Source organism: Tiliqua scincoides, chromosome 4 (assembly GCF_035046505.1).
Source record: "Tiliqua scincoides isolate rTilSci1 chromosome 4, rTilSci1.hap2, whole genome shotgun sequence".
Taxonomy (NCBI): domain Eukaryota; kingdom Metazoa; phylum Chordata; class Lepidosauria; order Squamata; family Scincidae; genus Tiliqua; species Tiliqua scincoides.
In genome coordinates this window covers 10082660-10143607 of record NC_089824.1, presented here as the reverse complement: position 1 = coordinate 10143607, position 60948 = coordinate 10082660, and the positions used below count along the sequence as shown (strand labels likewise).

The 60948-nt window shown below is 46.2% G+C and overlaps 1 protein-coding gene and 2 pseudogenes across 1 annotated transcript; 1 reads left to right on the top strand and 2 right to left on the bottom strand.

The window, feature by feature from the left end:
• Nucleotides 1–15721: 15721 nt before the first annotated feature.
• LOC136650689 (5S ribosomal RNA) lies at nt 15722–15842 on the bottom strand (annotated as a pseudogene).
• Nucleotides 15843–23253: 7411 nt separating this feature from the next.
• On the top strand, nt 23254–23376 carry LOC136650431 (5S ribosomal RNA; annotated as a pseudogene).
• A 17772-nt stretch (nt 23377–41148) lies between these two features.
• Nucleotides 41149–50071, bottom strand: ST3GAL1 (ST3 beta-galactoside alpha-2,3-sialyltransferase 1). The gene is made up of 6 exons (XM_066624988.1): nt 49757–50071; nt 47480–47673; nt 45309–45488; nt 43459–43504; nt 42656–42775; nt 41149–41322 (listed from the first exon to the last, which is right to left on the bottom strand). The coding sequence occupies exons 1-6, from the start codon at nt 50069–50071 to the stop codon at nt 41149–41151; spliced, it is 1029 nt and encodes a 342-aa protein (XP_066481085.1).
• Nucleotides 50072–60948: the final 10877 nt, after the last annotated feature.

The following is a 60948-nucleotide window of genomic DNA, read 5'->3' as shown; positions in this document are numbered from 1 at the left end:
CATACGCCTCCGTTTTGCTCCCCCGCCTGGAATGGCTCCAAAGGGGAGGGGCCACTTGCATGCCGCGGTGAGGCTCCCTGCAAAATTTAGTGCTTTGCACCCCCTCTAGCTACGCCACTGCAGTTGTGTTAATTGATATGCAAACATGTCACAACATTTGGAGGCTTTTTTTTTCTTAGAGAGAAAAAGCATTCCTCAGGAAACAAACTTGGACACAAGATAGCTTCCCTTCATTACTTCAGCCCTTGGATTGAAAAAGCTGCATTTATGGAACAACTGGCTGCCTCGAATTCAGAGCTCAGTTGCCATCTCCCTGGCAGGCGCCCATACCTTTAATAGCTGCTGTAACAGGCATGTACAATTAAGCAGGTAAATTAACTTAGAAGGCAAATTAATTTTCTATTGCTCTAGGCTAGGAAAAGTATCATGCACTGACTAATATCTGCTACTTGGCCACAATACCTGCTACAAGCACAGAATTGCTGATGGTGCATTTTTTTGCACTCAGGTGTAGTTCAGCTGTTATATGAAAGGAAGAAAAAGAGGCTGCACTGAAATAGAAACACACAATTGCCCAATCATATATAGAGGTGGGTGGATCTTCACATCTGCTCCTGACACGTGCTCCTTAAGTTCACCGGGTGCAAGCCAAACAACTCCAAATGTCTGAGTCCACATCACTCCTAAGTTCTATATAGTTGACACTGTGTAATATACTTAAATATATGTTACCTATTCAGACTCAGCAGTTTCATTGGGCCGAGCGTGTGCCATAACTTTAAAAACTGCACAACAGGCAGAAATTCAACAGGTGACACATTCCTCATCGCCACCTGGCTATTGTCATGCTACTAAGTACAAGTGGCTGTGAAGAAGGAGTGGAGGAGAGCTGTTGCCTACATGCCCAGCATCTGAGCTTCCCGGAAACATCTGGCTGATCTCTGGAAGCAGGATGCTAGATCAGTGATCTGGCTCCCTGTATGGTCTTAGGGCAGCACCTGTTGAATTCCTGCCTGTCAGATCTTTTAAAGTAGAGGAGCCCACACAGAGAAAAATTGACTACCATATGAATTCTGGTAGTGAAGAAAGCAAGAAGGAAGTCCCTTGCCCCTGGTATCCTGAAGTCCAAAACAGAGGGAAATTTAGCACAAGGACTTGCTATCAAGAAGAAGCCTGTATTTATTACCTGGTTGTTGATACCGCATGCATTGATCTGTAGCCTGGTCACTAAAATTGGCGACAAACCAGTGTCCTGGGCTTCCTTCCCTGGCTTGCAATACAAAATGACAGCAAGCCTCTGAAAGCAGCATCTAATAAAGCTGGCTTTTTGGGGAGGGCAAAAAAAAAAAGATCATACCAGGAGAGCCGTTTGTAGCGGCTCAACAGCTGATCTGGATTTTGCCAGGCTCCAAGGCCATTTCCCTACTCTTTTTCCCCAGCGGACAAGACTCCCTTTTTATAAACACTGTAATTATCTCCTGGACATAATTCCCGTCACAATTCTGATTGGAAAATGGAGCTGCTTAGAAAGGCTTACAAGACGACATCTGTTCACGAGCGAACATTTGGGTCAGGACGGGAGCTGCTGGAGGTGGGGGGGGGTGGAATTACAGTGCTGTGCAGATGTGAAGCTATGGACAGAAATCCAGGATGCATCCCTTCGAGACCACGGCTTCAGCTGCTAGTTTGGAGAAGAAGCACCACAATTTAGAGTCTGCATGGCATGCCAAAGCCCACCCAGCTTCTGCCTTTTTCCCTTGTCTCTCATTTTCATTGCTGGGACTATGTGCATCCTGTGACTCCATTGAAGTGCAGAAAAAACACAGGGCATGGCACAGAATTCAGCTGGCATCTTGACACAACCCATGTTGCTTGTGATCACAGCTGCAAAGCAAGTGTGGGGGCAGTGCTTTCCAACACCAGGAGAACTTCAGAAGAACACAAGTGGTGACTGAATAAGATTTCCATAGAACCCTTTTTTTTCTTCTTCCAATACTGGCTATTCTGCCTTAGCCATATATATTCCTGCCATACAACCAACACATTCCACAGAGGTAGCTGTGTACGTCTGTGGCAGCAACACTAGCCAAGATTCTCATGGCTCGCTCAGGCAAGGTTGGCTCCAAGGACTCCCTAACAAGCTGCTCTTTGCGGGTCTCTCCTAAACAGGTGGGCATGCCACAAGACAGTCGCTCCACCACCATCTCACAAAGGTTCTGGTCACAGAGATGGTATCAGGGATCAGCACTGGGCACTCTGGAGGGGGACAGGACTCTTGGCAGCTGCACAGGGAAGCTGGTTCCTAAATCTGGCCCTACCTTAAAAACAAAGGGATTTTTTTTGGCGTAAGTTTTTGTGGACTGGAGCCCATTTCATTATCAGTGATTTTCAACATTTGTTCTTCTAACAGCACATCAACCTCTATGCTCATCTCCTCTTGTGATGTTGCTTCCAGCAGACTGTTCTGGGTTCTGCGGCTCTGTCTCTAGGGCAATCACAAATCGTGACCACCAGCAGAGGAAGAGGGACAGATAATTCATTACTATAGAAATTGTCCTAGAAACAGAGCCACTGAACCCGGAAGAGAATTTTCAGTGATTTTCAGCGGTGCACACCTGTTGACATTTTGCGGCATGCCAATGTGCTGATGCGTACTGGTTAAAAATCACTGCATTAGATGTGTGAAGTGTTACCCCACCCACCCCGGAGTGGCATGTGTGTGTATGTGTCTATGACTCAAGCAAAAAAAAAATGCTAACAATGGGACACAGAGAATGTGTTTAAGTATTCAAGCTTTATAGTTCCACACATATTGGCCCCACTGTTTACAACTGTTTCCACTACATCCATGTATTTAGGTGCCAGCCTGGCAACTGAGGAGTACCATTAACTCACTGAGTCCACAGAAGCTTCTACCCCCATCAGTTTCTCTTCCAAGAGCCTTGCTGGTGTTCCTCTTCCTACCTGGGTAGTCAGCTACCACATAAGACAGAGGTTCCACACTTTTCATAGCAGTTCAGAAGGAGGGCTTGTAAGATGTGTGGCTTTTCACTGCCTGGAACGACAAGTGAAACTGCCCAGCTTTCCCTCTTCTTAAAAGGATGGGGATCCTGCCCTCTAGTTCTCCACTGCAGACGACAGCTGAAGGCATTCAATTGGTGATCAATGAAAAATTGAAACAAACTGTAGCTGTTTGCAGACCTCCCCAGGCTTTCTTGTACACTTAGCCCTGTCTCTTATGCCAGTCCTTCTTTAAGGGATGATTATGAAACCCCTCTGCCTCTCCATCAGTCACCCTGTCACTAAGCTCTCCTAGAGAAATCCCCCCCCCTTAAATGAAGAGCATTTTTATTCCACTTTGGGCCATACACAAAGACATCATCATCCAATTTTTTCCTCACAACAACCTTGCAAGGTAGATTAGGCTGGCCCATAGTGAGCTAAATGGCTGCTCAGGGACTTGATACCAGGATACTCCCAATTTTAAGTTCCACAGTACACCAAATGGCCTCTTATATACACATTTGGACATATAATCCATAGTTACCAGAAATCAAATTAGCCCCACAAAAAGTGGAGTGTGAATAATTTGTTGCTGTCAGCTTGATTCCCTAGGTAGTTGGAATGTTTGTAGCCAGTCCATTACATCATAATAGCCCTCCTGCAGTACAATATAATTTAGACCAGGGGTGCCAAACTCATAGAGAGGGCCAAAGTTAGCATTTGTGGTGCCTGCTGAGGGCTGGAAGTGACATCAATAAGCAGGAAGTGTTTTAAGCAGATGATGGCCAGAAATAAGCACTTTGTCATCATATAGAAAGTCATTAGCTGCACATGGCAGAAGAGTGTGTGCATATCTTGATCATATTTTCAAGTTATGAAAGAGCCCAATTATTATAATGGGGGAACCCAATTGTAACAGGGACCAGATAAATTGCTTCTGGGGGATGCATTTGGCCTGTGGGCTTTATGTTTGACACCCGTGTCAAACAAGAAAAACTGTCCATTGTTACCAATCATAATACAGCCATGGACTATAACAGTATTTCACACAATCATTTCTGAAGTGACCCAGATATAGACAACTCCAGACCAGGTGTAACTCAGGAGGTTTTCAGGCACTAAGTCTTGCCCTCTTTTTTTTCTGGCATTGCTTCCATGTTTTCAGTAGCAGTCTCCAACAGAAATCCAACAGATGAAGCTTTTCATATCCCTGCATCCCCATTGCAAAGAAAAGCTTCACTGGATGAATTTCTGCATGCAAGAGTGCTGGGACAAGGTATAGTACCTGGATCAGAAAAAGAGGGGAAAGATCTCTTTGCCCTAGATGACAGAGACGGGCAAGGGCCTGTACTTGAGTTTTTGCTTTGAAGAAAGCAGTCATTATTCAGGCCATGATGCAATTTCCCAAATTTGTCATGCAAGCAATTAGACATGTGAGCTTCATTCCTGGGAGAGCTTTCCCCTGTCTGCCAGGAGACGTGCAGAGGATCACACAATAAGGCATCTCTCTCTCTCTCTCTCTCTCTCTCTCTCACACACACACCCCAAAGAACCAATACACCCATCAACCGAAGGCAGTGACTCATGCTTGGATTTCTTTTTAAGGCAGGAGATAGAGAAAGCAAACAAACAGAACTGAATCTGTGTGGCAGTTGCAAAGAAGGAAGGAATGCAGTGAGAGGTGAAGAAGTGGGGCAGCCTCGTGTTTACTCAACATCCCTTAAAGCAATTCTACATAGAGTAGCTGAAGGAGAACTGCACAAAGCTCCCCAACGTCCATTGGATGGGTCTGTTACCACTCCATCTCAGCTGCGCTGTAGGCAGATGCAAACCTGCTCCCTGCAAAACTTAGGGCTTTGCACCCCCTCAAGCTACACCACTGGCTGAAAGTCATGTAATAGCATATGCTTGTAGCAGAGCTAAGGCCTCAGTTCTTTCTGAACTTGACATTTGACATTTAATAATTTAAAATTGGAAGCAGCAATTGGTTCATCTGCCGGGTCTTTAGGGTTCTTCTCCTCTTTGCCGCCAGACTTTGCTGTTTGCTTTGTAGACATTTATTAAACCTTCCAAGTTGATTGGGTAAGTTTTATCTTGAAAACCCACCTTGATTGCATATGACAAACAGTTGCTTGCATTCATGAAGGAAAATGAATGGGTTTTGCCTAGGTTTGCTTTTAACAGCAGTTTGATATGCAGATATCAGCAGATGAATCTTTTTATAGCAGGACATAAACTGATCACCTGATCTTTCCTGCAACTCAGACAACCACTAAAGGCAGAACTACAGAAGCTGATTCAAAAAATGACAACCTCATTTTTTTCCTGCATTAAAAACAACATCTTTCATTTCCTAGTGGTTAAGAATTTACAGGAGGAGAAGAGAGAGTTTGGTGAATATAAGAGAACTCTGGCAAACAAAAGCCCCAACAACAAAATATTGGGCAAAGGTAGGGTGCCAAGCATGGTAAGCACCTGGCAACCCAATCCTATGCATGTCTACTCAGAAGTAAGTCCCATTAGAGTCAATGGGGCTTACTTCCAGGAAAGTGTGGCTAGGATTGGGCTGTGAGTGAATTCAGCAGCAGGTACATAGAAGCCAGAGATGTGAAGTTCCTTTCTCAAACACATTAAGCTCAAAAGCAAACTGAATTTGCCCTCAAGTGATCATGGCACACATTGGCAGCAACAACACTGGTAAATATAGTTGTGAGGTCCTGGCAGCCCAATTTAGATTGCTAAATAGGATGATGACGTCCAGGACCTCCGTGGTTGCTTTGAAAGAAATTCCAATTTTTCCACATGCAGGGTCAGCTAGAGAGGGAGAGGTATGGATGGATGAGACAGTGGCATCAGGGCTACAAATTTAGATTTGTTAGGCACTGGGGAAAATTTTGGGATGAGACACATAGTTTGTATGAAAAGGACAGGCTTCACTTAAACTGCAGTGGATATCGGCTCTTGGCATCCAAAGATCACAGAGAAGCTTTTAAACTGATTTCTGGGGGAAAGCCAGAAGGAGGTGAGGAGCATTTAGTTTGGGGCAATCACCCCTAATGGATGGCGCTATAAATGTTTCAAGCCATCAAAGTGGGGAATGGGTAGAACCTGGCAGCAAACGAATAGAAACAAATGACAACCATTTAGCAATTCAGTCCAGTGGCAAATACATCATCTGTGACCTCTCTCTCATTCATGAGAATGTACTGCTTCCCGTTGGGTGTTCTCAGGATAAATAAACATGCCAGTTAAATATACTGTAAATGTATAGTGTATATATAGGCTGGGCTCCAAAGAGCTATTTTAGGCTTAGCCAAGGCTTTGGGTGTGCTCAGTGGAATTTTTCACTGTACGTTAGACCACCAAACTGCTTATGAAACTCTCTCCTCGCATTAAAAAGAGATGAACCATGTAGTATCAAGGAGCGGACAGGGCTCAGTTCTAGAAAGCAAGCCCAAATCTCCCTTGGGCATACAGAACTAGCCATTTTGGATCCAGGGCATAGATAAGTTCTGTTGATAAAGTACTGTCTACACATCATGGACAAAGTTCCCTCAACACAAACTGTTGGAGTTTGGCGCAACTCCGTCTGCTGTCCAGAGTGGCAGGATACTGTCCTGAAAGGGTTAAGCCATGGCCCAGTGACCCTATACTTTACCTGTCCCCTTTGGATGACTTATGTGGGGGTGTGGCCCAGACACTATATCCTTCCCTTCCCTCCGAGCACAGCTCTTCGCTTCCTCACTGAACACTGACCTGACAAGATGGGTCACAACAGGGCTCTACTGGCGACACCATCTTGACCATATGGCATGCAGGATGAGGCAGCTCCAGGGCCTTGTTATCTCAAGTTTAGTGTAACCTCTGATCATAATCAGATGCTGTAACATATGCTTCTATGGAACTGAGTAAATGACTTCTTTTGCAACTTCAACCAGCCATTGTCATTTGTCTTTTATTAATTAGCTGTCAGCCAGGTGTGGGAGCTTCCCTGGGGTTGATTCCCAGCAAAGGGGGGGTGGCTCTGCTGCTGAAGCTACTCTGCTTCCCCCCTAAAGAGGAAACCAATTTTTTAAGATTCCTCCAACACAAACAAGTCCATAAAAAGACAGCAGAAGCTTCTTTGTAGGGGTTTACATATTACACCTGCAAGGTTTCACTTAATATGTTCTGATTTTGGAAGGGATGTAGGTAGATTGGTTCATTTTTCTATCTTTGGTGGAGATGTCCCACAACACTGAAGTTCTAGCATTTAGTTGTTCAGAGTTTTTCATATTTCTGCATGTTAATAAACACTTTGCATTTGTTCTTGTGCTTTGCATTTGCATTTGAGAGCGCAAAGTGTGTTACCTTGATGTAATCCTTACAACAGCGCTGCAAGGTAAGTTTTATCATCCCTATATTGCAGTTGAGAGAGTTGAGGAAGTGCCTTGCCTGAGGCCACCTCATGAGCTAATGGGAAAGGCAAACTTTGGTTTGGGGAAGTCCTGAAATGACAGGTGGGGTGCTGTGCAATTCCTTAGTGTACATGCAGGCAGTGGCGTCACTAGGGTTTGCATCACCCGGTGCGGGATGCCAGCATGTCACCCCCCCGCACCCCAGGTGGTGGGCATGGTGATGTACTATCACTCCACCCCCACTGGTTTTTTGGCTGTACCTTTTAGTAGAACAAAGAAAGAACACATTCTACATAAAATCACACATTGATGGATATATAACATGCTGGTATTATTCCTCCAAACTGTGATTTTAGTCATTAGTGGTGTCACACACACCCCTTACTAACACCTTATTGCAGCAGTTCTCAAACTTTTAGCACTGGGACCCACTTTTTAGAATGACAATCTGTCCAAGACTCACCAGAAGTGATGTCTTGGTGGAAGTCAAATCATCAGGCAAATTAAAATAAATAAGTATAAATAATTAAAGTAAAACAAATAATTAAATAAGCCAGCCCTGGTCCACCAAGTGAATTTCCTCTGTAGCCTGCCTGCAGTAACACCCCCCACTCCAAAACCAGTAAGGTTTTCAGCCCCACCCAGTGCCCAGTTCAATTTAAGAACTTCTGTTTAAACCAGATCACTGTCAGGATCCACTTTGTTACCAAAAGGGCTGTTTTGTTTAGGGGGAATTATTACACTGCCCTTTTAGAACCTCAGGATCACAGGCTGGATAACAAGACAGCGTAATGCAGAGAAATTCCCTTTTAGCTTAAAGAGGAGACTGGGAGAAAGATAACTTTTAATAGAAGATTATAGTTTTATTACAGAAGCACAAAGGTAAACATAATGCACATGGAAATAGTGGTAAGTATATGTTTCTTGGTCCTAGTACTTGAATCCAGTGTACCTAGCTTTCATGGTGGTTGCGTGTGGAAAGTATTTGGTGCATCCGAGGAAATTAGAAAAAGGAAAGGTTGTAGGGAAGGATTTTAGGGGTCCCTGGTCTGCCAAAGCCAGTTGCTGACTAAAGATGGGGAGAGATGGGGAGAAAAAGGGGAGAAAGAAGGGAAAGAGTTCCAGATGCGAGATAGTTACCTGTCTTGTAGAGCAGTTGGATGGTGGGGGAGAGTCCTGGGAGGAGGACAACATCTGTGTTGTGTCCTTGGAGGGGGAGCCAGAGAGAGAGAGAGCGAGCATGTGAGGAAGCCCTCTCTTAAAAACGGTTTTTTCTACAGAGCTGAGCTGGATGGTATCACAGGCTTACTACAAGCAGCATGCTTGGGAATGTGTGAAGGGATTATCAGCAAAATTCAATGGGGTCTAATGGCTTCCTAGCTGGGGGACCTTACACAATACAATGAATACAGTAACCCAGGAAGGCAGTTCAAATTTGCACAGAGTACTTAAACAGTGTTTGAGTTAAAACAATACAGTGAATAGGAGACACTTAAACAATGATTTACAATGCCAGACTTCTTCCTATAATGTGTTTGCATAAACAGTGATTGGATTGGATGTTTGCATAAACATCACTGGATAAACAGTGATGTGGGGGGACATGATTGAGACATATAAAATTATGCAGGGGATGGACAGAGTGGATAGGGAGATGCTCTTTACACTCTCACATAATACCAGAACCAGGGGACATCCACTAAAATTGAGTGTTGGGCGGGTTAGGACAGACAAAAGAAAATATTTCTTTACTCAGCGCGTGGTCAGTCTGTGGAACTCCTTGCCACAGGATGTGGTGCTGGCATCTAGCCTAGACGCCTTTAAAAGGGGATTGGACGAGTTTCTGGAGGAAAAATCCATTATGGGGTACAAGCCATGATGTGTATGCGCAACCTCCTGATTTTAGGAATGGGTTAAGTCAGAATGCCAGATGTAGGGGAGAGCACCAGGACGAGGTCTCTTGTTATCTGGTGTGCTCCCTGGGGCATTTGGTGGGCCGCTGTGAGATACAGGAAGCTGGACTAGATGGGCCTATGGCCTGATCCAGTGGGGCTGTTCTTATGTTCTTATGTTCTTATGTTCTTATGATTAGGAGACACTTTTGCATAAACAGTGATTGGTTTCTTGTGGCTTGACCAGAGTTTTGGAAATTTGGCCTGTGTGAGAAGTTTAAGCCTGCATGATATTTTAGCCCATAGTAACATAACCAGCTATAAAATCACAACTAAGGCAAAAGGGGATTTTCACGTAACAACTTGGCTTTAAAAGTCTCAAAAAAGTTCACCTTATCAACTGAAGCCTCTGTTTTGATCCTTTTTAGTTCGGGGGGAGGCTGCCTTCTGTAGCACTTGTTTAGCTCCAGATGTATAGGATCAGGACCATTCTGGTAGCCTTGCACTCTCCTTCACCTGATCTTCTACACCAGCCAAGGCACGTTTACTTACTCACGAGTAAACGCAACCGTGAGGCTTAGTTTTGCTTTCCATAGGACTCAATACATTCATCTGCTTGGAGGAAGGGACTTCTTTCTCAGGTGTTTTTGAGGGCTGCATTCATTGGATCAGGACCATTCTGGTGTCGTTGGATTCCTCTCAGTTTGCCCTTTCCGACGGACTAAGGCACGTTCACTTACTCGCGAGTAAATGCACGATATGGCTCACTTTCCATAGGGCTCCATGCCTTTTTTGTTCTCTGTTTTTTTTGGCCATAACCTTTGATAGAAAGGAGATATTTCACTCAGGTTTTTTGCATTGCATTACGCTCGAAATTCCACATCCAACGGTATATAATATGATGGGGTTACTCCTAACCACCATGATTTTAGCATATCAGCCCCCCAGTGTGCATCACTCCCCCCTGCACCCCCCTAGCGATGCCACTGCATGCAGGTGCATTTATGTGCACGTGCATTACAGATGGGATGCATCCAGTGGCATAGGTTGAGGGGGTGAAGGACACTAAGTTTTGCAGGGAGCCTCACCACGGCATGCAAGCAGCACCTCCCCCTTGGAGCCATTCTGGGCTACAAGAGCAAAACAGAGTTGTACGCCTGGAATGGTTGCAAAGGGGAGGGGCTGCTTGCGTGCTGTGGTGAGGGTCCCTGTAAAACATAGTGTTCCGCACCCCCTCTACCTACGCCACTGGATGTATCCATTGCTCACTCAAAGGTTTCACTTTTGGAGACCCAAGGTTGGAAGCTCAGGCCTACAAACTGTCAACACCAGTAATTCACAGTACGAATTTTAGCAAGGCATCCCCAGAAGACAAAAACAGAAACAGGGGCAGTTATCAGAAAACATGGCCTGTCTCTTGCAAATAAGGGCAGTTGAAGAATAAGGATATCTCCCTTCTGTGATAGCTGAACTCTTGCATTGCATATAGCAATGTTTATAATTGCAACATTAAAGGAATGTCAAGGAAGAAACTACTATACTCTGCTATTGTGAAACCAGCTGCAGGATAATCTCCCTTTCCTGTCTGCACCACCCTAGTTGTTAAAAGTCACTCTGCAAAGTGGAACTTGGGCCTTGGTAAGTTTAATAAGTTACGAGATCTTGTGATGTAATGAGCAAAATCCCACTTTGGGTAGAATTCTGCTTTGGGTTTGATTCAGGGTCAGTGAGGATTTTGTCTTCATCAGCTTGGATTGATCTTTGGCCATAACTGAGCAGCTTGTTTTTGTTGTGGGGATAGATGGACTGAATGGATGCCAACTTTTTTTCTTTTACTGGCTCTGCTCCTGTGCCATTTTCAGCAGCCCCAAAAGCAAACATTAAGCAGGGGAAAGTTTATTGCATGGGCATAAGTAGTTAGAAAAGCCTTACCTGCAAAATTTCGGTATGTCTGGCTTTTATTGGAAGCGCAAGAGCCCAGTCAATAAAAAAGCTGACACCCCTGATGACTGGTATCATTTTGAGTACAGTATTTCAACAGTCATATTTCCACAACAGTCAGTGGATCCTGTTTTTCAATCGGTTTCCAAATGTAACAGGAGGATCCCTTTATCAACACAAAAACATGACAAATAACTGAATGAGTCAGTCTTTGACATTCCATTTAATTCATCATTTCTCCTTCCAAAAAGATAGGCCAAAAATGCCTGCCAAATGCCACAGGGAAGCTTGGAAGGAGATGAGCGCAACTGGCAACATCGATCAAGATTGTAGCATGTCCTGCCTCTTTGCTGGACAGTGTTGCAAATTTGGCTGCCTTGAAGGGAATGGATGGGCCTGTCGCTATGGTTTTGTCTGACAAACATGGGCAAGTAGGGGCTTAACAAAAGGACTGCATGTTCCTTAATGGTTTCAGCATTCAGAATGTAACACCCACCGGAACTGAGCAGTGGGACAGAGACAGCTAGTAGCAGTGGCGTTGCTAGGGGCTGTGGGGGTGCAGGGGACAGTAGACATGCAAAATGTGACATCCGGATCACCTGAGGGCAAACATTTCCACCTGAATTTTCAGCTCCTCCAACTCTCAAAGTTTAGGTAAGTGAAGACTAGGGAAAGAGCCTTTTCAGTGGTAGCACTCATCAGTGGAATGCTCTCTCTTGGTGCCAAATTTCATGTCACCTTGCATCAGTCTGACATCGTATCTGATGTAGCATGCACAGCCCTAATAGCAACTCCATGATATTAATCCTGAGCATCCAGTGGTCAGATACATCATCCTTTTCCTGCACTGATCGGGGAACGTAAGAGCATAAGAGCCCTGCTGGATTAGGCCAAGGGCCCAGCTTCCTGTATCTCATAGTGGTCCACTAAATGCTTCTGGGGGGTGGACTGGATGACCTCTAAGTTCCATCCAGCTCTAACATTCTATGATCTTGTTCCATACACACTCTGCTATAGCTCCTTCATGTACATGTGTGGTAGGACGTTGGCAACCATTAATCTAAGTGAAGGGATTCAACTTGCCGATTTAGACCAGATTCCTACACGGAAAAACCAGAGGGTGGAATCTGATGGCACAGGAATTTTGTGAGCAGCTACACTGGTCTTGCCCTTTTTTTAAAAAAAAACTGAGGCTGACTGACTCTGAGCTTCCTGTCTATGCCTGCTCCTTATAATGGTGGAAAAACAACCACAAACAGGAAAAAAGCTATTACTTCTGATGATATCCCTCATGTTCTATTATGTGCCTTTTTACATGTGACCCAGGGCCAAATGAGATGTCACAGACTGCATGATTGCAACCCACATGTTGGTATTTTAAGCAGAAAGTGCAGCCATGTGAGGCCCCAATTTAGATCTGGACCATGATGGGACAGGGGGACTTTAACTCTTTGCTCCCTCCCCCCACAGTCCCCACTCAGATCAGCCCCTCACCCAGGGCCTAGGAGAGGGGGATAAAGGGAGTAATTTGTATCCGGGCCCAGGGTCAAAAGGGGAGCCCAGGAGCCAAAGGAGGGGGCCCAGAAATTTCCTGGGATCTGACGTTTTCCTATCTGCTGGGGACACTGCCATGACTGGAGATGCTGGGGACACTACTGATGCCACATGGGTAGGTAGACCTGGGCTCCAAAGACTTTCCAGCTGTCTCTAGCCTCCCCTCACCCTGCTTTACCCCTCCTGCCCGTATTCTGCTTGCCCATCACCACCCTCCCCTGCTCTGTTTCACCCTCCCCCTTTGCAAAGGGGCCCAAAAGAAACTTTGTACCCCCTGATAAAATTTGTCTCAGAGACACTGCCCTCACCCCCCTGCTCCAAGAGTGCTATTTAAGAAGTGGGGGGAAAAAAAACTCCCATGCAACCTTAAGCAGAATTGTCTGGTTGTTGTGTCATCTTCTGTGGCCACCCTCAGCGAGCCCACCTCATTCTTTCAGTGCTGTTCGTGGAGAAAGAAGGAAGGAAGTCTTAACGGCAAGCAGAGCAACCAGCGTCTCAGGGTTTATTTTAAACTGGCTCTTGGACTTCTAGCGGGATGTTCTTTTTGATTTCTGGCCTGGAAATCTGAAATCTGGCTAGCAACTGAAGAAGACTATGTTTGTCTTCTGTCTTTTACAGGTACAAGGAAAGCAGATAATGTAACCTTGAAGGTATGACCATAAAATAAGCATTTTAAAAACAAAAATAAATTGCCCAGTCTCAAATCACATTGGAGAATAATTAAACAGTCACGGCTACCATATTTGTTTTAACTTCCACAAAGGACTACTTTGCTAGAATCAGGCACTCTTTCTGGGAGAAAGAGCTCCATAGGATGAGGGCCACTGCAGAGAAGGCCCTGTTAGATACCCAGATGAGGAAAGCCAGCAATCTGCACAGTGACCTCTTGGCTCTGCAATGCAGTCTTTCTGCAAAGGGGCTGTGTCGGGGCCCCTCCCAGATGACCTGACCCCCGACTTACCCTGGAGCAGGCACCCCATGCCCAGGGTGGGGAGGCTTCACTGCCCTTGAAGGGGGCAAAGCAGGTTGGCTCACCCCAACCAGCCAGAGGGAGCTGGCAGGGCAAACAAGGAACACTACAGGAAACAAGCCAGGAACAGGAAAGGCCTTTTCTGCCCCACCTGGAGGAAGGGGAGGGGCCAAAGGGGGCGGGCTTGCTCCATAAAACAGGGAGGCCAGGGATGAGAGGCAGTCAGTGTGAAGCAGGGAGCTGTGAAGTAAACAGCTCCTGCTTCTAGGTCAGGTCTGGCAGCTCTGCTGGGGAGGAGGACAAGGGTGCTGGAACCCCCTCCCCCTCTAGCCAATCTGAGGCCTCTGTGGGGGTGGAACAAGCTTGCTCCAGGTCCCTCCAGGGGTGGGCCCCTACAGGCTGCTTCCAAACATTCCCAGGACAGTGGCCCCTGCTCAGGTTGTCCAAACATCCACCCTAGGATTCTAGGGCAGGGGTGCCCAAACCCTGGCCCTGGGGCCACATGCGGCCCTCGAGGCCTCTCAATGAGGCCCTCAGGGAGCCCCCAGTCTCCAATGAGCCTCTGGCCATCCGGAGATTTGTTGGAGCCCGCACTGGCCTGACGCAACTGCTCTCAGCGTGAGGGTGACTGTTTGACCTCTCGCGTGAGCTGTGGGATGAGGGCTCCCTCCACTGCTTGCTGTTTCCTGTCTGTGATGCAGTAGCAGCAGCAAAGGAAAGGCTAGCCTTGCTTTGTGCAAGGCCTTTTATAGGCCTTGAGCTATTGCAAAACCTTCATTCATTCGTATAAGTTCATCTTTAATCTATTCATGCATGTAAACTTATGCAAATGTATTCAAATTTTTAATGTAAATTAATTCTTTTTTTCCCCTGGCCCCCAACACAGTGTCAGAGAGATGATGTGGCCCTCCAGCCAAAAACTTTGGACACCCCTGTTCTAGGGCATCACAGAAACCTCTGGGGGACTAGACGGGTCACATATAGAAAGAAAAATTGGGAAAACTGGGAATTTTCACAGCACACTCCAATCTGTTTTACCCCTGCAGGATGTTTCTCCAACCACAATCAAGCTTCTAGTCCAGTGCTTGCCAAACCATGACCCATGAGCCGGATCCAGCACAACGCTGAATCCCTCTGCCGTGTGAGCAGAGCTTACCATTCTGCCCTGCCGCTCACAAGAAGCCGCTCCAACATCATTGTGTGACCATCCAGACAATCGCATCTGCTGGGACAGTGGGCTACAGACACGACTGCTTGGAGCATCGCCCAGAGATGAAGATGGAGTGGCTTCTTCTGAGTCGCATGCCAGAATGATAAGCATGGTTTGAACAGAGACCAGCGTAGCGCAGCACAGTTGTTGAAAGTTTGGCAACCACTGTTCTAGTTATAATAAACATGACACAAGGAAAAGGGGATGGAGAGGGTGGATTAAACAAACAAAAAAATCTAAGTACCAGTTCGCAATGTATGTTATGAGAATATGGACAGGCCACATAAGAAAAATGCAAAGGAACCTAAGTTCCCATTTCCTGTATTTCTAGCTTGCCTTGCTTGTATTTATCTCCCAGACACATCAACCCCACCTTCATATTCATTGCTCTCCTCACAGGCTAAATAAGGAGCCTGCAGCATGGACCCCCCCACGTAGCGCATGGCCTGCTCTCTCAACCCAGCCATGGCATGCGGGAGTGGGTGAAGCGCATTCACTTTCGGCGGAGTCAGAAAGGCAAGCAAAGTGAGGCCCTTTGGAACGGCTGCACTGAGAGGGAGCCAGAAAAGGGGATCAAAGCACAATCCTGCGTGTGTCTACTCAGAAGCAAGCCGCACTGAGTTTAATGGGGCTTCCTCTCAAGTAAGTGCTATAGGATTCCAGCCCTCAAAAATGTTGGACTGGGCTCAAAGATGGAACCAGGTTTTGGGGGGGGACTGGTTGGCAAGCTTCAGTCTCGAAAGACTATGGTATAAGCCTACAGCACCCGGTATTCCCAGGCGGTCTCCCATCCAAGTACTAACCAGGCCTGACCCTGCTTAGCTTCCAAGATCAGACAAGATCGGGCATGTGCAGGGTAACAGGGCTTTGCAGAATGCCCTCCAGGGGATCTTTCACAAGGTGCTGCCACTGCTTCTGGGCTCCTTTTCCTCCCCACATCAGACAGAGAAGGCAGGCAGTGGCAGCTGTTGCTTGCCCCCACTGTGGCCATGTGGTTTAGATCAGTTGCTGCACTGAGGCAGAACAGAGGGAAGGTTGTGAGATCGGCTTCCTCTGGCTATCTTTGCTACTCAAGCAAGCAAGTGGGTGAACTAAACACGGCATCCACTGGTCTCTGTCTTCTGTGTAGAGGTAAGCCAGGGAAAGGAGGAGCCACTCCAAGGGAGGCATAATGGAGGTCCCACTGGAGAAAGGCCAGTCCACTTAGGGAGTCCCAGTCCTTCCTCTCTTGATATACTGGGGCCTCGCCCTTGTCTGAGGATGTCAACTTGGATGGGATTTTTGCTCTCTGGGCAATAGTCCTGCTTCAGTGATTCCCCCATGTAGTCGTGGCCACACTACCACATCCTGATGCAACCATGCCCAGTTCCTTAGGATGATGTCACTGCTGCCCAGATTGCATATTAGCAGGGAAGGAAGGTTCAGTGCTACACAAAGGTAGATGGGTGTGTCATCTCCAAACACAACTCAGAATATACGCTCTGCCAGTGGCGCAGTGGTGCAAAGCACTAAATTTTGCAGGGAGCTTCACCTCAGTGTGCAAGTGGCCCCTCCTCCTTCCCTTCAGAGCCTTCCATACGCTTTTGTTTTGCTCCCACTGCCTGGGATGGCTCTGAAAGGGAGGGAGAGAGGCTGCTTGCACACTACGAAGAGGCTCCCTGAAAAAACTTAGTGTTTTGCACCCCCTCTAGCTATGCCACTGTTCTTTGCAATGCACTGACAGGCATGCAGGTGCTCTTTAGTAGTCAAGTTGATGGGGCAGTTTCCTTCAGGTTGAAAGCAGAGAGAAGGTGTATCTTGCAAGTTCAAACAACATTTGGTATGAGCTCTTGAGAGAAGGACCAATGTGGGTCTGGGGTTGCCTTATCTCTGCAGGGTTAAGGTAGGGTACATTCATCAGTTCTTGGAAGTATGAAAGAGATGGTCACAAACCTAGATTTGTGAATCACTGGCTTACTCCCAAGCTTAAGTAGAGACAGAGGGAGGGACAGCAACTCCGGGGAAAGGCTTTGAAAGCAACCCTTGTCTGTGTTAAGTCGCTTTCCTCTTTAAAAAGACCTCCACCCTCCCCATCTAGTGCTGGTTAAAAACGGTTTATTTTGTTTGTTAAGCAGGGAGTGAGCAAAGCACTGTGAGGAAATGGAAGGGAAGGAAAAAAACAACCGTGCTCTCCTTAGAGAAGTGAAACAGTGCAGAATGCAAACATGTGAGAAGGTCTGTTATTTTGATGAGAGTGTGCCAGGCTGACAGCTGGTCAGGGATCAGCAGTTGCCCAGTGGCCTCTTCAGTGACTAGCAAAATGCCTGCTGTTGTAATGGGTAGGGGGTGCGAAGGAGGAGGAGCTGGCAGGGGCCGCTTCGCAATCTGGGTGCTGCCCCCATTCCTTCTCCTGTGGCGACTCTCCCTTGAAGGGCATCATCTGCTTAATGATGTCATTTCCGGCCCTCAGCAGGCATCATGAATGCTGTTTGGCCCACTATATGAAACACCCCTATCCTAGCAGGAGCTGATATATGTCTACCCCTACAGAGACAGCTAAAAGAGGCAATTACCGTGCATGCAAATGAGAGGCGTTCCGTTTCCATAACAAGGGCTTAACAATCTAATTAATGAACCCTGTGATGCTACATTAAAATATTAATTAATAAATGCTGCATAAACGTTTAGTCGGTCGAAGAACATTGTGGTTAGTGACAGTCGCTATGAAACCATTGAGGTGAGACCAACTTCCATTTTGAAGATACTGCTTCTGGTTCAGAGCTTTGCAAGATGCCTTCAGCCTTGTAGGGGACTTTTTTAAAAATGTGGAACGAAGATTCTCAAGATCTTTTTCTTGCCTAAGGCAGGGGGTTGGACTCGATGACATAAGAACAGCCCCACTGGATCAGTCCATAGGCCCATCCAATCCAGCCTCCTGTATCTCACAGTGGCCCACCAAATGCCCCAGGGAGCACACCAGACTAATACCTAATAGGTCCCTTCCAAGTCTATGATTCTATGAAGATACAGTTTATTGGAAATTAGTAAAGATCACAATGAGTAAAGATCCCATAGATCACATGCTCTTCATTAGGATACATTAAAAGATACATTTTTTATACTAAAAAAAATATTTAAAAAAAGATACTAAAAGATACATTAAAACAAAACAAAACCAAAGTCAATATCTATCATACACAAAGGCTGAAATACTATGTACACTTTCCTGAGAGCAAGCCCCATGGAAGAAAATGGGACTTACGTCTGAGTAGACAAGCATAGGATTGTGCTCAAAATGTAAGAGTATTATAAAATACAGTACTTATTGCAGTTTTGTGTCTATTTTCATTAGTTTCCAAAGCACCCCCTCCCCACAGCTGTCAGTAACTTTTGGCCCTCGTCAGAAACACATTCAGGCTGTTCCACTGGGGGTCTTCTTCTCTGCACCCTTCCCTTTGTTTGTTAGCAAATCAGACTTTGCTGTGGCTAGAGCAGCAGCTTACATAGGATTAAAAACAGAATACAAAGCTACAATATAATCAGGCAAAACAAACACAATGAGCCTCGGAGCAGATAAGATGCTGACATTAAAAAAATCCTTAAAAAATCTGGAAGAAGAGTTGGATACCCGATGCAAACGCAAATCAAACATGGCCTTAGGAGAGACTCCGGAGCTCAGGTGCCCCAACTGAGAAGGCCCTTGCTCTCTGGTTGCCAACTGCTAATCACAGAAGGACTGAAGGAGGTTGCAGAGAAAGATCTTAACATCCAGTCAGGTTTGTGCAGGAGGAAGGGATCCTTTGGGCATCCATTTCTATACAACCATTTATAGCTTCATGTACTACATGTGCTACTGTGGTTGAACGGAGTCATGACAGGATGATCTCATGGATGCTCGTAAAAGAATCACGTGGATCACTCGTGGTCAATTGGGTGAACAGCAGTTGGGCGAAAGAGGCTGAGGACCGTGAGAGTAAAATGAAGAGGAAAGAGTGCAAAGCAGCAGCAACAGCTTGGGAACATAAAGAAACAGCATTGAAACAATATGTACATCACCTGAGTTGTCTGGTTTATTGGTATAACAAGGCTCATTTGACTTAAGAACATAAGAAGAGCAATGCTGGATCAAGCCATAGGCCCATCTAGTCCAGCTTCCTGTATCTCACAGTGGCCCACCAAATGCCTCAGGGAGCACACAAGACAACAAGAGACCTGCATCCTGGTGCCCTCCCTTGCATCTGGCATTCTGACGCTGTCCCTCAGTGATGTGCTGATGTGCCTTGTCTTCCTGAAGGTGAGAGTGGTGCATAAATTGGATCCATGTCTCATATTTGAGCTTGAATCTTGACAATTCAGAAGCCTCATGTGCACATCAGAGCTTTTCCCTGCATCCAGCTTTTGGATCTGGGTGTTTGTGTACAAGATCAAACAACCAAAACCCTAAATCCCCAGTAGACAATCTCATATTAGAAGGGGCCACTGTATGCTGTATGAAGGACACTGCACTGGAATAAGTGGTTTTGAATAATCGAACCTTTTCAGAGGGCTTGTATTCATTGAAACACAGTATTTCACTTATCTATGGCTAGCCTGCCGGAACCATCTAACGGTCTGTAATGCCATGGTTGATACAACCACTTTCTCCTTCCTTGGGAAAGCCCCCTTCCTGTCCCCCTATTCAAGGTTAAAGTCACTGCACTGCCTCCACCCCCAATATTCACAGAGAGCAAATGCACGGGAACATAGACACTGCAATCGTGTACTAATAACACTTGGATAATGCTCCATAATCCCCCAAGGTAATACTTTGGAGCTGACCCAGATGATCTTAGTATAGCAAGCAGAGGGGTGATTGTTTGACTGGAGGCTGAATGAATTGCCAGCCGAGAGAGGCCAGATGTCCAGGATTGGCCCTGTGATGCCCAGCAACCTTCATCCCGGATCTATACAGTGTGAGACTAAAATAGCAGGCCACATCCTGGATCTGAGATATATAAGATGTAAACAGCATGCAAGATACTGGCTCTATACTGTATAACACAGAAATATGATAGTGGTTTATGGGTTCTTGGGACATTTCCCTTTGTCTCTTCCCCCTATTAGCTTGTATGGAAAAGCGCTGAGATGACACCCCTGCTTTCATCTCCCCTCCACATCTCTCACATTCTCCTCTGTTTGTCCAGCATATTGTACTCTTGGCTCTGCATCAACTTCCAACACTGTTTGGGTCCCTGAGTAACTTACACGGATTAGTGTCTAGAAACGTGTACCAGTTGGCATCCTTCAGTCTCGGAAGACTATGGTATCGTGCTCTGAATGGTGGTTCTGGAAGAGTGTCTTCTCCAGTGCGCGAAGCCTGGGTAAAGTAGATATGGAGGATAGACTGTTACCCATGCAGCAAATCCCCCCTCTCCACGTCGCTGAAATGGTCCAATGGAAAGGCAGAGGCCAATACGGTTGGTTCCAGTGGCGTCGCAGGAGTTGCCAGAACGTGACTGTGTTCAGCCATGAACTGCCTCAGGGACTCTGGCTCCGGATTTTGCCTCGAGGTTGACTCCTGAAGCCTTTTCCATAACTGGATGTAGCCACAAGGCAGTGGAGATTTGGGATCAGAGTTTTCCTTCTCTCAGATGAGCTGCCTTCCCAGGCTGACGAGTCCCATCTACCCGGTGGCTGTTTAGTCACCTCTTACGACAAGTACAGCCAAACTGAGGGCCTATTCTTATCCCCCAGCCCCCAGGGGTTGGCCTAGGACCATCTACGAGCAGGTAATTCCTTGGTGGTTAAGCCACTGGAAAGAGTGTGTGTTCTTCCCACAAGACATGCATTTTTAAAGGGAAAAATTCCTAGGTGAGGCAGGCTATTTTCAACACAGTCGGATGGGATCAGAGAAGTGGAATACCCAGGCCAACATGCATTTTAACTTTTAAGTTAGATCTGTTCCTGGGTATATTGGGGGCGCTGATTCCAAAAATGGCAGCAGTTCTGCCCCATCATGGCTAATGTCATGAAACGTCATGACTAATGTCATGAAACGTGAAACATGAAAGTTCTGCCCCATCATGAAACGTGTACTAAAACAGCAGCAAACTAGAGAAAGCGCAGCCATGATTATCAATGCCTTGGTAGCCTTCAGATTATTCTCCTGTGAAGTATTATATATGGGGCTGCCTCTGAAGAAAGTTCAAAAACTAATAACAGCCCAAACCTATCTGAGGCCAGCACTGAGATGCAAGGATATTGGCCTACTGGTTGCTACATCCAATGTACTGTTTGGGGCAGGGGGGAGGCCAGGTGAGAGAGGCAAGAGGGAAGACATTTATCTCAGTGTCACTTCTGAAGGGTCCCCTATAGGACTCCTCAGATATACACCAACTTTTCTGCTAGTGTCGCTCTGAAGAGCCTGCTGGGGCATGGCCAACCTAGGATGGGAGATTGCATTACGGCACATGCCAGGGCCACTGTGACCACTCCCATCCCACCCGATTCCCATTTCTTTGCCAACAGAACCTACTGGTGGCTGCTCTGCACCTTGGCTGCATCATGTCTCACCAGTCCTCTGCACCTTGGGGATCATGTCTCACCAGTCCTCAAAGAGCTCAAAGGGCTCCCACAATATTTCTGAGCACAATTCAGCATGCTTGTGTTTACAGTTTAGAACTGAGATATCTGATAGACCACCCCCACCTTTGATCTCACTGGACACTTCAGTCATTGTGGAAGGTACCCCACCTTCTATGAGGAAGAGAGCATTTTTTTAATGTGTGCATGGCAGCCCATCTATGGGAGGCTGGCTGATCTGTGACTTTGCAGCATGCATTGATCTCACACACACATACACACATGCCGCGCTAAGGCTCTCTGCAAAACTTAGTGGTCTGCACCCCCTCTAGCTAAGTCACTGTACACCACAAAAGTAAGTAAGTAAGTAAATAGGCAGGAGGTCTGGTCTAGAGGGTAGAGCCTCCGTCTGCCTGAAGATAACGTCCACAAGGTCGCCAGTTCGAGGCCACCGGCACCGTGCGACCTTGAAGCAGCTGACAAGCTGAAGCCGAGCTATTCCATCTGCTCTGAGCGTGGGAGGATGGAGGCCAGAATGTGAAGCCAGATCAGAATGAAACACCTGAATGTAGTGGTTCTTGAAAGAAAGAACCTTCTTTCAAATTGTAAAAATCCCTATTTAATAAGGGATTTAAATAAAGCCTGCCTATGTAAACTGCCTTGAATAAAGTCTTGAATAAAGACCAAGAAAGGCGGTATATAAATACCTGTTGTTGTTGTTGTTGTTGTTGTTGTTGTTATTAAATAAATAAGATGGTTGGCAACCTTCAGTCTCGAAAGACTATGGTATAAGCCTACAGCACCCAGTATTCCCAGGTGGTCTCCATCCAAGTACTAACCAGGCCTGACCCTGCTTAGCTTCCAAGATCAGATGAGATTGGGCATGCGCAGGGTAACAGTTGCTGTCAAATAAATATAGCCTGCCCCAAAAGGACTCACACTCTAAAAAGATGCAGAAGAAACACCAGCAAACAGCCACTAGAAAAGACACTGCACTGGGTTGAAGAGGGGTAGTTCCTGTTTTGAATATCATAGGTGCACCACTTGGAAAAGTGCCTCTTTGCCCAGAGGAAAGTTGTTCTCTTAGGCTGCAATCCTAACCACACTTTCCTGAGAGTAAGCCCCATTGAACAAAATGGGACTTACTTTTGAGTAGATCTGGTTAGGCTTGTGTCCTTAGTAGCATTAGCAATATCTGTTAAGAGCTGCAACTTGCAGCTCAATCCTATCCCCTGCCTTGTATGACAATGCAGCTGCGTTGATGGAGCATGCGCTGCGTCCTGTAGTGGGGGTGGCAATCAGGAGGCCTTCCAGAGGTCATGAAAAATATTTTACACTTCTGTGTAGGCCATCTGGTGGCCTATGGGTAGAGTTGTTTGAAAATGGTTTTATTTTTTGGCAGATTTTGTCATTCGGAAAAAAAATGGAGCAGGCAGAAAGCGGTGTTATGTGTTTTTATTCCGAGTTCTCATTTTTATTAATTTCAAATGCTTTAGAAGTATACTAGGTAGGTGATATAATCTCAGCAGATGTAGCCACAGTATTATTTCTAACTGGAAAAGTAATCAGTCTTAATTCTGGAAAATACCTTGAACACCAAAGTGCAATGTTTTGTGTTTTTATGTCATTATAAATAAAAACAAACACCTCTGCCTATGTGTTTGCTGGGACCTAAGCCAGCAATATAGCTATATAGTCCCAGGAGAGAAAAGGGGCAGGATGGTTGGATTCAAAATGGGAGGATAGGATAATGGTGCATGCTAGTACCCTGCACATGCCCAATCTCGTCTGATCTTGGAAGCTAAGCAGGGTCAGGCCTGGTTAGTACTTGGATGGGAGACCACCTGGGAATACCGGGTGCTGTAGGCTTATACCATAGTCTTTCGAGACTGAAGGTTGCCAACCATTGGTGATTTATATATGGCCCTTGGAGTTCCATTATGAAAGGGAGGAGTTACATGTGATATATGTTGCATTTGAAAAAGCAAAGAATCTTGAAGCACCTTAAAGCAAACAGATTTCTGGTAGCTTATGTTTTCATGGACTAGAGCCTGTTTTGTCAGATGCTCTGATGGTCCTGCCCTGGTTTCTAGCTTGAGCCGGTATTGCCCTTATGTACACCATTCATGTTAATTTTGTGTGCCTTTCTTTGCCTAGTTGTCGTCTTCTGTCTCTGCCACGAGTCATCTACTGCCAAGTCAAAATATTTTTTCTTCAATTGTTTGGTTGACATAATTAAATACAGCCCTTTGACTTCAGTCATGTGTCTTGCCAGTCCAGTCATGTGCATGACCAAAGAGCACCCAGTCTTGCCATGAATTATTAACCTAAATGAAAGCTTGGTGCAGCAAAGATCCTTCCGACTCAATTCAGTGAAGATCCTATTATGCAGCACCAGAACCAGAGGACTTACACTAAAATTGATTGTCAGAAAAGTCAGAACAGACAAAAGAAAATATTTCTTTACCCAGCATGTAGACTGTGGAACTCCTTGCCTCAGGATGTGAGGCTGGCATCTGGCCTAGATTCCTTTAAAAAGGGACTGGACAGATTTCTGGAAGAAAGGTCCATCACAGATTACAAACCATGAGGTGCAAACTCCTGATTTTAGAAAGGCTACCTCAGAACGCCAGGTGCACCAGGATGCAGGTATCTTATTGTCTTGTGTTCTCCCAGAGGCATCTGTTGGACCACTGTGAGATACAGGAAGCTGGACTAGATGGGCCTCTGGCCTGATCTAGCAGGGCTTTTCTTATGTGCAGCCGACAAGGGAGGGCACCAGGATGCAGGTCTCTTGTGGTCTAGCATGCTCCCTGGGGCATCTGGTGGGTCACTGGGAGATACAGGAAGCTGGACTAGATGGGCCTCTGGCCTGATCTAGCAGGGCTCTTCTTATGTGCAGCCGACAAGGGAGAGCACCAGGATGCAGGTCTCTTGTGGTCTTGCGTGCTCCCTGGGGCATCTGGTGGGCTGCTGTGAGATACAGGAAGCTGGACTAGATGGGCCTTTGGCCTGATCCAGTGGGGCTCTTCTTATGTCTTCTTTCTAATTGGAGAACATCTAGAAATGATATACTTGTACAGATGTTGCCATCTGAGATTTTGCTCTTGGCTTTTGCCATTTCTTCTGTTTGGGCCCATGGTAATTTCTTGTTTAGACATCAAAACTTTTGATGAGTCACTCAGGAAATGAGGTAGATCTGAGGAGAATAAAGTTCTCACAGCTGAGCCTGGCACCTGAAAGACTTTGAAGTTAACACACTACTGATGTCCTGTGGCCCTATTTACCAGGGATCGTCCCAGGGACTGTGACCCTAAACAAGATCCCTTGTCTGTGAGATTCACTTACTAGAACATTTGTCCTCCAGTGTCATACATGTAATTTTGAAAGGAGTTGCTGGTCGATGCATCTTGCATCTAGTGACTGTTAAGTAAGTATCTGTGCCTTCAGCTCAGTTAATACACCGCCACTGTGTCCTCCAGCCTGTCACCCCTGTCAAACAAGCCCAAGAAACATTTCTGTGTTGGAGTGCTAACTTATGTAAGACTATGCTTTCTTTCCAGGCCAGCATCACATCTCCAGCAGGTCTGTAATCATGCGATCCAGGGGATGGACTGATCAAATGCAAACAAACTGGATTGAAGCCAAACAGCAGTTTTTTTTTCTTTTTTAAGAACTTGGAATGATAGGTGCATCATTGCCCCTGCATTTCTTTTATTCCCCTGTCACCTCTGTTTAACCCATTTCTGCCCAGGCCACAGGTGTACACTTTTGATCCCTGTTGTGTATAAGCAACGTTGGACAGAAATGGCTTAAACAGGTTTTGCAGGTTTATGAAGCCCCACAAAACCTGCAAAATATAACAGAGGTGGCAGTGCAGTGAAGTAGTGCAGAGCCTGAGCAATGATGTACAACCTTCAATGTGCAAAACTATCAACTGCATTCAGCCATGGTTTATCTAGCTCTGCTCTATTCTGCATCATACCTTTGGCCAAACCAGCAAATGTCTGCCAGTGCTAAAGTGATTGCAATTTTCCCCCCAGGTCTAACACATTTGCAATCCTGAACATCAGTCTTGTTCTTTAACCCACAGCGGTGGTTCTCACACATTTAACTCCAGGACCCAGTTTTTAGAATGAAAATCTGTTAGGGCCCACCGGAAGTGATGTCATGACCGGAAGTGACATCAAGCAGAAACATTTTTAGCAATCCTAGGCTGCAATCCCACCCACACTTACCAAGGAGTAAGTCCCATTTACTAGCATTGTTAAAGGAATATACATAGTGGCCTGTTAAAAATACAGGTCTGTCACATTTCCCCAAATGCAGTCACATACCACGGGAGCATCAAGTCTAATAGATTAAAAATTAAATATTGAAATGAATGGGGACCCATCTGAAATTGGCTTGCAACCCACCTAGTGGGTCCCGACCCACAGTTTGAGAAACAGTACAGTTAACTTTCGGGGGGGGGGGGCACACAGAGAGAATACCCAATATCATTACGTTGTTCAAGCAAAAATCTTGTTTCCTTTTCCAGGTCTCTTGTTGGTTATAAACACATTAATTTAATCCACATTCTCCTGAAATGCCCCTGCACCAGCATTACTAGCGAAGAGGGAGAAATATCAGGCTCAGCTAAAAGGAAGCATTACTTCCCTCCATGTTATTTTTAACACGGCATAATGGGCATTATTATATCCATTGTTGAGTCTGGCGAGCATGTGTAGGTGAAAGGCAGTCACAAGATTCACTCATTGGCCCAACCGCTGAATGGCTCTTTTGATCCAAGTCAGAGGAAGCCAGTGTCGAACACAAGGGATTGTTATCGCCCAGGAGATGGAATCTGCTTTGTTCCAAGGGGGTTGTTTTTGCAGGAATGGGGAGGCCTCTTCATAGTCCGCTGGAGGCTGCTGGGCTGGCTGCCGGAAGGCACCCTCTGATTGGCTGCACTTTCAATCACCCCTATTCTTCACTAGAACAGTGGGAAGCGGGATCACTAGGGTTTCCGTCACCCGGTGTGGAAGCCCAGCGTGAACCCCCATGATGGACCACCTCCCATTCGGTGGCAGGGGCAACGCCATGGGAAGTTGGCATGGTGATGTACCATTGCCCCTCCCTGTTGGGTTTTTTTTTTTTTTTTGCTATAACGTTTGAAAGAATAGAGCTATTTCAGTGTGGCTTGTTTCATTGCATTCTGCATGAAATTCCACATCGACTGATATATAACATGATGGTATTATGCGAAAAAACCAAGATTTTAAAAATTTTGGCCAGTAGTATAGGTCACCTAGTGTGGCCTGCACCCCCGTACCCCCTAGCGACACCACTGACAATGGGCATCATTACAGGAATAGTGACCACACAGAACCCAAAGAGAGACTGACAGTTAATGGAAATCTGGAAGATGGCTGCGGGAACAACTATTTTGGTGGAGCACTTAGCAACTGCACTAGAAGCCCCTGCCCACTAAATGGGGGAGACTTGGACACAGGGCGGTTTGAGCAACCTTGGGAGGGCCAGGCTCTGACAGTGGCATAAACGCCTTTTGAAGTGACTGGAGCGCTCAGCAAAAGATCCTGCAAGCTGTGGCTGCTACATGCTCTGAGGGAGAGGGACTGGAGATCAGATCTTCACAGTGGATAAGCTGGCGGAGGAAGAGGGACAGACAATTTATTACTACAGTTGACCTAGAAACAAAGCCACAGAACCCGCAAGAGTTTTTCCGCAATTTTCAATCACTGTGCTCCAAAACTCCACAGCACACCTGCAGACCTTTTACGGAACACCAATGTGCCTGAAAATCACTTGTTCATGCTTTTCAGTTCAGTGGGTGCTCTCCTTTTGGGGGTCCTGTTTGTGAGCAACTTGTGTGGTTTGCTGAATCTTTACTCAGGCTTTGCTCAGGCTCTGTACAGGGGGTTGGGGAATCGACTTGATTAAACAGGGTTCCGCCTTAAAAGCCTTCAGCAAAGCTTCCTTAGTCCAAGGGAAGAAAGCCCAAGGGAGGGGAGACTGAAGATGGGCTGTATTTTAGGAGACATTGCAAAATTAATTCACTGTGCATCGTATTCATTGTGCATAAGTACAACACAATAAAGTACAAGTACAAGTACAATAAAGTGTTTTTTTTTCGTCTAGTGTTTATACAAATCCAGCATTACGTGCACCTGAACACGTAAGCCTGCTGCCAGACAGGTATTTGGCTCTTCCCAAATCTACTTTTCCAGTGCCTCCTGCAGCCCTCCAGGCTAGGTGGTGATCTCTCATACCGAGGGTGCAGTGGAATGCACCGTTCCTTGCTCAATGGAAACACGTCCGTCAGGTAGCAGGCAGGGCATGTGATGACTCCCGCCAGGCATGTGACGCTGCTAATCCTGACTCTGGAGTAATTATTCCATCTGATGTACTCTACAGTAAAACAGAAGCTCTCCCTGTTTGCACAAGTTTCAATTTGAATGCATCTCGGAGGGAACGTTTCAGCTCCTCTGGTTCTTTAGCTTTTCAGCATGTCCACAAACTTCTGCTCCAGTTTGTCAAGATTCCAGTTTTACTTTGCCCGGCACCCTGGACAAAGTAGAAGCTTGAAGCCTTGCCTGAAAGACCTCATTGGTTGCTTCCCTTCTGCAAAGGAAGATCTCACTGTTTTGAAAATGAGAAAAGTGCCTGTCTTCAGATAAATTTCTTACTAGATTCTCAGCACCAACACATTGGTTTCTTCCAAAGAAAGGAGGCTACGGGCGCAGTCCTATCCAACTTTCCAGCACTGGTGCAACTGCAGTGCAGCCCCAAGCTGCATGTTCCCTTACCTTGTGCAGGCCTCCATAACTACCCTCCTACCACAGGATGCAGCACACACCCCATCGGCATGGCTACACCAGGGTTGAACCATTGGCATGGTTCCCTACACCAGGGAAAGTTGAATAGGGTTGGGCTCTATATCTCTCAATAGCTATTTATTATAATAGTTAAATGGCACTTCAAAAGGATGTTGACCTATGAGTGCCAGTGCTTGGGCAAGCCAGTTGGGGGTGGCCCATTATCTTCATGCACTGCTTGTGAGTTTCCCAGGGGGGTATGTGTCCAGTCACATGATGGTAATCATCATCATCGTCATCATCAGGCAGCAGCCAAGGGCCCTGAGTTCACCTCTGAATCCTTAGTCTTCATGTGGCAATGATGGAATGACTCTTAAGGCCCCATTTTCCAAGGGTCCCCTGAAATATAGGGCCACTTAATCTACCCAATGGAGCCAGTGCTTTACACAGCTAGATGCACCCAACAAAACTGTTCCTATTTATCTGTATCACATTTATATCCCAACCTTCCTTCAACGAACTTGGGGCATCATATACGTGACACATTCTCACACCACCGTTTTGCTCCCCGCTGCCCCGAATGGCTCCAAAGGGGAGGGAGAGGGGACACATGCATGCCATGACAAGGCTCCCTGTAACACTTAGTGCTTTGCTGCACCACTGCTGAGCTCTTTGTTTTTTGAGAGGGAATAATTTCCTCTCTTTTCATGGTCCCTTTGCACTTACTTCTTGAACTCCAACCTTTAAATTCTCTTGTTTAATCTCTTGATATTAACAGATGTATTTTCATGAGACTTGGTTCTTCTGATCTTTCTCCTTCTCTTGGTTAATCCCTCAACCTGTCCTCTTGCTATCCCCCCATGGCTATATTCTTTCTTTCTTTCTTCTTTCTTTCTTTCTTTCTTTCTTTTCTTTCTTTCTTTCTTCTTTCTTTCTTTCTTTCTTTCTTTCTTTCTTTCTTTCTTTCTTTCTTTCTTTCTTTCTTTCTTTCTTTCTTTCTTTCTTTCTTTCTTTCTTTCTTTCTTCTTTCTTTCTTTCTTTCTTTCTTTCTTTCTTTCTTTCTTTCTTTCTTTCTTTCTTTCACTACTGTATTTCCCCCGCTCTCATTCTTGCCATTGTGTTTGAAACCTCTTCTTCTTTTCTAATCCTACAAATGCTCAGGCAGCAATTTGTGTTTATTCAGATATAAGCGGCATTCACTTCCATGTTAGCATCGGGTTGCCTATGAAACACTTACCTGGGACTAAAAATGAAGGAGACTGACTTCTGAGTAGACACGTACAGGCTTGTGCTGTTAGTTCTGTCATTTTTTCAGTTGTAAATTTAAAATTTAAGGAAGTGCACATTAGAGACATATTCTTGGTTTCATTTATGTAAACACCCTTCAGGAAGAAATGCTTGGGTTTGCCAGATTTCTTGAAAAAAAAAAATTTCCAAGGAAAGAGGTTTTACAGTCTTTCTAGACAGCTTGTTCCATTACAGAATTCCTGTTGTGGTTACAAAGTTTCCCTAAAGTTTGAACTAAAGTTTACTCTTCTAGAGATCCTTCCAAATGTCTTCAGTACTGTTGAGAGCTTCTCTTCCCCCCCCCCCCGCAAATAAAATTAAAACAGAGGTTGTACCCTGTAGTTAATATATGGCTATATTAACTAGTACTGCTATCCCCATAACTAAGATCCTTTAGTACTCCCAAGTAAGCTTCATTCAGCAAGGGTGCCTAGTGATTTCAAAAAGAAGCTTATTGCTTGCAAGCTGAGCCCATTTCATTCCATCAATCTTGGATGGGGAGGTTTTGGTGTGTAACTGCCAGTTGAACAGTGTCTCTGTAAATTGCCCCATACCAATTTCCATTCCATAGGGAGGATTTTTAATTATTCACTTAATCTCATTATTTCTCTTTTTCTTCAAATTGCAAAATGATTATGAGATAGTCAGTCAGTTACGCACATGGGGGGGTAGAGAGAGGAAGCAATAAAATTGATTGAAACTGCAAAGAGGGTTTCATTTAACCCTCCTTTGAAACTGGGGGGGGGGGGGGTGACCAGTTTTGGTTTAAAGCGTTAATGATTGTGTCTTGTGGCATAGGTTTGTACTCCATATGTACATATGCAATCCTATGCATGTCTCCTCAGAATTAAGTTCCACTGTGTTCAGTGGGTGTTACTTACAGGGTAAGTGCATATAGGAACAGTTCAGTAAGGTCTAAAAATCTGAGCTATTCCCCCATCTTTACATAGATTCCTTTGGGCCACTCATTCACGGGGCTTGTGTTTGGAAGAAGAACAATCAGGGGTCCTTTAAAAGGTATAGGAGCCATCATAGCACTTTGTCCACCTATGCTGGGCAGGCTGGAGCTGCAGCTTCCTTCCAAAAAAGAAAAGAAAAGAAAAGAAAAAGTGTACCACAAATCAGGTTTGAAAAGCATAGGAGGCAAATGCAGAAAACATTGGCTGTTAATGATCTGGGAACAAGGTCATCTGAATGCTCTGTAAAAAGTGAGCGAGCAAAGGATGGCAATTGCATGGAAGCACTGACTTGCACCCAGATTACTTTCTAATTTCTTTGGCACCAAGGTTAAACCGGTGGGAAGCCTGGGAATAAGGTAGCCAGGCTGGTTTGCACGTTTACATTTGTTGCCTGGGATCTCTTCTGAAATTGAACAGCATCTTTCCTTTTTAGTAACAAACTTTTGTTCTTTTTGGCTTCTCGGCTTTTGTGCAAAACTGATATGTAAGTATTTTTAAGAACCATTACATATTACTGACTTAGGGCCAAATCCTATCCAATTTTCCAGCGCCAGTGCTGCCGTGCCAATGGCGTATGCGCTGCATCCTGTGGTGGGGTGGCAATCATGGAGGCCTCCTCCAAGTTAGGGAACTTTTGTTCCCTTTCCTCAAGGCTGCATTTCAGCTGCACTGGCACTGATAGGATTTGAATTTGGATAGGACTGGGCCCTTAGAGCAGTCAATCTCTAAGTAGGTTGAGGAGCAATGGCATAGCTAGAGGGGTGCAAAGCACTAAATCTTGCAGGGACCCTCACCACAGGGTGCAAGGGGCCTCCCCCATTCCACTGCCTGGAACGGCTCTGAAGGGGAGGGGTCCCTTGCATGCTACGGTGAGGCTCTCTGCAAGACATAGTGCTTTGCACCCCTTCTAGCTATGCAACTGTGGAGGAGAATTGTTGATGGAAGCCTCCTTTGGGCTGATCCACCTTACATAGCAATGAAGATTGTTTTATCTGAAGATTGAAGGGACTGGTAGAATTCATCCATGCCATTGTGCACGAATAGGACAATTTGCACTGCAAAGTGACCTGCAGAGATTCTGAACTATTTGTCAACTATCCAGCCCATCTAATCTACTGCACTCAGACTAAAACTGTTTTACATTATTTACTCCTACCTCTTCACCGATTCCTACTTTCTGAAAGCCATACTTAACATTTTTGCCCTTCTTTCAGATCTCTGGACAAGATGTCATCCAGAATGATCCAATAGGATTTTGCAGAATATGCCTTCCTGAGGCCTAGTTCTCAGTGAAATGGACTGTACCAGGAATGGACGGAAATTGATATGGTACCTGTGTCTGGGCAGTAACATCTCCAACTTCAGATGGAAGTTCACCTGGATGAGTGCTCCTTTCATTAAAAAAAAAAAATCGATGTGCATAGAAAAGTAGCACATGTGGGAGCATTCTCCCTGACATGCTAGGTTTCTACATGCATGAAATTATTTTTTGGGGAGGAGAAGATTATTCCATCATGTGTCCCCATTCCGCAGTGTGGAATGGTAGAGGCCAAGCATAGTTTTACTAACTCAAGAAGAATTAAGCCCAAGAATCTCTAATTTCCTTTCATGGATTTCTGAAAGCATAAGGTTGGAAGTTAAACAGCTTGCTAAACTGAGGCCACAGCAGGCCCCTTGACCTTGAAGAAAACAAGTTCACTCCCTATGGAATAGCTCGATGAAAGAGAGAATTGCTTGTGCACAGCAAGAACAGGTGTATTTATTCTCTTAGGTTACTTAGGTTACTTATTAAAAAAAGATAAAGAAAACAGCCCAGCTTTGTAAGATAGGAGTAAATTGCTTAGAGCAGCTGATAAGGATCTGAGTTACTGATTAACTCCTTGTTGAGATTCTGCAACTGTAAAATGATTAATCCGAAACCGAGACCAAAACACAGGCATGTTCCAAAAGTTCTGTGTTTACAAGAAGTTACATTTTATAAATACTTCAAGAGACTGACCATATTAAGGAACGCAGCACAGCTGCCCCCTACTGGCAGACCGCTGTAATTATGTTGCACTGAGCAACAGACAGCAGTTGAGTGGGACCAAATGCTTAGGATTAATGGGACCAACGGCATAGCTAGAAGGGGTGCAAAGCAGTAGGTTTTGCAGGGAGCCTCACCGCAGGGTGCAAGCGGCCCCTCCCTTTCCAGCACTGACATAAGGCCCCTCCCTTTCCAGCACTGACATAAGGGCAATGCAGCTCTGAGGTCAGGGAACAAACATTCTCTTACTTTGAGCAGGCCTCTGTGAGTGACACCCAACTGCAGGATGCAGCACACGTCATTGTGCTGGAAAGCACTGACATAAGGGGTTAGGATTGTGCCCTATGTCATGCAAATGTTTGCTAGTGTACCATCAATGGGGGGAACACAGTCTAGAGAGAAATGGAAATGAATGGGGACAAATCTGGCCCATAGACTGCTGCAAATTGACAAGCTCTTCACCTGTGATTATACAGTGCTCTAGGACAGGGGTGCCCAAACCCCGGCCCTGGGGCCACTTGCGGCCCTCGAGGCCTCTCAATGCGGCCCTTAGGGAGCCTCCAATCTCCAGTGAGTCTCTGGCCCTCTGGAGATTTGTTGGAGCCCACACTCACCAGACACAATTGCTCTCAGCGTGAGGGTGGCTGTTTGACCTATTGCATGAACTGTGGGATGAGGGCTCCCTCCACTGCTTGCTGTTTCACATCTGTGATGCAGTAGCGGCAGTAAAGGAAAGGCCAGCCTTGCTTTGTGCAAGGTCTTTTATAGGCCTTGAGCTATTGCAAGACCTTCATTCATTCATATAAGTTCACCTTTAATATATTCATTTATGTAAACTTATGTAAATTTATTCAAATTTTAAATGCAAATTAATTCTTTTTTTCCCTGGCCCCTGACACAGTGTCAGAGAGACGATGTGGCCCTCCTGCAAAAACTTTGGACACCCCTGCTCTAGGAGGACATCTGACTGCAGGCAGAGGGTTGGACTAGATGGCCTTGTGGGTATCTTCCAACTCTATGATTCTATGTTAATCATGTTAATGGACTTAAGGGGAGAGAAGTGGCAGTGTACAGCCAGGCCTTCATAGCCTTGCTCATGCCAACCCTGCCTGCCCTACAAACACGGAACTGAAAGACTGTTTGAGTCCAGAATGGTCAAAACAGAAAAGCCAGTGTTGCATAGTCACAGTATACTGGCAGATGTAAAGTGTAGTTCTTCTCTCTCTCAGCCTCAGCTTTCCTTTCTGCAAAATGGGGATAAAAATTCTGACCTACCCAGAAACGGTTGTAGTAAGGAGTACGGAGAAAATGTATATGAAGTGGTTAAAGTGCTCCATTGTGCAATGTAAAATGTTACATGCTACTACCATGGGAGCCAGTGGATAGAAATGATCTAATAACAGATAGGGTTCACAACTGATGGATGAACCAAGTAGCTTGAGTCCAACCACAAAGAGAACTCTTCATTGCCTCATCCTTGCCTGGCTGAGCTCTCTGACCTCTGTTACAATAGGGTGATGTGATTCACCGGCACCACTCTTGGTGACATCAAGGAAAAACAGGAAAAAGAAGAGGAAAAACTGAGATGTGCATGTCCTGAAATCCATCCTGTTGTTTCAGGTGCATCGGAAGAATCGGTTTAAATGTTTGCTCATGGCTGGTTTACATAATCATCATACTCTTTCATAAGAAGCAGCCAACAGCCAAGCCCTTGTTCCATCTACCCTGTCTGGTAGCAGCTGCCCAGGGTTCAAGGCAGAAGTTTTTCCTTGTCCTACCAAGAGATGCCAGGCCTTGAATCTGGGGTCTTCTGCAGTCAAGACATGCGCTCTGCCATTGAGCTACAGCTCCTCTTCAGATAACAAGCCTGACAACCATCACAGACATTTCCATGTCCTCTTAGGCACAAGGGTTTTTGATGGAGTCCTCATGCACCTGCAGCTGGCAATTATGAACTGTGGGGTGATCAATTTTATGTCCACCTAGCTCACTGATGCGCCGCACATTGATGCCCAGTGCATTGATGTGCTGCAAAAGGTCCACAGATGTGCCATGGGAGTTGGCCCATGGAGGGCCAATGGAGGCCCATGGAGGCCAGTGGTTGAAAATGACTAAAAACTCTTCTGGGTTCTGTGGCTCGGTTTCTAGGGCAACTCTCACAATCAATTGTCTGTCCCTCTTCCTCCACTGGCTCTGCTTGTCATTACTGCAGATAGTTGCCCTAGAAACAGAACTACAAAAACCAGAGGAGTATCCCAGAAGCTGGAAGTGACATCATAAGAGACAGAGACCATAGTGAAGGACGCCTTTAAAAGGGGATTGGACAAGTTTCTGGAGGAAAAATCCATTACGGGTTACAAGCCATGATGCATATGTGCAACCTCCTGATTTTAGAAATGGGCTATGCCAGATGCAAGGGAGGGCACCAGGATGCAGGTCTCTTGTTATCTGGTGTGCTCCCTGGGGCTTTTGGTGGGCCGCTGTGAGATACAGGAAGCTGGACTAGATGGGCCTACGGCCTGATCCAGTGGGGCTGCTCTTATGCTGTGAGAATAAAAACAATGAAACTTGCTGATCTAGCTCCTGTCCCTTCCCCTCAAGCCACTGACCCATCTAATGGCTTGAAAGACAGAGAAGCCATCTGGCCAAGCAGTAATTTCACATTCTTGTAGTCCTCCTGAGTGATGCTCATGCAGTATCTGTCCCTTCCATCTGTGGCCCAGTGCTTCTTTGACCCATTTCTGCCCAGCCCACCAGTGTACACATTTGATCCCTGTTGTGTATATGCAACATTGGGCAGAAATGGCTTAACGATAAACCCAGATAGAAAGCAATACGTAATACAGACAAGAGCCTCTGGCTATGTAGAGGGTCTTCCCTTCACCACAAGTAACAGTAGCCTGTCCCCACACAACGGGGCTCAGATCCAGCTCTAGTCACAGGCCGTTACTTGTGCAGAAGAGGTGGGAAGACAAACCTAGTCAGATCTATGTGACGCAAGTGACTATTAAACAGGAGAAGGGGATACACATACAGACAGGATACTGCTTGGACATACAAGGCTACCATATATTGCATGAGGCCACTGGTACACCTTAGGAGTAGACCTGGACCTCAACAAGTGGGAAACCCTGGCCTCTGAGCAGCCAGCTTGGAGGCAGGCTGTGCAGCATGGTCTTTCCCAGTTTGAAGAGACACTTGGCCAACAGTCTGAGGCAAAGAGGCAAAGAAGGAAGGCCCATAGCCAGGGAGACAGACCAGGGACAGACTAAAGGGCCGAGCGTCTCCCTTGCTGGGGCAAAGCAAGGGGTGCTGCAATGAAGGACTTGGGTTTCCTTTCCGGCTGGATGGCAAGGCTTGCCTTGAGTTCTGACAATTCCATTTAACCTTTTTAGATCCCCTTTTATAACCAACCCTTTCCTTAGGCGGTTTTCAGCACTGTGTCGGAGGATGTGAACTGTGCTCCGCTTCCCCTTGTCCTTTGTGCACCCTCTGCTAATGCTTTCCTTTCCTCCCACCATCCTTGGCCCTGCCAAAAGACTTCCAAACTCTTCAGCAACCTGGATTATGCCACAGGCACAGACAGAATTAAAATAAAATGATGCACATTTTCTGATGTGTACAATTCTAACAGTTGTCCCAGCTTCTTTCCCCTTTCCCTGCCTCAACCTGGCAAGGCTCCTGTACCTTACATGGGATGCTCAGATTCAGTGGCTGGAAATGGAAAAAGTGAATGCCATGAAAGAATTGGGAAGAAGGAAAATTGGGCATGAATATGAAATGGGGGGGGGGGACACACTTGCAGTGTTGCTGACAGCTTGAATGCCTCTGGAAGTTCCCATCCAGAACTGGCTCTGCCATGATGCCAGGTGAACATGGGCAGCTACCGGCCACAGGCTGTGGGCCATTGCTTAAGGATGGCAAGGCAGCTCACGTCCTGCTGTGGTGGCCTGCAGAGAGACAAAGGTGCAATGACTGCAGGCTTCCTGTGCTCTTTCCTTGCTAGTAGGGAAATTAGGAAAGCAGAAAGAGGTGTACAAAGAGAAGAACTGGGGGCATGATTTTGACAGAACTACATAAGAAGGGAAGTGACTATGGTTAGTATTTTATTTCAGGTAGCAAAGGGTCCCAAGAGGACACTTTGGGCAGCTTTGACCTGGTCAAAACGATATGAAAGCTGTGCAATTACTTTAACCCAGGACTGAGTCACAGGCAGTGGTGTAGACGGGGGGGGGGCAGTGCAGTAAATACTGCAGGCACCACAAAATGCTGTGTAAGTGGCCCCTCCCACTCACCATTGAAACATTCCAGGCAGTGATAGCAATGTGCAGGAGATGCTGTTTGGTTCAATGAGCACCTGCATGTTGCCATCACTGCCTGGAACGGCTCTGGTGGTGATTGGGAAGGGCCGCTTACAGGATGCAGTGCAGAGCCTGCAGTACTTACTATACCACACCCCCCCCGGCTACACCACTTGTCCCAGCGGAGTTGAAGCGGATTCCAAAGGTAGAATGAGGAGGACATCTCGGGTGACAAGACAGCTAAGTGAACCTCAGGATCATGCGAATGATCCCTTCACCATGCCGTGAGTGTATTGATCAGGTCTAAAGCTCAGGTCTGACTGCGGAGCATTGATGATTGAATTCAGGCTCCATAAAGGGACTGGTAATGTGACTAATGGCCCCAACCTATCAAGGTCAGCTGAACAAGTATTCCACTGCTGGCTACTGCTGAAAAAGCACTCTAAATTGCTTTCCGGCAGCACACTGAGTAGCATGCTGTTGGGACACCAGAAGGAAGGCTTTAACGCTGCCTACTAGAACAGGTAAGTTAACAGGAGAGGCAGGAGGAGGTGAAGAAGGGTGTAACAGGGGCAAAATTGGTTGGAGAGGGGCATAATGGGGTGGGGAAGCTGCAGGAGGGTTTGGGACCAGCAGCGATGATGTGTACTGCATTCTATCTCCTGTTCCTGCAGCCCCCCTTCTCCACTTGGATTTGTGCTAGGAAGTGCAGGTCTAAGGGGACCCATTGTGGAGTGGGAAGCTTACAGAGGAGTGAGGGGATTTAAACCCTTTTCACCTCTGAAGATTCCGAATCCACCTGCTGAATACAGCGTGTCTATTTTTGGCACGGCTGCACCAGTGGGGGGGAGGAAGGATAGGATTGGGCTGTAATTTATCTACAAGGTTTGTACTTCCTAGACTTGGTTGGCAACCTTCAGTCTCGAAAGACTATGGTATAAGCCTACAGCACCTGGTATTCCCAGGCGGTCTCCCATCCAAGTACTAACCAGGCCTGACCCTGCTTAGCTTCCGAAATCAGACAAGATCAGGCATGTGCAGGGTAACAGTTGCTTGTGCTTTTAAAGCAGTTTGGAGGGTGGGTATTTTTTCCCCTAGGCAAAGGAAGATGAGTTTCATGGCTTTCTCTCTGAATTCTTCTGCAAAAGGTTAGGCTACTTGTGAACTTGTTAATGGTCATAAGCCTTGGGGATAGTCGGGGTCAGGGTTAGATATTTAAATAAGGAAGACTAAAATATTTGTGATTGGTTCCCAGCCACTGAAGCTGCTCTGGAGCGGATGCTGCTGTGGTGACCTTCTCAGCATCCCTAAGCGCATTAATGCGCCTGACCTTCCTGTGAATTTCAGTCACTTTTTGTGAACAGCTGGAAGTCAGGAACTCTATACTGAAAGATTTAAGGAAATTGCTGTCCCTTCTGTTCAGAACTCTGCCATATCAGCCAGCCTCCCACATCCACGCAGAATATTTTGGCATGAGTTTGGGTCCTGAGTTTGGGTTCCATTAATTTGTATTCGATACATGACAACAGCACTCACAAACTAGTTTTCTCAACTCAACTGTTTATTGCTTACAATTCCTTGGAAGGGCCCAAGGCAAAAACACATAGACTGGTATGAGAACAATTAATTACTCCTTACTGGTCCATCTGAATCCAGGCCGTTGGGGAGCTCACACAGACAAAAATTCCATCCATATGAAGCTTGGCTGCAAATGTAAAGCTTTTCATTCACCTGACCTGTCTCATCCTGAGGCCTTCTGCCCTTTTCTCTTAAAAGCGCAGTTTACAACCGTGTGGTATATTGTGGACTTAGCTTTCGCAAATAGCAGAGGAGGGGTACTATTCTGCTCTTAGTACACAACCTGCGGGGTACACAACCTGCGACTGTAGGCTGAGTTCAGGTGGTCGAATGCTCTTCCAGACGCCCACTCCAAGATAATCTTTCGTGTGACCTCCAAATTGCACACTGTGCTCTGAGCAGGACTCTACTACTTGATAGAGGAGCAGGAAGGGAAGAATCAGTGCTTCAGGGACCTCTTTGCTGAGAGCCACAAGACTGCTGGATGCATCCAACATGCAGGGCTGCCCAGAGAGTTCCCAGTACCAGAGGCAGAGTGTCCAATGGTCTCCTCTGACCTGGTGATGTGCCCACCTCTCCTCCACATTTTATCTTCTGTTCCATATATCTCTTCCTTTTCCCATCCAGGAAATGGGACGAGGAGCTGCAGTAGTGGAGATGGGTGCTTCCCACTGCCAATTGGCTGCCTGTGGCAAATGTCTCAAGTGGCCTCATGGAAGGGCCAACCAACATGCCAACTTAATTTTCAACATTCTCTTTAGCTTACTTCACAGGAAGGACCAGGAAGCACCACTCATGCTTATCACAAAGACCCTGTAGGTCTCTGGTGTCCTTTCACCTCATGGAAACTGGAACCTGGGTTGTGCTTGGAAAAGAAAGGCATGAACACGTAGCAAATCCGAGGCTATGTTACCCTGGGCGACCCCAGGTCACCATCAGTGACCTGGCTAGCACTGGTTCTCTGAGGTTTCAGGTGAGGATCCTCTGCAGCTCTACCCCGTGACGTCAGGAATTTGAACCTGGAATTTTCTGGTTGCAAGACCTGGACTTTACCACTGAGCTCAACCAATCCCTGCCTTTAAGCCACTTAAAACAACAACATCCCAGACAACTTGTGGGCTGATTTTTCACAAGTTCAGAACATCCCACGTTCTGGGAAAATGTGCCTGAAAAAGGTGCACAGCCTTGAAGGAAGACTGCTGGGCAGTGCTTTGCAGTTGCTTATTGACTGAATGGAAGGCCACCACGACCATGGAATTATTGCACCCTCTAGTGGCGATAGCAAAATATGACAACTATTTTTCTTTTAGATGTATTTCCTAAAGAACCAGAACGTCTTACTCTAGCCCAGTTACTTCCACTTTTTAACAAAGTTCCCAAAGTGTTTAATACAGAGAAGTAATGAATGTGAATGAAAATGTTATTGCTGTCTGTCCCCCTTTTTTTTTCTCTAGTGGCAGAATGGCCTCCTCCCCTCAACAGGAAACACTGCATGGAGCATTTTTCTCTCCTGGGGATCTTGGGGCTTGGGTAATGAGGTCCCTGGAAGGAAAAAAAAAGTTGCTCTACTTGTCACAGCACCTGCTACATGTTAACTCCTGATAGGAGTCTCTTAGTCTTGGGGAGGTGGGAGGGTGATAGTGGGAGCCAGTGGGAACATGAAACCTTCCTGATCACTTTTGGGGCAAGTGGTGGCCTGCTTGCCCAATTTCTAGTATGCAAGTCTTAATTTTTGAGGCTGACCATTTTCAAATGGGGGGATGCTACCTCGGGAGAACACAAAGCTCCTCCCTAGAAGACAAGTGTTGGCCATCACCATTCCAAAAGATGAATCCTCCCTGCAAGGAAATGAGGTTGACACCACTACTACTTGAAGCAGTTAGCAAAGACTTTCATGGAGTGTCCCAGCTGTTCACTGAGGGAAGAAGGAAGGCCAAATGGATGTACCAGGGGTCTCCTGCTGCAGGCTTCAGTTTACCTGACAGGTGTTGGGGATAGCAGAAGCATCCCCATTGCTCTGAAGGCACAGTCTGTCCCTGAGCCCTGATTAATTGAGCAAGGGGGAAGCTGTACACTGGGAGGCAAATACTAACTTTTTCACTTAGGACTTTTTTCAGTTTGGAAGCATCTTCCATGCTAGTGAAAAGTAGATGCAAACATCTATTTGTTTTGGTTCTTAAAATAAGACAAAATGCTTCCCTCTCCAAAAAAAAAAAAAAAAATCAGGACGAAAGATGGCATTTGCTTCTGAACTCTTCAAGCAGACTGAAGAAGCAATACAAAACTGGTAAGATGAGCCAGCTTGAACTCTGGTCAATTGGTTTCATATAAAACAAGCTCAGAATTCTGGTCTTTTCGGGGAAACAAACAAGAATATTCCACCCCATGGATAAAATAGCATGGATTTCAGGATTGAAACATCTCACAGAGACTCTTCGGCCCAGATCAGCCACAGAGCACAACCCTGTCTTGTTCCAGGTATAGAGAGGCTTTTCAAACATCAGTAAAGAAATCTCAGGCAACTCCAGTCACACAATTCTTGCTTGCTGACTCTTGCTTGATCAACTCTTGTTTCCAGCTCCATCAAGTAAAGCTTAAGATATAGTCCGCAACAAGACCCCTTGGTTTTTACAAATGTATGTTGGCAATCGGAGCGCTTTCTGTGACCAGGGTCATCTGCCCATGAAGATGTGGATTTTGTTGACTGAGGCAAGAGTCAATGTCGTGTTCAATTCAAAGTCCCCATTATGGACACCCGACACTCGGAAAAGCCCAGGAAATGAATTGTTTTCCCAGTAGTGGTGCCAATTCCCTTTGCTGTCTGTCCCAAAGCCATATAGATCCACCTGGGGAGAATGAGAAGAGAATTCTGTAGAAGACTGAACCTTGAATCTGCACCCAGTCTTGTGCTTTTTGTCACCCAATTTAAAAAAAATGTATGTAGGAAAGCTACCTCAGTAGGTTTGAATGTCTTTTGCAAAGATGCCCTATTGTCTTGGTTACCTTGGCGCATGGTGGCCAGAAAGCTCAACTGGTGCCAAGCTGCATCTGTGAAAGGACGCTGAAAGAGGGTTGTGTACAGAGATGCCCATAAAACTCATTCATCGGGGCCAAGGACAGAGTCCATCAATGAGGTCAACTGAAGCAGTTGTCTCAGGCAGCAGAATTTCTTTTTTTTTGGGGGGGGGGTGCCCATTTCTGTCTGGGATGCCATTTAGGGCACAATCCAGAGGTGCCCTTGGGCCAGTGCAAGTCCCTTGCACCAGCTCAGGAGGATTGCAAATGTGCTATCATGTAATTAATCTTAGTTTCCTGTTCAGATACAGTAAACCGTGGTTTGTATAAACCACAAACAATTAACAAGCCAGGACACAGGGATTCAAAGGCAACAGGAATTGTCCTTTGCTGCAGTCCACAAATGGAAGCTTCCAACTGCTCTCCTTCCAGAGCAAATGAGGAGGGAAAAGGTGGGAGGAGGTTCATGCTTCCTTGTTTATGTCACAAGGAACCATTGTTTGGTGTGACATTCGAAGAAGGCCAAAAACAATCTGGCTGGATACTGCAAGTGCTGCTATACCTCCCTATTATTGTGTCAGGGGTCGACCCCTTGTCCAACCCTTGCCTTACCTGGCTGCAGGCCAGGGGCAGAACTGCCTGGCTATAGAGTCGCCGCCACCTCTCCAGGTGACCAGGTAAGATGTAGGGCAGCTGGGTGGGAGAGACTGCCCCCCCCCCAGAGCTCACCTGACCTGAGCAGTGAGCAGGGCCAGGTCACTATTAACCACCAAAGAGGAGGGAAGCAGGCCAGGGTCAGAGCCCCTTTAAGCCTAGAGAGGGAGGAAGGGGAGGAGCCAAGGATGTGGCTGGGGAGGATAAAAGCAGGAGGCTGGAGCTGGAGCCCCTGCCTGAAGACCAAGGGCCTCAGGTCCTGGCTCCAGGGAGGTGTCGTGAACCCCCTCCCCCTGGCTTGGTCTGAAGCTTCCCCTGCAAGGAACCCCAGGGAGGTGGACACACCACCCAGGGGTCCATCCAGCCAACCCTCGGCACCCTGCCAGGTGGCCCGCAGAGACCCCCCTTTTGGGTAACTCCTCACAATTATCAGAATATATTGCAGCTCTCAATGCAAACGTTTGATCCGCATACATTCTGGGGCTAGAGACTGAGCAGAGTTGAACATACCTCATCACAGATGTGAAGGGCAAATATAACAGACAGGAAGCCTGTCGACGGGTGTCTTCCTTGTTGCTGCAGCCAGGTGTCATAAACATATTTTATAAAATGGGGATGATAAATCAGAATCTAGATGGAAAATAGAAAGACGTCCTGTTAGCTTGCATGCGGAGGGGGTTGCCGACAGAAAAGAAATCGCTTCATTTTGATATCAGTCCATCCTGCATTTGAAATCACCAATTTCACATTCTCAATTGCATTACACAGTGTCTCCCCCTGTACTTTGGATTTCAAAATTGCAACTATATACAGCTAATTAGTCTTGTAAAAGGCTCAACCTTTACAAAGCTGCAGGGCCCAATCCTATCCGGGTCTGGCACTGGTGTTGTGCGCCCGATGGTAAGTTGCACTGCCACATGGCGGTACAGCTCTTTGGGGCAGGGGAGAGGTGTTCCAGAGTGGGGGGAGGGCAGGAGAAGGAATCAGCCCAGGAGGGGGGTAGAACTCCCCTTGCAAGAACGGGTGCACAGCTTGGAAATTCTCCTGGACTTTCAGATATCTCTGGAGAACCAAGTGGCAGTAGTTGCTAGAAATGCGTTCACCTAGCTTAGGCTGGTGCACCAACTGAGACCATAACTTGCGCTGATTGAACCTGGCCACGGTGATCCATGCTCTAGTCACTTCCAGACTTGACTCACTGTTTCTATGAACACCAGACCAGTTACAAACAATTAAAAAGATCAAGACAAATTAAAAGGGTAGACACTGTGCTTAGGCCCAAATTCTGTAACTATATAAGAGCAATAACTCACCTTGTCTTTGTTGGCTTTAATTTTACTTGGAACTGGCACATATGTGCTGTTGAGAAAGAAATCAGCAAGTCAATAAACACTGGATGCTTGGCTACGTGTTATATAGCACACAGTTCAAAGGAATAGACACTTATTTCTGACATAAGAATTTCTATGAGCCCATCATTTACCAAATTGAAATTTAAAACTTGTAGATTTGTAAAATGGTGAATTTGTCCAAAAAGTCAAAGCAATGTGGAAAAAAGGACAACACTTAAGGTTAGCACAAGCTGTCAGTATGCAAACATTCTCTTGATCAGTGGTTCTCAAACTTTTAGCACTGGGACCCACTTTTTAGAATGTAAACCTGTCAGAACCCACTGGAAAATCTGGGTGGGTGAGTGTCGTTTTAAAAAGTGGGTCCTGGTGCTAAGATGTTTGGGAAGCACTGCTCTAGACACTGGTTGAGCAGCTGTAATGTCATAGCATGTTCATGCACATTTCTTCAATGATCCTCTCCCAATGGTCCCTCATCCCTTTTAAGATGAATCAGCCATAAGAAATCACAGGTCATAGTTCAGGATATGGACTCACCTCCCTGCATTACAATCTCTGCGCATGAACTGGAGGTTGTCCATGACTTTGTGTACCTTGGCTCAACGATCTCCGACACTCTTTCTCTCGATACCGAGCTAAACAAACGCATTGGTAAAGCAGCTACCACGTTTTCCAGACTCACAAAGAGAGTCTGGTCCAACAAGAAGCTGACGGAACATACCAAGATCCAGGTCTACACAGCTTGCGTCCTGAGTACACTTCTGTACTGCAGCGAGTCATGGACTCTCCGCTCACAACAGGAGAGGAAACTGAACGCTTTCCACATGCGCTGCCTCCAATGCATCCTTGGCATCACCTGGTAGGACAAAGTTCCAAACAACACAGTCCTGGAACGAGCTGGAATCCCCAGCATGTATGCACTGCTGAAACAGAGATGCCTGCGTTGGCTCAGTCATGTCGTGAGAATGGATGATGGCCGGATCCCAAAGGATCTCCTCTATGGAGAACTCGTGCAAGGAAAGCGCCCTACAGGTAGACCACAGCTGCGATACAAGGACATCTGCAAGAGGGATCTGAAGGCCTTAGGAGTGGACCTCAACAGGTGGGAAACCCTGTCCTCTGAGCGGCCCGCTTGGAGGCAGGCTGTGCAGCATGGCCTTTCCCAGTTTGAAGAGACACTTGGCCAACAGTCTGAGGCAAAGAGGCAAAGAAGGAAGGCCCATAGCCAGGGAGACAGACCAGGGACAGACTGCACTAGCTCCCAGTGTGGAAGAGATTGTCACTCCCGGATTGGCCTTTTCAGCCACACTAGATGCTGTTCCAGAACCACCATTCAGAGCGCGATACCATAGTCTTTTGAGACTGAAGGTTGCCAACAAATAACTTCTTTCACAATGGTGAGGATCGCAGAGGCTATCTTAAAACCAGAGATGCTTCCATAAGCTATCTCTGCTTGATATAATTAATACAAAAACAAAACAAAACAAAACAAAAACACCATCAAATACAACTGAATGCAGTCTACACCAGTGGTTCTTATACATTTAACACTGAGACCCACTTTTTAGAATAAGAATCTCTCGGGACCCACCAGAAGTGATGTCATGACCAGAAGTGACATCAAGCAGGAACATTTTTAGCAATCCTAGGCTGCAATCTCACCCACACTTACCAAGGAGTAAGTCCCATTTACTAGCACTGTTAAAGGAATATACATAGTATCCTGTTAAAAGTACAGGTCTGTCACATTTACCAAAATGCAGACAACATACAAAAGTAGCATCAAGTCTAATATATTAAAAATAAATACTTACTAGTTGATGGTGCCTGTGGTGAGGGCACTGATGACCCAGCACAGGTCCAAGATTTTGAAAGGGATGACCACCATGCTGACATTCTCAGCCAGCTCTCTGTAGCTCTCCGGATAGACGAAGTGGTGGGTGGTTTTGCTGCCCACGTCTGATTCAAAGCCGACTGTTGGGGCTTTGTTCATTCTTCAGGTAGGGAGAGGAGGGGAGGGAGTTGGTCAAAGTCAACAACAGGATGTGGAACATGAATCTGAACGTATGTGCATTACTTGTACTTCCTGAGGACTTTCAGTCCAAATTTGGGGACGCCGTGGGAATGGCCTGCTCACCCACAGCCACACCGTAAGAATTAGGTGACGATACAGGGAAAGGGCGAGTGCCTGCACCCCCACCACGATGGTGAGCACTCAGGCACTTCCTTCTACATCCTGCACCCCTCGCAAAGTCCGTGAAGGTCACAATAGGACCAATTAAGCTTTTACAGGCTTTGAAAAGGACAGAAGATAAGCAAAGGAGCTGCCTGCAGACTCCTTTACTGGTCCTGTTTCCCCATGGAAGGCTGGGGTGCTCCAAATGGGACATGCTGTTCCCTTGTTCCTTGTATATGCCACCTCAGGCACAATGGAGGAGGGAGGCTGGTTGGAAGGGGGGGTGAATCCAGCCCCTCCAGCTTCCTTTTTCTGTTGCTGCAACTGCTGGTTTCACAGTGGTGGCAATGGTTCTTTCCATTTGCAGCTGCCATGTTTACCCATAAGCTAACATAGACTGACAAGATGACAGAGCGATTGTGAAACTGGATTGTGATCGCGATTTTGAGACATCCTGAGGTTTGGGGAGCCCTATGGAAGCATCTGTGGGCAACCCACACCCCCCAGGAGGCTGGGGCCACAGAAAGTAAGCTTAAAACCCCCCCCCCCCTTTCTTCCCCGGCAGCGGCGCGCTCCTGGCAATTGTGTCTCTGCCTTTACTCTTCTCACAATAATACTTAGGTGGTTCCCAACTTTTGAGGAGAAGTTTGGGAACTCTCCACAGGCCAAATCTAGCCATCAACATCTGATGGGCTGTGCATATTTTTGAGGATAATGGCAATGAACGAAGTAATATGGTGATCGATTTTTCTAGCTCTGTATGCAACTCTATGCAGTGCAATTCTTCATTTTGTTTTATACTAGAGTTCCATACTGTTGCAACTCTCAAGATGTCAATGGCATTGCTCCCAGAGTTCCTTGCACGAACACAGGGGGGTCTGGGGGCATGCCTGATTGCCTAGTGGAGAGAGAGGAAGAGGAAGTTCCTGCATTTCACCCCCCTCCCTCATCGCTGGCCAATGAGCATGCTTCCAGGTGGTGTCCCTTCTGCTATCACAAGGTGTGCCACTTGGAATCAAGGCATGATGGGTGCTGTTTCTCAGCAATTCTTTTTCTTTTACCCTACAAAGGTGTAAAGGGAAGGAACTGCAACCACCACTGCCACCACCGGCAGCCTGGTAAGCCAGGGGCTGCGCATGAGTGGACCATGGAGGGGAAACTGGGATTGGGGAGGAGGCCAAACACATTTAAGGAGCCTGAAACCTTCCATGTTCTAGGGCACAGCAAGGCAGTATTGTTTAACCCCCCTGATGGAATAAATTTCTCTTTTCTACCATATGTGGGGCCTTTTCAGTGACAGCACCACAATTTTGGAATTGCTTTCCTAGGGAAGTGAGGCTGGCCTCCTCTCTTATCACCTTGAGACAAATGGCGGACACCTCCATCGTTTGGAAGGTATTTTACTGGAATCGGATTTTTGGTTTTGATTGTTTTACTTGCTGCTAGTGTTATTTGTTGGTTTCATACTCTGACCATTTAATATGCCATGTCTGTGATCTCTTTCATTGTTCTGGGTTTTTAAAATGGTGTTCACTGCTGTCTTCATGCTTGGTCCAATAAAAAAAAAATAGAAAAATAAAAAAAGAACAAAGCAGTTTACAAAATGTGAAAACATTTTGTAAACAGCTTTGATCTTTTTTTATTTCCCCCCCCCCTTTACTGTGAATAATAAAATGACAAACCAGTGCAAACAATGAATTCAAAAAATGAAATAAAAGCAAAAAAGGAAAAAAAAAATGGCTTTGTCCTTAATAGTGAAAACCTGAACAGAAATACAAACAAATAGATAACCTGGTTTGAGCTACTCACCTGAACACAAAGTCATGGTTGTCAATCTCTTGGCCATACTGAGATTGGTTAAGATTTCCCGAGTTCCCCACCACAGCACACCTCCTGCACCGGGATTCTTTCTCCAGGAGCAGGTCCACATCTCCAGGAATGATCTCAAACAGTTCCTGGATGGTCTCTTTAATCCCCTTTGAACAGTTTCTTCCTTGCAGTTCCTTTGAAGAAGAAAGGAAGATTTGCCCCATATGAAGAACTGCAAGGGGTTCATTTGGACTTGCACAAGCTTCTTGAACGCAAATAGACCAGAGCAGGTCAAATGACCTGACCCGACCCATATGAGTTTCTGAAGTTGGTTTGCAGTCTAAGGGCTCCCATGGCTGCCGTTCTCTGCCCAGATCTCACTTTGCCTCTTTCTGAATTACAATACAGCAGAGCTGGGTCTTGTTGGAGGGGTTGTTACGCAGAGCACAGTGACACAGAAAGAAGAAAGTTCCTCTTGTGATCAAAAATGATTTACTATCTCCAGGCTGCTTTCAGTGAAAAGATGCACATAAGGAATAAAAACTGAGGCTGAGGTACAAGACCAAACAAATTTTCTTTCAGTTCTCCTACTTATTTGAATAGAACCAGAGGTTCTAACAGCTTAGAACAGCCATTTTTAACCAGTGTGCCTTGGAACACTGGTGTGCCGCGAAAGGCCTGCAGGTGTGCCGTGGGAGTTTAAGGGAGGGTCATTTATTAGGGCTATTGGGGGATTTAGCCCCCTACCAGCAGCATGGTGTGCCTGGTCAATGGTCCAAAAAATAACGGTGTGCTTTGACAATTTTAGAACCTTGTCAGTGTGCCATGAGACTAAAAAGATTGAAAATCACTAGCTTAGAAACATAAAACACAATCTAGTTTACTAAACACTAGTGATGGACCTGGGGTGGGGGCAGGAGGGCAAAAGCCTCCGGTGCCATGCTTGCTGCACCTACACCGCTGTAGCTCGCCCGCCGCCCCATCCCGCCCCACCTGCCTGTTAGAAATGTCCCGCAGGCAGGCAAAGCCCCGCACCTTCTGAGGCTACTCGTGCGATCTTAAATAATACTTCCAATTTTGTTGGGAAACTGGAAGTATTGTTTAAAACCTCATGAGAAGCCTCAGAAGGCTTTTCAAGTTGTGCTGCAAGTCGCACAAGGCTCTGTAAGCTTTGGAAAGGACCCCGGGGGGGGCAGTGTGATGGGTGGAGCCATGTCACAGACCTGCGCCACGGGCTGCAATGGGGGCAGGTCCGTTACTGCTAATCGCTCTCGGTTTGAGAGTGCTAACTGCTGAGAGAGCTCAGCAAAGCACGTCCATCTCTAGTCTAGACGTTCAGGTAGAAGACTGTCAAATTGTCATAAATGATTGACAGGTGGTACCTGCTACCTCATGGAACAGTCCAGCCCATGGAATCTTGTGTCACTCCCTTTGGGTCCTGCCACCGACGCTGCCCTTATTTCTAACAGGTCTGATACTGGCTGAGCAGCACAGCTGGGGTGAAAGTGCTAGTCTTTACTCTGCATTTGAGGGGGCCGCTTGTGAACCAACCTGACCAACCCAGTTCTTTAGCAACTGAGGGCAGCGACTCAGCTGTATATAAAAGCCAGTTCCCAACATGGCATCATACAGTCCCATTGTTCAGGTGCACTCCAGAAAAAAAACACACAATCCAGCCTGGGGCTAATGAAGAATCAAAGGCAGCTCTGTTCTGGGTTTCTTTGTTGGCCACCAACAGGCTGGCCAGGACGAGGGTCAGGGCTTTCTCAGTGGCCTTGTCCAGACTGTGGAAATCCCTCCCTTGGGACGCCCATCATCAGTCTTCCTGTCCTGCCCTGATTGTGAGTGAAAATCTGTGAGGTACATAGAGGTGTTTTTTTTTGGGGGGGGGGGGAGATACCTGATGTGCAGCCCAATTCTAACAAGCGCTTGCACAGTGGGGCCACATGGCCACTACTGTATTCAGTGCTCATCAGAAGCAGGGCAGAGGTCTCCTTGAGGTAAGGGGATATTTCCCCCTTACTCCAAGTAATGCCCCAGTGACTTCCCATCTCCACTTCAGGATGCAGCACAAGCCTTGTTGCGTTGGAGGTGTAAAGCTGGATAGGATTTGGCTCTCAACGATTTAAATTTGGGCCTGTGATGACTCCTGTGAAAAAGAGATAGAATGATGGCTTGTGGGATTCAGGCAGTCCCTGAATAAAAAAGGTCAAAAGGACTGATTTATACTTGTCACAGTTTCACCCTCCAATCAGTCTTGCCATCCTTTCAACTCACCAGCCACCACTTGTAGGTCTCTTCGGGCATGAAGGCGTTTTGTGTGGTCAAGAAAGGTTGCACAGTTTGGTTAAATCTCTCGTCGAACCAGAGCGAGACTCCCTGTTCAGAAATGCAAGTGCTGCAGCTGCACAGCCTCCTGGAGGACTTGATCAGTTTCTTGAACTGGTCTGATAACTGGAACACGATCTGTGTGGGATCCCACATGAAGGTTATGGCATTGTCTGTGTATTTCAACAGGACCCATGTGAAGGTGATGCTGAAAAGTAAGGTCAGTGTAAACATCTTCAGGCTGCTCTTCTTGACTGCAAGCATTTTGTCTCATGTAACGAAATGACAGATGTAAGCAAGCGGAAGCTGCGAGGATTTTTCTTGTCAGCCTTGCTTAGGCCACGAATAACAGTTTAATTACCTTTATTGTTCTTAAGCAATTGAAAAGAGGCAAATGTGGAGTGTCTCTTTCTTCTCGTCCTTTACAAGCAAAAAAACCTGATCCCAGATCAGCTCTGCTTGAATAGCTGCTAATTTCTCCCTCCGAAGGTTTGATCAAAACTAATAACTGCAATTTTCCTTTTGCCACCCAAGCAGATTGAGAGGAAATTATTAACAGTGTCAAAGACACTTTAAAAAAAAAAAAAAAGGATGAGTGTAGGAGGGGAAGCCTTAAATGAAAAAAACCGACGGAAAGGAAAACATCACTTCTCTTTGACCAACTGTTTCATTAAGGTCACTGATTAGCTCATGTTGAAGACTCCGTGCCAGGAATCAGCAGACAAATCTTGTTCGTGGAAGTGACTGAAACGCCTCTCTGCCACCTGGGATGCAAAAGAGAAGGGTAAGCTTCACCAGGGAGTTTTGTGGATTTTTCCATTTAATACAAGGTTGTGAACCCCGCCCCTCCCCACTGCTGCCATTAAATGTTTCTGTGGTTTGTGCTGCAAGTTCATATGTCGAGACATTTTACAGATGAATTTGCAATTTAATAATGCAGCCTTCTCTGTAAGATAAAGCTCTTGCCTGTTTATGTTCAGGTGGAAGGCGTACTGCATTCTTTAAATTATCATTTGCAGGCTTTTCGTGGAGTAAACTCATGACACTGGGTCACCACTGTTAGTCATTTACTAAGTGCCAAACAGCAGCCACAGCAAAAACTCCTTCTTTCCGTCACAACACACTGGCAGTGGCTGTCCCGGATGGCAGAGACAGGTCTCTCCCAACCTTGTTACTTGGGATCCTTGAAACTGCTTTGGGAGGGGGAGATTGTTGTTCAACCAAGAACATGTTGCAGAAGGTGTTAAACCTTCCCTGCTTCACTGGCATGACCCTCAATCAGAATCAGGCCCCTGCAGTTGATTTGTAAGAACAAACCTCAAGTGATTCTGTTCATTAATTTCCCATGTCACATCAGTTTCTGTGAAATGTTGATTGCTACATGTCAGATGCTGTCAAACATCATTAGGAATTGCAGAATCATTTGATGTCAAATGCTGATGGAGAATATTATGACTATTTTATAGATCTAGACCCTGCTTCTAAAAGAATGATACAGCCCAATCTTATTGCGGCCTGGTGGAAGCAGAATGTGAACTCCACTGATACTGACTGCCTTAAAGTAGTCAGCGCCGGTCACAAAAGGCGCTCTGGCAGCAAGCTGAGTAGTGCACTGTCAGGGTGCTGGTGGAAAGGCCAGAGCCTTCTTACCCATGCCAGCTTCCCATCATGATAAGATGGTGGGAGAGACAGCAGAGGAGAAACAAGAGTGAAGAGGTGGCAAAACTGGGCATAGAGGAGAAGGAATGGGGGTGGAAAGGCTGCTGAAGGGGGTGGATCTGCTGGCAAGGGCGCACACGAGATCCTATCCCCCTTTACTACAGCCTCCCTACCCTTTTCTCTTCTTAGACTTACGCTAGCAAAATCATTAGCACAGGTCCAAGGAGACCCATTACAGTGTGGGAGGCTCACAGAGGTGTAAGGGGATCTAAATCTAATAATAATAGATTATTATAATCTAATAATAATAATAATTTGCACAATTCTGTGCTTTGAAAATTATATGGAATATAAAAATTCTAGTGTCTTTCAGCTGATTGAAATTCTGGAAAGGGGGTGTTGCGTTAATTCATGGATGCCACTTTATGTCCTCCTTCCCATTGTTCAGTGAGAATATTTTCTATGTTGTATCTTACGCAGAAGAAGCTAAGCAGGCTGTGTGAAACCATCTTTGTGTACTGTACTGCTGATTCCCCTTTGCCTTCTTTGAGACATAACCAAGTTGCTGACTTGTAATTACTTTATGGTGGATCAAGATTTGCATATTTTCTCTTCTGTTATTTGCAGTTAATGCATTGCTAGGTGAGAACCAGGTGCTTATTTCTGGTCATCACCTGCTTTATGACATCATTTACTGCTTAATGACATCACCTCTGGCCCCCTGCAGGTGCCATGAATGCTAGCTTTGGCACCCTCTGAATGAAATGAGTTTGACACCCCTGCCCTACGCTGTTGAGTTCCTTCCCTTTGCACCACCCATCTCTCATGGGACTCAGGCTACTCAACCAGATAAGGAATGAGCTTTCTTGCTCCCATGTTAGGCCAAGGACAGCCTGACTCAGGCTGCGATCTATGCACACTTTCGTGGGAGCAGGCCCCAATGAATGCAATGTGACTTCCAAGTAGACATGCATGGAATTTGCCCCATGGGATTGTGCAATGTGGGATCTAGGCTCAGAATGGGCCCAGTGGGAAGACAGGTTCAGGGTCTGTCATCTCCTGCAAGGAGGTGGCCCAAAGGGAAGCAAAATATGGGGAGGCACCAGAACTCAGTGGTCATGTGCAAGTCTTTTCATGCATAAGGGTCTAGGTTTTATCAGTCCCTGGAAAGCATTTCACATTGGAAGGAAAAAAGCTGCATGGACAGCTGTTGCAAGGTCGAGAGCAAAGTTCAAAAGCAAACTCAGTAGGCAAGAGTGGTGATCGTTTGCAAGCTTTATTTCGTTGCCAGCAACGGGCTTCTCAGGGACTCCTGTCCAAAATGAAGAGAGCAATGAGAGCCATGTGGGAATTCTCAGAGCCCTCAGAGAAAAGCAATTTTCCAGTGTGAGCCTCTCCTTTATATTTGATTCTGGCTCCTTTGTCTGAGGAGTCTTACATTTCTCATTGGCTGGTGTGTGACATCAGAAATGGGGACCTTCTCAGGATTGGCCACAGATAACTCTACAAACTCTATTTGATTGGTTGGCTTCAAGTTACAAACTCCAAAAAAGGAGAAAACATACATTGAGAAATTATAGAAAACATTGTTTCCAACAACTACTAGATGGCACTCTTTACTCATTTATTACAGAACTGGATTTTTTTTGGTATGTTTTGTGCTTATCTCTGACCACCAGTGCTATCTTTCCAAATTCCTTTCTGTCTGGTCTCATCAATCACTGCGGGCTTCCTATCAACCTTTGTTTAACTAAACCTTTGGTTTTCCCTCTATATGTGATTTGTGTTGGCTGTTGGCAACCTTCAGTCTTGAAAGACTATGGTATCGCGCTCTGAATGGTGGTTCTGGAACAGTGTCTAGTGTGGCTGAAAAGGCCAATTCGGGAGTGACAATCCCTTCCACACTGGGAGCAAGTGCAGTCTGTCCCGGGTTTGTCTCCCTGGCTATGGCCTTCCTTCTTCGCCTCTTTGCCTCAGTCTGTTGGCCAAGTGTCTCTTCAAACTGGGAAAGGCCATGCTGCACAGCCTGCCTCCAAGTGTGCCGCTCAGAGGCCAGGGTTTCCCACCTGTTGAGGTCCACTCCTAAGGCCTTCAGATCCCTCTTGCAGATGTCCTTGTATCGCAGCTGTGGTCTACCTGTAGGGCGCTTTCCTTGCACGAGTTCTCCATAGAGGAGATCCTTTGGGATCCGGCCATCATCCATTCTCACGACATGACCAAGCCAACACAGGCGTCTCTGTTTCAGCAGTGCATACATGCTAGGGATTCCAGCACGTTCCAGGACTGTGTTGTTTGGAACTTTGTCCTGCCAGGTGATGCCGAGAATGCGTCGGAGGCAACATATTTAATACAAGACAAACCAACCACTTATTGTAAATAAGGATTTTAAGAGACCTTTCTCTTTATTTTAATTAAATCTAGCTCCTTCTGTTAGCTTTCAGTTCAAACAGAGGCTCTTGTTATGTTTTGGCTTAATTAGGGGCTTTATTATCTTGGTCCTGTCCAGCTGTTTCTGCTGGTGTCTGTATCTTGGAAAGTTCTATTTTAATTAGCAACAGATTTACTGTCTTTGCCAAGGCCTTTTTCCCCATTAAAAGATCTCTAACCTGTATATAACCTTTCTTGGTGCCAAGAGAGACATAACTCTTTCTAATTAATTGGTGCAGGCGCATCCTGCTTCCTGCCTCCTCCCTAGTACTCTGTATGTTGTATCTAATCTCACTTTAAGTTATAAATCTGTCTCTGAGTCTACAGAGATATACAGAGTTCTTATCTTGTGAGGAGTAACTTTTCTTAGAGTCTCCTTGTTAGATTCTCTTAATTAACTTTGCCAGACATCTTCCTCCTCAAGGTTACAGGGATACAGCTCCTATATTCCATATATGTGAGCTGTCCGTGAGACAGATTACTTCTGCCAAGGTTGCATCTGAATTACAATTTTCAAACTTGTGGCTTTAAGCTCTTTAATTTAATGGCTTCTATTATTCTGTGTATTTTATGCTTTGATTAAACTATTCTGACCACTAAAATTCATTACTATGCCTTTATATATTGATTACATTTTTTTAAAAAACAATCTCTATAATTATTAATGCATTTAAGAACTATTGGCATGCAAGCATGCTAACTTAGTAATTTATTTGGCACTTCTGTGATGCTCTGGTGTCCCTCAGTATTCATAACACTGTCCTTCTGAAATTTAAATGTTTTAAAAGTCCAAAAAGTCTTTTTTTCCCCATGTGTTTTCATCTGTTCAGTTTAGTTTCATTTATCTTACTACCAAACAAACCCCATGGATTCTCATATAAAAAAGCAGGAACGCCAGCCAGCCTGTCAACAATTAAAAGCTTTTTGAAATAAAAAGGTCTTCAGTTCACACCGAAATGTTAGCAACGAGGGAGCAGTTCTCAATTCTAAGGGGAGGGTATTCCACAGTTCGGGGGCCACCACCGAGAAAGCCCTCTTCCTGGCCACCGCCCCTCTCACATCTCTTAGTGGCAGCACAAAAGGGCCCCCCAGATGATCTAAGAGCACTGGCAGGATTGTAGGGAAGGCTTTTTTAAAAGTCCAAAAAGCATTTTTTCCATGTATTTTCATCTGTTCAGTTTAGTTTCATTTATCTTACTACCAATTAGCCTGACAGATGGAAATTCCAGCTTCTTACTCCCTTTTTCTTCATGAAGTGTTCATCTTATCTGATGTCCTAGACCAGGCGTGTCCAAAGTTTTTGGCAGGAGGGCCACATCATCTCTCTGACATTGTGTCGGGGGCCGAATTAATTTACATTGCAAATTTGAATAAATTTACATAAATGAATATATTAAAGATGAACTTATATGAATGAATGAAGGTCTTGCAGTACTTCAAGGCCTATAAAAGGCCTTGCACAAAGCAAGGCTGGCCTTTCCTTTCCTGCTGCTACTGCATCACAGACGTGAAACAACAAGCAGTGGAGGAAGCCCTCATCCCACAGCTCACTCGAGAGGCCAAACAGTTGCCCTCACACTGAGAGCAGTTGCATCGGGCCAGTGTGGGCTCCAAAAAATCTCCGGAGGGCCAGAGGCTCATTGGAGGCTAGGGGCTCCCTGAGGGCCACATAGAAAGGCCTTGAGGGCCGCAAGTGGCCCCCGGGCCGGGGTTTGGGCACCCCTGTCCTAGACAGTTAGTCTCAAGGAAAAGACATTCCTTGAGACTAATTAACAAGCCTGTCTGCCGTTTCAGTTTCAAACTGAGACCAAAAATGCTCTCTTTGTTCCAAACATATGAGCATGCTAAACAAGTAAACACTTTTCCTTATTTCCTAAACATAGAAACTAATAACTAATTTAGCTATAAACACCCACAACATAGCATTAACATTTGGTTAAACATTTACATAAATGACTAGTTTTCATGGCCTTGTCTCACAGCCACAGGCCCTAGATCTCCTGGGGCCTGAGGTGGCGTGCTGGTGTGCCTCCCCTTACCTGGTAGTCTATCGGCCTCTGCTCCTCCCACCCCCTGGGAGTGGAAGTGTGGAGGAGGGGAGCAGGCCTGCAGAGAGCGGGACAGGGGGGCAAACTCCCCAGGGCGTGGGCTTCCAGGGGGCCCAGACCATGACACAGCAAACTATACAGCACAAAACAAATGCATTGCAACATCAGTTTGGGTGCATCAGCCCCAGCCTGTCCAGGGCTGCGTTTCCACGACAGCTTTAATCCATTACCCCAATGCATTCTGGAGGCTGTAGTTTGTTAAGGGGATCTCTAGCAGATCTCAGGTTCCCGAACAAACCCCAGTCTGTCCGTCCCCCCCAAATGCATTGGGAGAAGTGCACTGAAAGTGGATCAAAGCTGTCGTGGGAGTGCAGCCGAGGTCGATTCCATGAGCACCAACATGTATTAGTACAGTTCAAACATGGGAAAGTGAAACGTACACTGTTCTCACACCAGAACTGCTAGGCCCCAGTAGTAGCACACCCAGTTCAGTTCACAGAATTCCCAGGCCCCAATAGTCAGCTTCACCTAGGCTCATGCAGTGGGTGGGGAGGCAGGTGGGGGAGAGCCTCCCCATTGGAATCCTTCAGAAAGTGAGGCGTGCAAGCACTCACAACCCATGTGCAGAGCACAGATGCCTCAGAGAGCACACGAGACAACAAGAGACCTGCATCCTGGGTAGGGTCCCACTGAACTAGTGGGGGCTTCCTTCTGAGTAGACAGGCCTAGGATTGTGCTATCAGTGACCTGTAGGGTGACAGAAATTCCTTGCAACTATGCAAATGACCCTGCAGTGATCCTTGCTTTTACTGTGTACTCAGCAGTCTTCCTGATCTGAAACCATCTTTGTGTACTGTACTGCTTGCACACTGCGGTGAGGCTCCTTGAAAATTTGAGTGCTTTGCACCCCCTTTAGCTATGCCACTGGGATGGACACTTTGATGGCAGGACACAAAACAATTTTTCTTAGGCTGCTATCCTATCCTATTTGCCTGGGAGTAAGTAGATGGGGAGCCTGGCATGCTGTGGTCCATGGAGTCACGAAGAGTCGGACACGACTTAACAACTGAACCACCACCATTTCCATTACGCAGCCTGTCATTTTGGGACACACAGCCTGGGGCCCTGACCTGCCCAGCACCAAGCCAGGCTTTTTGAAAACTTTTGCTGAGAAAGAGTACAGGTGTCTGGAGTGGCTTGCTTCCCACTGGCTGTGATTAGGCAGGCAAAGGTGGTGGTGGTGGTTAGGGAGATGGTGAAGCTCCACACGGGCTTTTTTCACTGATCTTGCTAACCCTGTGTGCCTCTCTGTGTATGCACCTTCTCCTTTTACCTGGTTGCTGCAAGCCACTTTTCCTGAGCTCTCCCTGTCAACGCAGCTGTTTTTCCTCTAAAGCAGCCTCTGTCTTGCTCCCTCTGTTCTTCCACTGTGTGTATCCTAGTATGTCTTCCCCATTTCTCTGACTGCTATTAGTAACATCTCCTTGCTCCCCCTGCTGGGTGGCATAGCAGAAAATGGTGTGTGTGTGTGTTTTTTTTTTGTATTTATTATTTTTCACATTTTTATACCGCCCTTCCTCCAAAGAGCTCAGGCCGGTGTACACAGCTGCTCCCATCCTGTTGTTCTCACTGGCCCAAGGTCACCCAGGAAGCTTTGTGGCTGAGGGGAGATTTGAACCTGGATCTTCCAGGTCTAAGTCCACCTCCCAAACCACTATACCAGGGGTGCTCAATAGGTGGATCGCGATCTACCGGTAGATCGCGAGGCAAAATGAGTAGATCGCAGAGTGCCGACCCCCCCCTTCAGGTGCCTCTGGGAGGAAACGCCGGGAGTAAGGCCCATTGTACTCAATGGGGCTTACTCCCAGGTAAGTGTGGCTAGGATTGCAGCCTCACAGCCTAATCCTAGGCATGTCTACTCAGGAGTAAGTCCTGTTATACTCAGTGGGGCTCAAGGTACACCAACATACATTGTACACATAAATGTTATATGTTATGATGGCACGAACATTGTAAAAAAAAACTCTGGTAGATCTCCAGGCCTTGCTGGGTTTCAAAGTAGCTCTCGAGCCAAAAAGGTGTGAGCACCCCTGCATACCATCCTAGTAGATTTTGGGATTTTGTTTTTACAAAAATGAGAAGGGAAGAGAGGTGTTATGTGTTTTAATTTCGTTATCAGGGGTTATGTGTTTTTATTTCGTTATCAGGGAAGGCGTTATGTGTTTTTTATTTCGTTATCACTGAAAATCCCACCTCTAATCATAGATAGTTTATCAGAGAGAAGATGCTTAGCTAAGCTTCTGGCTAAGGTCTTCCCTATTAGAAGACACTTGCTATCTATCTCTCCCCATCTCAGATTCTTGGGTTCTTTTTGCTCTGATGTGCTATAAATGAATACCATGTGGCAAGTTTTGCTTTATGGCAATACCTGGATTTCTAAGCATGATGGCAATCCACTTTCCACAGGCAAGCCCACTGTGTTACTGTTTGAAACATGAGGTGTTTTCCAGATACGCTGAGTCTTAAGTGACTCTGGGTGGAATTCAAATATGGGCAAGGGCAGGCGCTATTGGTGTCATGAAAGTGCCATTTTATTTGTGAGCCGCCTTGAGTGCCCTTTGCTGGGATAGAAAGGTGGGAAATAAATAAATAAATAAGCACTTTCACGCCACCTGGAGAGGTGGGAAGCTGGCCCAAGCCCCGTTAGAACATAAAAACATAAGAACAGCCCCACTGGATCAGGCCATAGGCCCATCTAGTCCAGCTTCCTGTATCTCACAGCGGCCCACCAAATGCCCCAGGGAGCACACCAGATAACAAGAGACCTCATCCTGGTGCCCTCCCCTGCATCTGGCATTCTGACATAACCCATTTCTAAAATCAGGAGGTTGCGCATACACATCATGGCTTGTACCCCGTAATGGATTTTTCCTCCAGAAACTTGTCCAATCCCCTTTTAAAGGCGTCTAGGGTAGACGCCAGCACCACATCCTGTGGCAAGGAGTTCCACAGACCGACCACACGCTGAGTAAAGAAATATTTCCTTTTGTCTGTCCTAACCCGCCCAACACTCAATTTTAGTGGATGTCCCCTGGTTCTGGTATTATGTGAGAGTGTAAAGAGCATCTCCCTATCCACTCTGTCCATCCCCTGCATAATTTTGTATGTCTCAATCAGGTCCCCCCTCAGGCGTCTCTTTTCTAGGCTGAAGAGGCCCAAACGCCGTAGCCTTTCCTCATAAGGAAGGTGCCCCAGCCCCGTAATCATCTTAGTCGCTCTCTTTTGCACCTTTTCCATTTCCACTATGTCTTTTTTGAGATGCAGCGACCAGAACTGGGCACAATACTCCAGGTGTGGCCTTACCATAGATTTGTACAACGGCATTATAATACTAGCCGTTTTGTTCTCAATACCCTTCCTAATGATCCCAAGCATAGAATTGGCCTTCTTCACTGCCGCCGCACATTGGGTCGACACTTTCATTGACCTGTCCACCACCACCCCAAGATCTCTCTCCTGATCTGTCACAGATCTCTCCTGATCTGATCAGCCGTTGTGCTGGCACAAGAGGTGAGTCTCTGCTGGCTAAGCTGAGGGTCTGGAGGGGCATGGGGAAGGTAGGAGAGAGGCATTCTGGGGTGGGGGGAGGGAGGCGGTGAGTGGGCCCGTGGGCGAGCGGTGGGTGAGGGGTGGCGGGGCCAGGATGCAGTGCTTATGCCAGATCACTGCTTGGCCCTGTGCCACCTCTTGTGATGGTGCAGATCCGAGCAGATCCTTTGGGCCTGCTGCAGCATTACCCAGGGTAAGGGAAAGCTATTCCCCTCGCCCCAGGCTGAGCCGCTTTCAGCCACAACCCTGCCTTGGATGCGGCACAGGCCTGCCAGCCTGCCTGCTCCAGGGCCAGTTAGGATTGGGCTGTCTGGCATCTTGCCCCATCCTTAATTTTTTTTTAAAAATGTGCAAATTTGCTTCCAGGATCCTTAGACTCTGCCAAACTAGGAATAAAGTGCATCATATCAACCTTTATAGTTTATTTCAAGAGACTGGGAATAAGATAAAAAGAAGGGCTTAGGGCTGCCAAGAAGTTAGGGGGGGGGGAAACCCCTATAAAGCCTGCCACAGCCTGCTTTTTGGGTACCTTTAACAGAAGTGGAAATTGGCCTGGCAAGTGTTCCATAGTATGCAGAGAAAGGTACTCCTCTCTGAATGGCTGCAAGTCAAACTGCTGTTAAAGAGGTAGCAGCAACAGCTGGCAAACCTATTCTTGATTCATTATCACCTCTAATTGATGAACGGTCTCCTGATTAAAGTTTATTATTTAACATTTCAAGCATGTACAGAAGTAATGCTGTAACTGATGCAGTAGCATAATAAGAGGGGCCGTGCGGTAAGTACTGCAGTACTACCGCTGAATTGCTCCAATGACAAGGGGAGGGGCCGCTTACATGGCGCGTTGCGGCATCTGCAATACTTAGAGTGCTGCCCCCCGCTGGCTACACTACTGATATGATGGCCACACACTCCTGTGGTTACCTGAGTAAGATTTCTTTCATCAGCTGACAGGTTTAATTAAAAAACAAACAAACACTCGAGAGGAATTATACAAAAATTTATTATAAGTCATTTTTGTTGCATTGAAAATGTGAGCAATAAATAAGATGGTCCCCGAAGTACAAGTGGGTCTTCATTTGGAAAGAGTGATCATAAAGACAGACACAGAAGATAAAAAATAAGAATCAAAGAGAGCCTCTGGAGACCAAAGGAACCATTCAGGGAATTTGGTTTTGTTCAAAATACACACACACACACACACACACACACACACACACACACACAAGAAACCAAGATCTAGATTATGAAGTGCACTCATATACTTCTATTTCATTTTATTTTAAGTAAAAGTAGGCCCTTGGTATCTGCGAGGGATGCATTCTTGGGTCCCCTGCAGATATAGAAAACTGCAGATAACAAAATCCGCTGTTTCAGCCCCTTTAAACCTTCTGAAGG

Coding starts and splice junctions, on each gene's coding strand:
- ST3GAL1 (XM_066624988.1), bottom strand. CDS start 50,071: ATGCTTGCAGTCAAGAAGAGCAGCCTGAAGATGTTTACACTGACCTTA. Junction 47,674..49,756: donor AGACCTACAAGTGGTGGCTG/GTGAGTTGAAAG, acceptor TCTTCTTCAAAG/GAACTGCAAGGAAGAAACTG. Junction 45,489..47,479: donor AACCATGACTTTGTGTTCAG/GTGAGTAGCTCA, acceptor CCCTACCTGAAG/AATGAACAAAGCCCCAACAG.